At 32.7% G+C, this 72,089-nt stretch overlaps 5 protein-coding genes across 5 annotated transcripts in view; all 5 read right to left on the bottom strand.

The window, feature by feature from the left end:
• Positions 1-4,317: 4,317 nt before the first annotated feature.
• On the bottom strand, positions 4,318-5,501 carry LOC127112289 (bifunctional UDP-glucose 4-epimerase and UDP-xylose 4-epimerase 1-like). Its single transcript, XM_051046295.1, has one exon. The coding sequence runs from the start codon at positions 5,368-5,370 to the stop codon at positions 4,318-4,320; it is 1,053 nt and encodes a 350-aa protein (XP_050902252.1). The 5' UTR covers positions 5,371-5,501.
• Positions 5,502-27,720: 22,219 nt separating this feature from the next.
• LOC127112291 (bifunctional UDP-glucose 4-epimerase and UDP-xylose 4-epimerase 1-like) lies at positions 27,721-28,903 on the bottom strand. Its single transcript, XM_051046297.1, has one exon. It carries the CDS (start codon positions 28,771-28,773, stop codon positions 27,721-27,723), a length of 1,053 nt encoding a protein of 350 aa, XP_050902254.1. The 5' UTR covers positions 28,774-28,903.
• Positions 28,904-35,008: 6,105 nt separating this feature from the next.
• LOC127112284 (secreted RxLR effector protein 161-like) lies at positions 35,009-35,731 on the bottom strand. Its single transcript, XM_051046290.1, has one exon. The coding sequence runs from the start codon at positions 35,729-35,731 to the stop codon at positions 35,009-35,011; it is 723 nt and encodes a 240-aa protein (XP_050902247.1).
• Positions 35,732-46,189: 10,458 nt separating this feature from the next.
• LOC127112288 (bifunctional UDP-glucose 4-epimerase and UDP-xylose 4-epimerase 1-like) lies at positions 46,190-47,506 on the bottom strand. Its single transcript, XM_051046294.1, has one exon. The coding sequence runs from the start codon at positions 47,373-47,375 to the stop codon at positions 46,323-46,325; it is 1,053 nt and encodes a 350-aa protein (XP_050902251.1). The 5' UTR covers positions 47,376-47,506; the 3' UTR covers positions 46,190-46,322.
• Positions 47,507-70,950: 23,444 nt separating this feature from the next.
• LOC127112286 (bifunctional UDP-glucose 4-epimerase and UDP-xylose 4-epimerase 1-like) overlaps positions 70,951-72,089 on the bottom strand; it is a 1,317-nt gene continuing 178 nt past the window's right edge. Inside the window, exon 1 of the mRNA XM_051046292.1 lies at positions 70,951-72,089. This exon is cut by the window's right edge and continues 178 nt beyond it. Coding sequence (XP_050902249.1) covers positions 71,084-72,089 — 1,006 coding nt within the window. The 3' untranslated portion in view covers positions 70,951-71,083.

The raw sequence follows: 72,089 nt of genomic DNA, 5'->3' as shown, positions 1-72,089 counted from the left end.
CTATACTTGTTATGGTTGAGTGCAATTTCTATGGGTGCAGACCTGTTATGGTTCAGGTTTTAGGACCATTACAACCGCCTTCTTAAGTTAACCTTCTTCATGGACAAAACAAGGACATATACTCGAATAATTGGTTACTAACTAATCTTATGTGAGGTCATTTTGGTTTTATGAAATTAAAACAGGATTAAAATAACTGTATATTTTTGGTTGATTAGATATAATAGTGTATAATAATACTATATTCTTCCTAACTTCTTCTATTTTGAAAAGTATGTCCCTCCTTTTATATGATTAATTAAATTTTTTAACTCTGTTAAGTTATTCTTGTACCAAAATGTTACTATAATATGAGTTACTAAAAACCCAAAACTAAACCTTATGTGACTATCAATAATCAAGAACATATACTCGAATAATTGGTTACTAACTAATCTTATGTAAGGTCATTTTGGTTTTATGAAATTAAAACAGGATTAAAATAACTGTACATTTTTGGTTGATTAGATATAATAGTGTATAATAATACTATATTCTTCCTAGCTAGCTTCTTCTATTTTGAAAAGTATGTCCCTCCTTTTATATGATTAATTAAATTTTTTAACTCTGTTAAGTTATTCTTGTACCAAAATGTTACTATAATATGAGTTACTAAAAACCCAAAACTAAACCTTATGTGACTATCAATAATCAAGGACATATACTCAGAATAATTGGTTACTAACTAATCTTATGTGAGGTCATTTCGGTTTTATGAAATTAAAACAGGATTAAAATAACTGTATATTTTGGTTGATTAGATATAATAGTGTATAATAATACTATATTCTTCCTAGCTAGCTTCTTCTATTTTGAAAAGTATGTCCCTCCTTTTATATGATTAATTACATTTTTTAACTCTGTTAAGTTATTCTTGTACCAAAATGTTACTATATTATGAGTTACTAAAAACCCAAAACTAAACCTTATGTGACTATCAATAATCAAGGACATATACTCAGAATAATTGGTTACTAACTAATCTTATGTGAGGTCATTTTGGTTTTATGAAATTAAAACAGGATTAAAATAACTGTATATTTTTGGTTGATTAGATATAATAGTGTATAATAATACTATATTCTTCCTAACTTCTTCTATTTTGAAAAGTATGTCCCTCCTTTTATATGATTAATTAAATTTTTTAACTTTGTTAAGTTATTCTTGTACCAAAATGTTACTATAATATGAGTTACTAAAAACCCAAAACTAAACCTTATGTGACTATCAATAATCAAGGACATATACTCAGAATAATTGGTTACTAACTAATCTTATGTGAGGTCATTTTGGTTTTATGAAATTAAAAAAGGATTAAAATAACTGTACATTTTTGGTTGATTAGATATAATAGTGTATAATAACACTATATTCTTCCCGGTTTCTTCTATTTTGAAAAGTATGTCCCTCCTTTTATATGATTAATTAAATTTTTTAACTCTGTTAAGTTATTATTGTACCAATATGTTAAAACAGGATTAAAATAACTGTATATTTTTGGTTGATTAGATATAATAGTGTATAATAATACTATATTCTTCCTAGCTTCTTCTATTTTGAAAAGTATGTCCCTCCTTTTCTATCATTAATTAAATTTTTTAACTCTGTTAGGTTATTCTTGTACCAAAATGTTACTGTAATATGAGTTACTAAAAACCCAAAACTAAACCTTATGTGACTATCAATAATCAAGGACATATACTCGAATAATTGGTTACTAACTAATCGAATAATTGGTTACTAACTAATCTTATGTGAGGTCATTTTGGTTTTATGAAATTAAAACAGGATTAAAATAACGGTATATTTTTGGTTGATTAGATATAATAGTGTATAATAATACTATATTCTTCCTAGCTTCTTCTATTTTGAAAAGTATGTCCCTCCTTTTATATGATTAATTAAATTTTTTAACTCTGTTAAGTTATTCTTGTACCAAAATGTTACTATAATATGAGTTACTAAAAACCAAAAAGTTAAAGCAATTGATGTTATAATTTGAAACAACTCTCACGCTAAGCCTAGGAAAGAAAATACAATCCCACTAAAATATTATAACGCCCTTATATAATAAACCCTAATAACCATATGACATCCTTACAAAATAATTTTTGTAACAAAAAATATTTAAAGTAATATTTTTCAATTCAGATTTGGAGAAATAGGAAGGTTAGAGTTTTAGCATAATTTAAGTATTTGAGTAATTTTAAGAAGAACGAGACTCACCCTTGGAGACAAATATGGCAGATAATTTGAGGCGGTGGTCCTGCTCGAGCGATTTCTAATTTCACAAACACAAAGGAAAAAACGAAGGTATTCAAAACAGAGAAGTAAATGAAAAAGATGAACAACAAAAGATTTTGGTGGTAAGAGGTATTTATGAGAAATAGAATGAGAATGAGAAACTTACTCTGGAGAGGTGTTTGTAACAAATGATGCAACAATACAGCGAAGGAGAGTTGCAGCAGAAAGCGTGCGGTGGCCGGCGTGAGAGTATGTGAGTGAGTTGCAGCAGAAAGCGTGCGGTGGCTGGCGTGAGAGTATGTGAGTTATACAGAAAATATTTCTTTGAGTAGAGAGAAAGAAGAAAAGACAGAATGTTGTGTAGAGAGAAAGAAGAAACGGTTTTAATTCTCATAGGCTGCTGCAGCAGTTTAGTTCGCTCTCTCTGATACCATATGTTAGGTATGAGAAAAAACCTTGCATATTATTCAATAGATATTAGGTTGTCATATAGTCAATAGTCTTTTACAAAAACAACCAAAGCTAAAAAATAGCCACTACTAACATAAACTAAAAGAGTTATTCAATGAAAACCAACTAACCTATAAAGTAGGACCTTATTCCTACGTAGCATATCTGGCCCTAAATACTAGGAAAAACAACCTAGCTGATCTTTTCAATTATTACTTGCACTGTTGCTTTGTTTTAGCCTTGCCCCATTTCAATTTTATGTTACTATTGTCTTTGTTACATTCGTTTCAACCATCAAAATCATAGCTTTGTAATAGCGAAGAAGAAACAAATGAAATTTTATGATATCTTGTTGACTCATTTGTTTGTAAACCCTGTGAAGTTTCAATATTCATAGTCATTTAAACAGTTTGTGTTTATTAGGCAATTGAATGTTGGTTTTTAAATCGCGGAATTTGATATATCGCTATGAATCACATTCAAAGACTACTGTTAGGGTTTCAATTATGGTTACATTGCAGAGACGTTAGAAACCTTTGATGTCGCGACTTAGATTGTAGTTTAACAACATTTTGTAAAATCCTATTACGTTTCAGAATTTTGAGCCATTTGAGCAATTTAAGCAATTTAGTTTTATTAAGTTATTGAATGTTGGTTTCAATTAGCGGTTAAAAATTAGTGTTTGACATATACATGCTTCAAGTACTCTTTAACAATGGAATGTTGGTTATCCTATGTTCGTTCATAACCACACTTAACTTTCCAATAATATGCACCCAATAAAAAAGATTTAAAGAAAGTTTTAAACATAATTAACTACACTTATTAGTCGGATTTTTTGATTAACGGTCAAACATAAAGATTAATTGAGGAATTCTAAACATAAAGATTTTTTCGATTAACTACTTTAAATCTTTGTTTTCAAGAGGATAATAACTCCTCAAATATTGATTGAAACTTGATTCCCTATGCAATTTAAAAAAGCACAAAAATTGAAATAGATAGTAATTTCTTATCTCGGATCAGAGATGCTAACGGCTCAGAAATTGAAGTGGGGGGACCTATTTAATGTATGTGTCTATCTCTGGTCTAGTATAATATATATATTACATGATTTAAATAATTAAAATAACTATTTATATTGTTTATATGAGCAAATTACTCAATTTATTAAATAATAAAGTACATTTTACTTTTCAAATGTTACTAGAGGCTCTAGGCCATACGACCACTAACATACTTCCGTCTCGTATTTTTATTCTTGTTTATTTTTAAATTATATTAATTTGTTTAGAGATGTGCCGGATGAGAGTATGTTACCATTATATCAAAGAGTTGTTGCGTGTGTGCTCGATTAATTCATGGAATATGACGACTGAACTTTAAAAATTTACTCTTGATTGTATTCTAGCATAAGATATTTGTTAAATTATTGTTATTAAGTTATTGAATATTGGTTTAAAATAGAATCTCATTAGAATTAGTGTTTGACATATACATGCTTCAAGTACTCTTTAACAAACAATGGGATGCCTATTTGTATAGAGAATATCGGTAGATGAGTAGTGTATTTGTTTAGCTGATTCAATGCTTTCCCGAGTAACCCCAGGGGTTGTTCTTTGCCCAATTCCACTGATCCCTGCACATCTCCTCCACACCATATTTGGCCTTCCAACCGAGTTCTCTCTCTGCTTTCTCTGTAGATGCATAAACCTCTATAGCATCTCCTGGCCTTCTCGGACACAATTTCAATGCGATTTTCTTACCAGAAGCTTTATTAAATGCGTCAACCATTTCAAACACAGACGTACCACGACCGGTTCCTAAATTGTAAGACGTACAACCTATGTTTTTTGTTGTAAAAAGCTTTCTCAGAGCAGCAATGTGACCATCTGCTAAGTCCATCACGTGGATATAGTCCCGTACCGCAGAGCCATCCCTTGTAGGATAATCATGACCATATACATTGAGCTCGGGTAATCTTCCAACGGCTACTTGCTGTATATAAGGCATGAGGTTATTTGGGATGCCTCTAGGATCTTCACCCAGTTTACCACTTTCATGTGCCCCAACTGGATTAAAGTATCTCAGTAAAATGATTCTCCATTCCGGCTCAGCTTTTGAAATATCTCGTGCGATTTCTTCAAGAAAAAGCTTCGTCCGTCCATAAGGGTTCGTTGCTTGTAACTCAAAATCCTCCACACATGGCATCTTTTTAGGTTGCCCATAAACAGTTGCAGACGATGAGAAAACCATGTTTTTGCAATTGTGCGTAGCCATTACTTCATAGAGGTTGATGGTGCCAACAAGATTATTATCAAAATAACGACGAGGATTTGAAACACTTTCACCGACTGCTTTTAACCCAGCAAAATGAATGACAGCGTCGAATTTAGATTTTGAGAAAAGTTTCTCCAAATCATCTTTATTCCTGAGATCTCCCAGTGTGAATTCAAGATTCTGTGAAAGGTTTGGACCAACAATTTCACGAACACGGTCCACTGCTTCCATAGCAGAATTATCAAAATTATCAATGATGGAAACATGAAACCCGTCTTTGAGAAGCTGAACAACAGTGTGAGCGCCAATGAAACCGGCCCCGCCGGTTACAAGTATCTTTTGCGATGAAGACGCCATATCTTGGAATAGGTCAGGTAGAGAGAGGACTGAGATTTTGAAGTTTTGAAAAAGTTGATAGATTTAGAATTTGAGTTTTGGATTTTATATAGTAATGAAATATTATCAATTGCTATTTTTGGGTAATGGACAGAAAGTTGCGATCTGGAATGATTTTGTTAGTTTCTAATTTTCTTTCTCTCTGTAATCTGTTTTTGATTTGTTAAATTTGACGTGGAATTAATTTAAGATAGCATTAGTAATTCTGTTTTGTTGGTAGGTTCCATTTTTAGCTTAGATTGGATTGCCAAGTAAGTTTCTTTTCAACCGTGCGTCACCATTAATAGAATATTGTCAAACTCTAATTTTAAGATGGTATGACGAAGACAAACACAAAGAATCATATCGTAAGCTTTCATTATCGTAAATAAATTTTTGATTGTCATTTCAAAATTTAACTCTAATTCAACATGAGTATTTATATTAGTTCAACAACCGTCAAAATTAAAACTAAATCAATTACTTGTGAGTATTACACTCGTTTGATTAAAGTTTTTATTGGAATTATTGCAGCTGAATTGATATCTGACGACGATAGATCGGTAAGTCAACTTTATTGCCCGTCGCATGTAATTTTAATTTGCAGAGTTTAACAAACCTCCAACTCCAAGTACTTAAAATCTTATACAATGCAACTTGTTCTTTTGCGGTTTGCTGGCGAAGATGAAAGCAATGTTGATGAAGGAATGTTATGTAAGTGAATCAGCTGCATCTCTACTTTAGTTACAATGATTCTTTCAATTGCTTACCAAAATGATATTTTGGGTAGTGTGTCGAACATATACTTTATCAGCAAGGCCGTCTTTGGAATCTGAAAACAGTTTTTATCTTGTTTGATTACTTGGCAGTAATTCTAGTAAGGTTTCTTTGATTTGAATGCTGGTCGCATCACAATCTAACCTCTTTTATTGAAAAATATGTTTTCTGAAATTATACAATACAATCTTGACATCCATTATTGTTTATTTATATACTGTACATTCTTAGTTAATCATATTAATTGTTGATCATTCAAGATGTTTGATATTTATCATAATTATCTTAAAAGTTATGTTGATGAATGGTTGTTACCAATTTAACAGTTAAACATCTTTTTGCAATTGAAAATTGTTTCATAATTTGTCATTCAAATAACAAATAATTTGGTCTTGCAGATGAAAATTGAAAATAAAAATCCATCCTCCTTTATGTTTTTCCTAGCTTTCTTGCATTATCACTAAAAATCGGTATGAATAAAAAACGTTTTTTTTTTTTTAATATATATATATATATATATATATATATATATATATATATATATATATATATATATATATATATATATATATATATATATATATATATATATATATATATATATATATATATATATATATGATTGTTTGACATGTTTTTCAAACGAAAAAAATTAAGAAGCTAGAAACACAAATGATGTATATTCTGGTTTGTTTTCTCCATCTGAATGGTATATCTAGTCCTTTTTTAGAGGATTTTTTTTGTTATCTATCAAGATTTTTAATTACAAGCCTCACACCAAGATTATTCACAATGAACACTTAATACTCATACTCTTTACAATGAACACTTAATATTCAAACAAGAAAGTACACCACTTTTTTTATTTTATATCATCTTTCACCAAACACCGGTGAATTAAGAATCACACAAATTCTTAAAACATGAAGAATAATATTTTATAGGCCAAAGAATCCCAAACCTAACATGAAAATATAATCCTTATCAATATTATTTTTAAGAACAATATCACTTTAAAGCTCAGGACTTTCGAGTTTCAGAATGTTTAATAAAATTTTCAATAGTCAAAAATTTGAATAACCACTTATAAATGTGTAAATTTCTTATGTAAAAGTTAAAACTGTTTAGAAATTAAACAAGAATTTATAGACTTTAAGAAGACACCATGAATCATTATTATACTCTGAAGAGGTATCATGAACCACTGCACAACTTGAATAATGCATATAGGTTGTCAGGTTGATGTAATCGATTACATGCTTTTAATGTGAGAAAAAAAATACATATGTGTTTTTGATATTTAAGGTCCTTTCGTTTTTCTTATTTGTTGATATGGTTGTATTTATAAAAATTCAACCAAGATTATAAGAGACACCTTCTTCACAATCTCCATCTTTTTGATGATGAAAAACCATATCGTTTGATAGTTTTTGTTTAGCATTTGATACTGATGACTTCTCGATAAGTGTACCGATGATTTCGCAGTAGTAAAAAGATCGAATCCACAGGGACTACCTTCAAGCAAGACAATATGTGTGTAATATATAGAAAATTAGTAAGAAGGCGTTTTCGAGTTTCAGTGAGAAAAGTAAATAAACGATTAAACAATATCATAAAAGAGGTTAGATTATTTTCTATAATCCCCTATTTCTCTATTGTTGATGTTTGATGCCATGTATGAATGATTTTATCACCATAACACCACAACGAATTAACAAAACCATTATAGTCGACCCCTCACGAAATAACTCACTAACCACTACTCAGAGTTTTCTATCTCTAGTCCACCAGCGTAAGCATGGTTAGACGATGTATAAAGCGTTAATTTCCTATGCCTCTACTCGGGGTCTCCTATTTCTATTCAACCAACATAAGTACAACAATTTCCCTAGGTTTACCACATAGACTAATGGTCATTATTCCCTATATGCCCAAAATCAGATTAAAAGAGTATCTCATATAAAAATCATTATGAACAAGAAGCAATTGAATGACATTATAGATCAAAAGGTTCATACAATGGTTAAATCAACATAGAATCCAACAATATAGAAATATATGTGAGTGCGACTTCTGTTAGATATGTTTTGTATGATGTTAAAATTACGATACTTTAGCATTAATGTATGTTGGACGGTGTCCTCAGATTCTTTATGTGCATCATAGCATTAGGAAGCATATAAGTATTTGGAAACAACTTAGAAAAGGTCTTGCACGTGAAAATTGAAAATAAAAATCCATCCTCCTTTATGTTTTCCCTAGCTTTCTTGCACTATCATTAAAAATAGGCACGAATAAAAAAAGTTTTTTTAATTAATTTGATAACATATATATAATTGTTTGACATGGTTTTTAAACGAAAAAATATAAGAAGCTAGATTTTTTTTTATTTAAGTGCTTATTTATGATAATTTATTTTAGTGGAGGTTGTGAAGTTATAATTAATCCAAAAATAATAATGAGTAAAATGTGGAATATAAAATGTAAGGGAGAAGAGAAACACAAATGATATATATTATGGTTTGCTTTCTTCCACTGAATGGTATATCTAGCTCCTTTTTTTTATTAGAGAAATTTTCACTAAGTATCAAGATTTTTAATTACAAGCCTCATATCAAGACTCTGAACAATGAACACTTAATACCCTGACTCTTCACAATGAAAACTTAATACCCAAGCAAGAAAGCACACCACTTTCTATTTTATATCACCTTTCACCAAACACCGATGAATTAAGAATCACACTAATTCTTAAGAGATGAAGAATAATCTTTTATAGGTTGAAAAATTCCAAACCTAACATGAAAATATAATCCTTAACAATATTACTTTTCAGAATAATATCACTTTAAGACTCAGAACTTTCGGGTTCCAGAGTGTTTGATAAAATTTTCAATACTCGAAAATTTGAATCACCACTTATAAATGTATCAAGATTTTTAATTACAATCTTCACATCAAGACTCTTCACAATAAACACTTAATACTCAAACAAGAACGCACACCACTTTCTATTTTACATCATCTTTCACGACGCACTATGATGAGTTAAGAATCACACTAATTCTTAAGAAATGAAGAATAATCTTTTATAGACCGAAGAATCCAAAATCTAACATTAAAATATAATCCTTATCAATATTACTTTTCAGAACAATATCATTTTAAGGCTCAAAACTTTCAGATTTCAGAATGTTTGATAAAATTTTCAATACTTGAAAATTTGAATAACCACTTATAAATGTGTAAATTTCTTATGTAAATTTTTTTTTTAGAAATTAAACAAGGATTTATAGACTTTAAGAAGGCACCATGAATCATTATAACGCTTTGAAGAGGCATCATAAACCACTACACAACTTGAACAATGCATAAAAAGACACTTGTTCATGAAAAAAATAGGTTGCCAGGTTGATGCAATTGATTACATGCTTTTAATGTGAGAAAAAAAATACATATCCAACATCATGTAATCGATTAAATATATATGGTAATCGATTACCATTGTGTTTTTTTACCGCTTTTATGTTGAAAACAAGTTGCACCAACATGCAATTGATTACATATGTATGGTAATCAATTACCATAATGGTTTTTATCTTCTCTTTTTGTATGTTGGGAACAAGTTGTTTTTTGATTTTGCAAGTTTTTATAAGCTTTGAAGTGATATTTGAACTTAAAAGGTAATCTATCAAATGTAAAGACAAATACTTTAAAGATTTTTGATTTTAACTAATGAGTTGTTCATTTTGTGCTTTGATATTTAAGGTCTTTACCTTTTTCTTCTTTGTTGATATCGTTGTATTTATAAAAATTCAACTAAGGTTATATGAGAGATCTTCTTCACAATCTCCCCCTTTTTTATGATAACAAACTACATCATTTGATAGTTTTTATTTAGCATTTAATACTTCCCCTTATCTTGTTTAGCATTTGATATCTTCCCATTTATTTTTCAATTAAAACTTTAGTGTCCTGAAATAAGATAAACAAAAAAAAACATGCATACCTTTTCTGCCCCTTTTAACATTATAAAGAAAAACAATAATAATTCATGTGGCATCCAACAAACATAGCATAAAGACATAGAGAAAACACATATGATAGTTAATGAAACAATCATAGGACAACCAAAAAATAATTCAGATAGACAATGCAAATAACGACGAAAACCACAAACATAAACAAGTCATAAAGCATGCAGCTAAGACATAAGTGCCAAACGAGCAACTAAAATCATCATCATCCTCCTGAAATACGTCTAGTTCATTTAGCATTTGTGAGATACCATCCATATCCTGACGAAGTCCATCAAATTGTTGAGTTATAAACCTTCAAATGCTAAGTAACTCATCCATAATCATTTAGTTTGTAGGCCCACCTTCAAACGCAAAAGTAGATGCTGAGGAAGAAAATGGAGAAGAATCATATATAGACGAATTTAGTTCACTCTTATGTTTGAGGTAGTAATCAACATGATCCCTTATTATATCCATTTTGTTAATAACATCGACTTCAACTCGATGATCACGAGTGTCCATCTCTGTCTTTAGTCCCCCACTTGTATCGACATGATAGTACTTAAAGAGACGAGTCATAAGATATGCATATGGTAAATCACATTCTCAATCTTTTTGAAGCAGCAAATGCTTGCATGACAAGATAGATAGATTGAAGTTCTAGGTCATTGAATTGAGTATGATTTGAATTCTTTGGAGGAAGGATATATCATAAACTCTAAAAGTGAACACTACCAAAACTATTAGAAAATCCTAATACTCTAAAGCTGAGGAGAAGATAAAACGCTAGCTATAAAAAGTAAAGACTTTTTCATTTCTTTAATACCTTCAAATGTACCAAAGACAATACATATGTAATACTAATAGGGATAAATAAAGTAAAATACTCAAACATCTAAATTAATTGCAACACCATTAACCCATGAAAACAATTTACTACCCATTTCTTTCCGATTACAATATAAAACATGAATCGACTCAGAAGCAAAATCACCAAGTTCTTGAAAAGTTAAAATTATAGAGTCTAAAGTTTTCGCTCAACAAACTTTCGTCTGTTCCGTTGCTGGAAACAGAGATCAGAAGATGACAAATGTTACTGTCTTTTTTCTCTTTCATTTTATTTATTTTTTGGCTGCACTCTCAAACTTTTCTATGAAGAAAAGCTATTATTGTTAGGTATGAGAAAAAACCTTGCATATTATTCAATAGATACTAGGCTGTTATATAGCCAATAGTCTGTTACAGAAACAACCAAAGCTAAAAAATAGCCACTACCGACATAAACTAAAAGAGTTATTCAATGTAAACCAACTAATCTATAAAGTAGGACGTTATTCCTACGTAGCATATATGGCCCTAAATACTAGGAAAAACAACCTAGCTGATCTTTTCATACTCTCCCTTAAGCTAATATTGTGAAATACATTAGCTTACTACTGCAATGTCACACATTCCTAGTGAAGTTCTAAGCTTTTGAAATGCATCTGCTTTCAACGACTTAGTCATGATATCTGCAACTTGATCAACACTTGCACAATGGACTAAAGAGATAACTCCTTCTTCGGACAAGTTTCTTAAGAAGTGAAACCGAACATCAATGTGTTTGCTGCGTCCATGCATAACTGGGTTTTTGGACCGCTTGATGGTGGAACTATTATCACAATTTATGCTTATGCAATCCCTTTCTTCATGACCGAGAACCATAAGTATCCTCTTCATCCAAATAGCTTGACAAGCACAAACAGTTGCTGCTATAAATTCTGCTTCTATAGTAGAAAGTGTGATTATAGGTTGTTTCTTTGAGCTCCACGCAACAGCTCCTAAACTGAGTAGAAAAGTGTACCCACTTGTACTCTTTCTGTCTTCTGCATCACCAGCATAATCACTGTCCTTATAGGCCTTCAGCTCCTTACCTTGACTGCTCTTTTTCTAAAATATTCCCAGATTCATAGTTCCTTTCAAATATCTTAGAACTCTTTTGGCAACTTGTAAATGAAGTTCTGTAGGCTTTGCCATATATCTGCTCAACAAACTAGTTGCATACATCAAACCAGGCCTGGTGGATGTAAGGTACATGAGACTTCCTACAATCTGCTTGTAGTAAGTTTCATCTACTGGGTCACCCTCTGCATCACTATTAATTTGCATGCCTCGTACAGTAGGATTGTTGACAGAATTGCTCTATAGCATCTTCTTAAAACCTCTTCTTCATAACGTCTCTGACATATGAAAATTCCTTCCTTCTTTTGCAAGACTTCAATTCCTAAGAAGTAGCTCATACATCCCAAGTTTGACATATCAAACTCCCTCATCATGGAGGCCTTGAATTCCAACATTAAATTCTCATCATCGCCAATGAATATTAAGTCATCAACATAGACACTGACAATAATGATTTTACCTTCTTTGCTTCTCTTGGTGAAGAGAGTTTGTTCATAGTCACAGCCTTGGAAACCTTCCTTGATAAAATGAGCTTTGATGCGACTAAACCAAGCTCTTGGAGCTTGTTTTAATCCATACAATGCTTTGTGTAGCTGATACACCAAATGCTCATTCCCTTTTTTCTCATAGCCTCTTGGTTGATCAACAAAAACTTGTTCACTCAACTGACCATGTAAGAAAGCAGACTTTACATCTAATTGGAAGATCTTCCATCCTTTCTGAGTTGCTGTAGCTATCACCATTCTCACTGTGTCAAGCCGAGCTACTGGAGCAAACACTTCAGAGTAGTCTATTCCCTGCTTCTGAGGGTATCCTTTCGCCACTAAACGAGCTTTATGCTTTATGATCTTGCCATTTTCATCTCTCATAGTCTTGAAAACCCACTTGACTCCAATCTTCTTGACGCCTTTTGGTAGTTCAGATAGTGTCCATGTGTTGTTCTTCTCAATGGAATTTATTTCATTATCCATGGCTTTCCTCCATTTTTGTTCTTTCACTGCATCTTCAAAATGAATTGGATCTTCGGTTCCCGCGTCTTGGACCATGTTAACTTCATCATCATCAGATAAAGAATCTCCACTTACAAAATCATTCAGATATATAGGAGCTCTTCTTACTCTAGGAGTTCTTCTTTCTCTCCCTTGAACTATATCCCTCTCAATTTGGTCTCCTGAAAACTCTATTTCTTCTCCACTTTTACTTTCTGTGACTACCTCCCCATTGCATGGACTTACTTCTCCGTCTTCCTCATTTCCATCTCTCACTTCTCCACTTCCCTCAGCTTGTGTTTTCTCTCCCCATTCTAAATCTATACCAACTTGTGTTTCATATTTTTTTCCCAAACCCATTTCTCATCTTCTTGAAAGACCACATCTAGACTTATTATAATTTTGTTTGTGATGACATTGAAAAGTCTATATCCCTTAGTATTTTCACTCACCCCTAAGAAAATGCAAACTGAACTTTTGTTGTCTAGTTTACCTCGTTTGGCGTCTGGAATATGAGCATGAGCAAGGCAGCCCCAAACTCTGAAATGATCCATATATGGTTTGATTCCGCTCTATGCTTCTTGAGGCGTTACATCTTTAACTGCCAAGGTGGGGCAGCGATTGAGAACATGGAAAGTCCAATCTACTGCTTCGGGCCAGAATGATTTTGGAATTCCTTTTGCTGATAGTAATGCTCGCACCATATTCATGACTGTCCTGTTTTTTCTCTCTGCAACGCCATTTTGTTGGGGGTGTGTGTTAGTTGTAAATTTACGTGTCGGGTTTTTGTTATCGTATCCACAGGGATTGTAAGATATCAACTCCGTTCGATGGTTGTATTAATTCTAGCTCAAGTAACAATAGGGTTTTGATTGGTTGTCACGTTATTTTGCATAAAAAGGTATTAAATTGCGGTAAAAGTTATGTTTTGAATAAATGAGAAATATTGTCAAAGTTAGGGTTCAATGATTACTTTGCATGTATTTGTTCGGTCAACAATCGTATAAACTCCTTTAGATGATAAATCATTTCACAAAGTCCTCCCAATATGTTTCTCTCGAACACACATTGTGAGTTTTCCCATTTTGATCCATTGTTTCTCTCGAACACAATCTATCAAAATGACAACTTTTTGGTTCAACCTTATGGTGAACAAAATCATTCATTACTATCTCTAGCTAATAAACAAGATTGGATGAAAACCTAGGTCAAGAGTTGGTAAACATCTCTCGATCATAAACCAACACAAAGAGTTTTAAATAGAAACAAAGTTTTCATCATATATTCACCATTAAAGAGTTTACATATGAAGATCCTTACATTTACACGCAAAGCTAGTAATCACCTACATCTAACCTTGGCAAATGGATGACTTAGCTACTCATTTTCATGGTAGCTTGGTCGGCAAGTTTCGGAAGAAGGTTGATCAACATCCAAGTCGGATAATCGAGATTGGATGGGAATCCACCTTCTTTTTGTAGAAGATGGTTACAAGATGAAGAGAAATGAAAACTAGGTCAAAAATATCTCTAGAGCAAAAGCTGGAAAAATAAAGTAAAACTAAGGTATTGAGGTCTGGTGCTCAAAAGTGGCACTTGCTACTTATAGAGTAGTACTGGGCTGTCATGCTCGCTAGGCGAGCAGAAAGGCTCGCCTAGCGAGGGTCTAATTGTGGCACCAAAGGCACCTGCGCCCAGAGAAAACAGGGTCTGTTGAACTGTCATGTTCGCCTAGCGAACAAACCTTCGCCTAGCGAAGGACACACTCCAACCTTCGCCCCAGCGAGGTTGAGAGGTTTTGCTACTGGAATGCTCGCTGGGGACTCGCTAGAGCTTCGCCTAGCGAGTGAGTGCTGGCTGCGCTTTTCACCAAAACAGAACGAACTCGCTACCACCTTCGCTAGGAGCTCGCCTAGCGAATTTATTGACATTTTACTGGAGCTTTTCGCTAGCAGCTCGCCTAGCGAGCAGGTTGATGAATGCTTGTATTCATTGGTTCCTTTGCCAATTTTCTTGTATCTTCATTTTCAATTAGTTCATGCCTTTTTCCTGCACAATAACACACAAATCAAAGGCACCAAGCTTGTTTATCAATGTAATGCATTTCATGTAAAACAATCGTGGTTTTGACAATTTTAGCAAGGAAATAGAGTGAAAGATACCCTTAATTGATGGCTCAAATAAGCACTTTTGGGTATCTAACAACTCTCCCCAACTAGATTCTTGCTTGTCCTCAAGCAAAGTATGCCTCTTGAAGGACAAGAGGATTTGCTTTAAGAAAATGGTTTCTCCGAAGTTGGATAAACGGCTCAAACACAAGCGAAATCAGCATATACAAGTTTCCAACGGTTTGAATAAAATAATACACAAGAACTAAAACTTAAATAGCAATGCAAAATATTTATCTATCTACAACAATACTATTCTGAATGAATCATCCTATCTCTCCTCTTCGAATAAGGAATGAAGATTTTACGCGTTTGCAACCGCGGGAATAATCTCACTCACTAACAAACAATGAAGAAATCAAATAGATTCATACAATGTCTAACAATTATAAATGGTACTGTGGAAGCATAAAGATCACTAAGGGCTTTTCGGTTGAAGCTTGGTTAGGTTAACAAACAAGGGTCATTTCTAAGGCCATTGAAACGAAAGTGCCGATGCAAAAGAGACATTCACAATATTAATCACACATCTCAACTTTGTTTCATTTGTTTCTTATTTGAAACCTTCACAACACATATTCCACAACTCAATTTTTATTTTTCACTATTTTTCTTCCAAGCAAGCATTCATTTTCATTCTTTCTATTTTTGTTCTTTTCTTTCACATCAAATATACATATATTTTTTTATTTTTATGCTTGCTCGGTTTTTCTTTTCTTTTTCAAGAGTTGTGGTACTTACCGATTCTTTTTCGTTCTCCCCAACTTATTTCTTCCTTACCCTAAGTGAATGCTCTTAACTTTTTACGGCAAAAGAACAATAATCAAGATTTTCCGGGTTGTAAAAAAAAGATTTTTGAGATCTCGCTTTATTTCAAGCCGAGATTCAACTGTTTAAGCTCAAAGGGGTTAACAAATACTCTCTCTGCTCACAGGTAAGTTGTTTTTGGATGTAGTTGTGCTCAAAAGAAAACAAGTGCCTTGATCATTTCTAATTGCTTCCACAATTTCACAATAATAAAAGACAAAGCATGAATCACATGAATCAACAAAACTTATTAGAATTCAGCATTTAAGTGTACAATGGAGGTTTCCTCACAATTTGTGGTTTTAAGTTCTAGATGAAACATTCATTCAATTATGTTGCAAAAAGACAATATTCAATTTACCAAAAAGAGTAAAGTTCCTAATGCATTCTAAAATTCTAGCCGGAGGTAACCATGTACCTTAGCTTCATTCACTTGTTTATTCTTATCATTGCCATCCAAGCTCGGATGCACCTTCATTGGGTACTTCTTGAGGAGCAACCAATCTAGAAGGTTTGCCACTTAATCACCCAAAAATTTATTAAACAAACAAAATTAAAAACATAAATAAATAACATTAACTGAAAATATAAATTTGTTCATGGGGGACAAAACACCCCAATAGTACAACACCAAAGTCAAGATACAAAATCCGAAAATACAAATAGAAATAAACATAAAAAAACTGAAAAGTACAAAAACTTAACCCTCTAAGGGCTCAGGACTCCTCCTCGCTACCGGCATCAGAACCGGTAGCCTCATCATCATCATCATCATCATCATCATCGTTATCAGCATCAACGCCCACCCCCTCACTATACACTGGCGTGTCCACAGGCCAGTTGGCGTTAAGCAGAAAGGGCGCCATTTTGTTAGTTGTAAATTTACGTGTCGGGTTTTTGTTATCGTATCCACAGGGATTGTAAGATATCACCGCCGTTCGATGGTTGTATTAATTCTAGCTCAAGTAACAATAGGGTTTTGATTGGTTGTCACGTTATTTTGCATAAAAAGGTATTAAATTGCGGTAAAAGTTATGTTTTGAATAAATGAGAAATATTGTCAAAGTTAGGGTTCAATGATTACTTTGCATGTATTTGTTCGGTCAACAATCGTATAAACTCCTTTAGATGATAAATCATTTCACAAAGTCCTCCCAATATGTTTCTCTCGAACACACATTGTGAGTTTTCCCATTTTGATCCATTGTTTCTCTCGAACACAATCTATCAAAATGACAACTTTTTGGTTCAACCTTATGGTGAACAAAATCATTCATTACTATCTCTAGCTAATAAACAAGATTGGATGAAAACCTAGGTCAAGAGTTGGTAAACATCTCTCGATCATAAACCAACACAAAGAGTTTTAAATAGAAACAAAGTTTTCATCATATATTCACCATTAAAGAGTTTACATATGAAGATCCTTACATTTACACGCAAAGCTAGTAATCACCTACATCTAACCTTGGCAAATGGATGACTTAGCTACTCATTTTCATGGTAGCTTGGTCGGCAAGTTTCGGAAGAAGGTTGATCAACATCCAAGTCGGATAATCGAGATTGGATGGGAATCCACCTTCTTTTTGTAGAAGATGGTTACAAGATGAAGAGAAATGAAAACTAGGTCAAAAATATCTCTAGAGCAAAAGCTGGAAAAATAAAGTAAAACTAAGGTATTGAGGTCTGGTGCTCAAAAGTGGCACTTGCTACTTATAGAGTAGTACTGGGCTGTCATGCTCGCTAGGCGAGCAGAAAGGCTCGCCTAGCGAGGGTCTAATTGTGGCACCAAAGGCACCTGCGCCCAGAGAAAACAGGGTCTGTTGAACTGTCATGTTCGCCTAGCGAACAAACCTTCGCCTAGCGAAGGACACGCTCCAACCTTCGCCCCAGCGAGGTTGAGAGGTTTTGCTACTGGAATGCTCGCTGGGGACTCGCTAGAGCTTCGCCTAGCGAGTGAGTGCTGGCTGCGCTTTTCACCAAAACAGAACGAACTCGCTACCACCTTCGCTAGGAGCTCACCTAGCGAATTTATTGACATTTTACTGGAGCTTTTCGCTAGCAGCTCGCCTAGCGAGCAGGTTGATGAATGCTTGTATTCATTGGTTCCTTTGCCAATTTTCTTGTGTCTTCATTTTCAATTAGTTCATGCCTTTTTCCTGCACAATAACACACAAATCAAAGGCACCAAGCTTGTTTATCAATGTAATGCATTTCATGTAAAACAATTGTGGTTTTGACAATTTTAGCAAGGAAATAGAGTGAAAGATACCCTTAATTGATGACTCAAATAAGCACTTTTGGGTATCTAACAGTGTGTAGGCATTTGTAAGTTGCCTTCGAATTTCGTTCTCTTCGCAGAAGTGGACAAAGTTTGTTGAAGTATATTCACCCCCTCTGTCTGTACGAAGACACTTGAGCATCATACCTGCTTCTTTCTCAACCATACTCTTGAATATTTTGAAACAGTTCAGAGTATCCGATTTTTCGGCTAGCAAATAAGCCCATGCTTTTCGACTATAGTCATCAATGAAACTTAAGAAGTACCTCTTCCCACTGTTGGAGATGGGAGATATGGGACCACAAATGTCGGAATGAACGAGCTCCATGGGCTGAGTTGATCTCCATGAACACTGCTTTGGAATGGAGTTTCTTGTTTGCTTTCCATTCAAGCAATCCACACATGTGACAGTTGAGGCTGTGAACTTTGGAAGACCATGAACCATGTCTTTGTTCTGCAGCGTGTGTAAGCCCTTATAACTGAGATGACCATAGCGTTCATGCCGGAGTTTTGACAGATCAACTCCATTTGTATTGAGACAAGTCACCTCCGTATTCTTTTCTTCTCATGTTCCAAGTGTTTCTGGTGGTTCGGACAGGATAGTGAACATTCTGTTTGCACTCATGATAAATTTCATAATCAATCCTCTTTGAGGATGATATATACTGCATGCTTCTTCTTGAAACAACACTGCCAAACCTTTTTCCTGGAGCTGGCCGACGCTCAACAAGTTGTTCTTAAGTTCAGGTACAAAATAAACATCCCCAACGATGTACAAGATTTCTCCTAGCATTAGTTTGACAACACCTTTTCCAGCTACTTCCATTTTATTATTGTTTCCAAGTTTGACAGAATGAGAGAAAGTCATATCCAAACTTGAAAACATACCTTTGTTATTACACATATGATTTGAGCATCCTGAATCCATAAACCATATATCTTTCCTCTTTGTCTCACCCACATATGCCATGAGCAGGAGATCATCTTCTTCCAGCTCTCCTTTCTTCATTTCGAGGATTTCAAATTCTCTTCGCAAAGCATTTCGCAGAGATTTCTTCACTTTCTCATTTCCTCTGAACTTCTTTTTCAATGATTCCCACACGATTTTGGATGTGCTTCGATCCAAAATCTGCTCAAACACATTTCTGTCTATTGCTTGGTAGAGGTAATGTTTTACCTGGTGATCTTTGATTAACACAGATTCCTCGGTTGGTTTTTCAAAACCAGTTTCCACCAGATTCCAGACACCCTTTGCCCTCAATAGATTTTCCATTAGTTCGCTCCAATGATCATAATGACCATCAAAATGGGGAATTTTGGTAAGTGTTTTATCGTCACTCATTCTCTCGGTTTTAATTCTCATAGGCTACTGCAGCAGTTTAGTTCGCTCTCTCTGATACCATATGTTAGGTATGAGAAAAAACCTTGCATATTATTCAATAGATATTAGGTTGTCATATAGTCAATAGTCTTTTACAGAAACAACCAAAGCTAAAAAATAGCCACTACTAACATAAACTAAAAGAGTTATTCAATGAAAACCAACTAACCTATAAAGTAGGACCTTATTCCTACGTAGCATATCTGCCCTAAATACTAGGAAAAACAACCTAGCTGATCTTTTCAATTATTACTTGCATTGTTGCTTTGTTTTAGCCTTGCCCCATTTCAATTTTATGTTACTATTGTCTTTGCTACATTCGTTTCAACCATCAAAATCATACCTTTGTAATAGCGAAGAAGAAACAAATGAAACTTTATGATATCTTGTTGACTCATTTGTTTGTAAACCCTGTGAAGTTTCAATATTCATAGTCATTTAAACAGTTTGTGTTTATTAGGCAATTGAATGTTGGTTTTTAAATCGCGGAATTTGATATATCGCTATGAATCACATTCAAAGACTACTGTTAGGGTTTCAATTATGGTTACATTGCAGAGACGTTAGAAACCTTTGATGTCGCGGCTTAGATTGTAGTTTAACAACCACTACAACAAAAATGGGTTTAGGCAATAACGAAAAACCTCCCCTTAAAGGTATAAAACCGTTGCTTAATGCTTTAGGGGACGGTTTATCAAGCGTGGAATAAACAGTCGTTGCTTATTCCATTAGAGCGCGGTTTTTTGATTTCTACCTACGGATTCTGAACACCATCGCCTTAAATATCAAAGTCCACGGTTTTAGTTGAATTTTTAAGCTACGGTTTTCAAGTAGCAACATAAAATAACTGTCCCCTAAACGTGTGAAAAGGCAACGGTTATTAATAACCAACAGATGTAAACCGTAGCTTAATCTATAACTTCATTTACACAACACACATAACCGCGCCTAAAACAAAGGAATATACTACGGTTTTTGATAAGCAACGCATAAAAAGCGTTGTCTATAGATTGAAAAACAAATCAAATTTATATATAACGTTAGACTTTGAAAGACATAATTAGTATAAAATTTTCCTGTTGTGCACTTTAGACTTTGAAAGATATAATTAGTATAGAATTTTCCTGTTCATTTATATGGTGATACATTTATGATCATATACCTTCACATTATTCTAATAGATTATTTTTCAATATTATTAGAAGAAACACATTTATAAATTGAAAACATATATAAATATGAAGTATTAATAAGATGAAGTGTAATCAACTCTTTTAAATTCAAAAAAATACAAATATTTTCAAAATAAATCCAAGCAATATAAGTTATAGCTAGTTGGATTATGTAACTCCATAAAACAAAACATAATCGTCAATATTTAAATCAATGGCGGTCTTTATCATATTCATTGTGTTGAGGTCCATGAGAATCATCATCTTGAAAACTATCATATTGAAGATCATTATCATCTTGATCATATTGAAGATCATCATCATCTTGATCATATTGAAGATCATCATCATCTTGATTATATTGAAGATTATCGTCATCTTGAAGATCATCATCTTGTTCATCTTGAGGATCGTCTTTGTTTCTAACCTATAAATATGAAGAATTCCTTTTATATATTATTCAATAACAAAGTTACAATAATCAAAGCGGCATATGCAAGGCTTCAAATGACTCAACATCCATGCAATAATGATTCAATCCAAACAATCGATAGTTATATATTACTCACTAACGAACTTTGCACGCTTAGAATTCAAACTCGAATCTATGAAATTTATACATGAATCTTACCATCTAAACCAATATACAATGTTAATTTTTAAAAAACATAATGAAAATGTGCATGGTAACATATGTTCACAATGTTCAACCTAGCTAGCATGAATTAATATATACTAACTTAATGAGTAACTTATAAAACTAACACCGCATGTTTAAAAAATTAAACAACTATAAAATAACAACTCAACACTTAATAAAATAAATGTTGATTTTTATTAATGTCAATTATAGTACCTTTTGATGAGTAGGAGCATATGTTGATGTCGATGAGCGTGGTGTTGGAATATTATCATTGTGCAAAGCTTCTCTCATCTTATCATCTACTTCCTCTTCACTTAAATATGGATTTTGTTGCATATACATGCTTTTCAAAAGTGCCTCCGTTGCTCCCATCTTTTGCGCCATGTCAGAAATCTTACCATCATATTGCATTTTCATTAAAGAAATTTCTTCATTTTTTTTCAACAATGATGGTGTGACAGTTCTTCCATAACATCTCACTCTACCGGGCTTTTCTTTCCCAAACAATGATTGAAATGTTTGTGTTCCAGCTTCAACTGAGTCTTCAATAGATTCTTGAAGTTTATCCTAATATTTTAAATTATTAGTTTTGAACAAAATTAAAAACCACATGTATTTATAATGAATATTATAATTTAACTTACAATAGCAAATTGGGTTTCCCCATCCACTTGTTTTCCCTTGCGACTTTTTCGAGTTTCAATAAACATTTCAGCTTGAGTGACTTCTTCTCCATCCTTTTTTGCCCGCTACATGATTATTCATATATTAAAAAAAATACTACTTCATAAGATATTGAAAAAACAACTTATTCTATTGATAATCACACACAAATATCATACCAATTTTGCACGAATTCTAGCAAAATTTGTTGGTCCTACACGATGCATAAACTTTTGCTTGCTCCTATTACCTGCATTCTTTTTACTAATATCCAACAATACATAAAATAGTTCACCGAGTAGAATCAATGTTACATGTAAAGAAATTGAATTAGTTCATTGAGTAGTAAGTATTTAATAAAGATAGTATGAAAATATGCACAATAATGTCTAAGCAGAAATTATGCTAATATGGGGCTGCAATTGTGTTTCATTATGTCTATATTGTCTTTACTACTAAACATAATTAGAAATTGTCTAACTAGAAAATATGTTAAATATGCAAAGAAATTTAACTGTGTTTCATACCGTTCGAAACTATGCACATAATTGTTTGAAATAAATCATATAAACGAAAATTGTTTGATATATAAATGCTGATATATAAGGGAACATGAAACTCAATCCAAAATTACTCTAAGATAGAATTAATATAACAATATATTATTTTATAAATTAACACTTAATATAAGTTGTATCAAAATTGTTTGAAATAAATCATATAAACGAAAACTTGTTTAGTGGTTAGAATACTTATAATACCAATTCGTGTAAATTCTTCTAATTGAGTATTTTATTTCTCACTTTCATAATCTTAAATTTTTTTAAATTGTTCATATCTTAACACTATATTTCCTCCTGGACTTTCTCCTCGAATTCCAAATTCCTCTCATATCTTAACACATATTTGACATGAATAAATAATTCTTGTTTATTATTAAAATAATGAAAAAAATTATTACTCTCAAGATTAGTGCAACATGTCTGATCAATAGGAAATCAAATTAAACTATACTTGTTATGGTTCAGTGCAATTTCTATGGGTGCAGACCTGTTATGGTTCAGGTTTTAGGACCATTACAACCGCCTTCTTAAGTTAACCTTCTTCACAAGGACATATACTCGAATAATTGGTTACTAACTAATCTTATGTGAGGTCATTTTGGTTTTATGAAATTAAAACAGGATTAAAATAACTGTATATTTTTGGTTGATTAGATATAATAGTGTATAATAATACTATATTCTTCCTAACTTCTTCTATTTTGAAAAGTATGTCCCTCCTTTTATATGATTAATTAATTTTTTTAACTCTGTTTAGTTATTCTTGTACCAAAATGTTATTATAATATGAGTTACTAAAACCCCAAAACTAAACCTTATGTGACTATCAATAATCAAGGACATATACTCAGAATAATTGGTTACTAACTAATCTTATGTGAGGTCATTTTGGTTTTGTGAAATTAAAACAGGATTAAAATAACTGTATATTTTTGGTTGATTAGATATAGTAGTGTATAATAATACTATATTCTTCCTAGCTAGCTTCTTCTATTTTGAAAAGTATGTCCCTCCTTTTATATGATTAATTAAATTTTTTAACTCTATTAAGTTATTCTTGTAGCAAAATGTTACTATAATATGAGTTACTAAAAACCCAAAACTAAACCTTACGTGACTATCAATAATCAAGGACATATACTCGAATAATTGGTTACTAACTAATCTTATGGGAGGTCATTTTGGTTTTATGAAATTAAAACAGGATTAAAATAACGGTATATTTTTGGTTGATTAGATATAATAGTGTATAATAATACTATATTCTTCCCAGCTTCTTCTATTTTGAAAAGTATGTCCCTCCTTTTATATGATTAATTAAATTTTTTAACTCTGTTAAGTTATTATTGTACCAAAATGTTAAAACAGGATTAAAATAACGGTATATTTTTGGTTGATTAGATATAATAGTGTATAATAATACTATATTCTTCCTAGCTTCTTCTATTTTGAAAAGTATGTCCCTCCTTTTCTATGATTAATTAAATTTTTTAACTCTGTTAGGTTATTCTTGTACCAAAATGTTACTGTATTATGAGTTACTAAAAACCCAAAACTAAACCTTATGTGACTATCAATAATCAAGGACATATACTCAAATAATTGGTTACTAACTAATCGAATAATTGGTTACTAACTAATCGAATAATTGGTTCCTAACTAATCGAATAATTGGTTACTAACTAATCTTATGTGAGGTCATTTTGGTTTTATGAAATTAAAACAGGATTAAAATAACGGTATATTTTTGGTTGATTAGATATAATAGTGTATAATAATACTATATTCTTCCTAGCTTCTTCTATTTTGAAATGTATGTCCCTCCTTTTATATGATTAATTAAATTTTTTAACTCTGTTAAGTTATTCTTGTACCAAAATGTTACTATAATATGAGTTACTAAAAACCAAAAACTTAAAGCAATTGATGTTATAATTTGAAACAACTCTCACGCTAAGCCTAGGAAAGAAAATACAATCCCACTAAAATATTATAACGCCCTTATATAATAAACCCTAATAACCATATGACATCCTTACAAAATAATTTTTGTAACAAAAAATATTTAAAGTAATATTTTTCAATTCAGATTTGGAGAAATAAGAAGGTTAGAGTTTTAGCATAATTTAAGTATTTGAGTAATTTTAAGAAGAACGAGACTCACCCTTGGAGACAAATATGACAGATAATTTGAGGCGGTGGTCCTGCTCGAGCGATTTCTAATTTCACAAACACAAAGGAAAAAACGAAGGTATTCAAAACAGAGAAGTAAATGAAAAAGATGAACAACAAAAGATTTTGGTGGTAAGAGGTATTTATGAGAAATAGAATGAGAATGAGAAACTTACTCTGGAGAGGTGTTTGTAACAAATGATGCAACAATACAGCGAAGGCGAGTTGCAGTAGAAAGCGTGCGGTGGCCGGCGTGAGAGTATGTGAGTGAGTTGCAGCAGAAAGCGCGCGGTGGCCGGCGTGAGAGTATGTGAGTTATACAGAAGATATTTCTTTGAGTAGAGAGAAAGAAGAAAAGACAGAACGTTGTGTAGAGAGAAAGAAGAAACGATTTTAATTCTCATAGGCTGCTGCAGCAGTTTAGTTCGCTCTCTCTGATACCATATGTTAGGTATGAGAAAAAACCTTGCATATTATTCAATAGATATTAGGTTGTCATATAGTCAATAGTCTTTTACAAAAACAACCAAAGCTAAAAAATAGCCACTACTAACATAAACTAAAAGAGTTATTCAATGAAAACCAACTAACCTATAAAGTAGGACCTTATTCCTACGTAGCATATCTGGCCCTAAATACTAGGAAAAACAACCTAGCTGATCTTTTCAATTATTACTTGCACTGTTGCTTTGTTTTAGCCTTGCCCCATTTCAATTTTATGTTACTATTGTCTTTGCTACATTCGTTTCAACCATCAAAATCATAGCTTTGTAATAGCGAAGAAGAAACAAATGAAGTTTTATGATATCTTGTTGACTCATTTGTTTGTAAACCCTGTGAAGTTTCAATATTCATAGTCATTTAAACAGTTTGTGTTTATTAGGCAATTGAATGTTGGTTTTTAAATCGCGGAATTTGATATATCGCTATGAATCACATTCAAAGACTACTGTTAGGGTTTCAATTATGGTTACATTGCAGAGACGTTAGAAACCTTTGATGTCGCGGCTTAGATTGTAGTTTAACAACATTTTGTAAAATCCTATTACGTTTCAGAATTTTGAGCCATTTGAGCAATTTAAGCAATTTAGTTTTATTAAGTTATTGAATGTTGGTTTCAATTAGCGGTTAAAAATTAGTGTTTGACATATACATGCTTCAAGTACTCTTTAACAATGGAATATACAATTTTAAATATAAAAATAAAATTGTGGTCTAAAATTGTCAACAAAAATGTACAATGTAGATTGTAAAATAGATATATAGAAGTTAAGAATTATTTTATCTCACAAGTTAATAGACAACAAATATGCCAACTTTAAAACTCTTATTTCACTTGCAATGACTCTTCTTAATATGAAGGCCAAATATAAAATATGAACAAGAAGCATATTTATTTTTCCTTTATTTTTTATTATTGAAAGAAAAATATATAGCATATTTGATTTTCTTTTATTTTTTATTATTGAAAGGAAAATATAAAATATATATGTCGAAGAAGATTCAAAATTTAATAGAGTGGTAAAAAGATATAAAATATATATGCAGTACAACAAATAGTTGTATGTTGTGTTTGGGAAGACGAGTTGCTTCCGAAAAATAATTTATTAATTCTCTCACTGGGTGGGACTGGTTTCCTTAAGTAAGAAAAAGAATTTATTAGTTCTTTCTCGGGCCGGGACTGGTTTCCTTAAGTCCCCTTAAGTAAGACTTATATTTAAGAACGGTCTATTAGAAGGTTTCAATACAAATCTGTGAGTAGAGTCTAATCGTGCTATTTCAAAAGGATCTTCTAGGTCTTTTCTTCCTATCTGGTTCTTGGTTAAATCCTATGTTCGTTCATAACCACACTTAGCTTTTCAATAATATCCACCTATGGATTTTTTCGATTAAGATTCTAGAAGATATGGACAAACATAAAGGTTAATTGAGGAATTCTAAACTCCACATTGAGTTAGTTGTGAGAATTGCCCATTGGGAGAAAGATAAAGGGACTCAGTAAATTATATACTACTTTAAATATTTGTTTTCAAGAGGAATAATTCCGCAAATATTGATTGAAACATGAATCACTATGCAATTTAAAAAGCATAAAAATTAAAATAGATAATAATCTCTTATCTCGGATCAAAGATGCTAACGGGTCAAAAATTGAAGTGGGGGACCTATCTAATGTATGTGTCTATCTCTGGTCTAGGATAATCCCTAGACATTATATATATATATATATATATATATATATATATATATATATATATATATATATATATATATATATATTACATGATTTAAATAATTAAAATAACTATTTATATTGTTTATATGAGCAAATTACTCAATTTATTAAATAATAAAGTACATTTTACTTTTCAAATGTTACTAGAGGCTCTAGGCCATACGACCACTAACATACTTCCGTCTCGTATTTTTATTCTTGTTTATTTTTAAATTATATTAATTTGTTTAGAGATGTGCCGGATGAGAGTATGTTACCATTATATCAAAGAGTTGTTGCGTGTGTGCTCGATTAATTCATGGAATATGACGACTGAACTTTAAAAATTTACTCTTGATTGTATTCTAGCATAAGATATTTGTTAAATTATTGTTATTAAGTTATTGAATATTGGTTTAAAATAGAATCTCATTAGAATTAGTGTTTGACATATACATGCTTCAAGTACTCTTTAACAAACAATGGGATGCCTATTTGTATAGAGAATATCGGTAGATGAGTAGTGTATTTGTTTAGCTGATTCAATGCTTTCCCGAGTAACCCCAGGGGTTGTTCTTTGCCCAATTCCACTGATCCCTGCACATCTCCTCCACACCATATTTGGCCTTCCAACCGAGTTCTCTCTCTGCTTTCTCTGTAGATGCATAAACCTCTATAGCATCTCCTGGCCTTCTCGGACACAATTTCAATGCGATTTTCTTACCAGAAGCTTTATTAAATGCGTCAACCATTTCAAACACAGACGTACCACGACCGGTTCCTAAATTGTAAGACGTACAACCTATGTTTTTTGTTGTAAAAAGCTTTCTCAGAGCAGCAATGTGACCATCTGCTAAGTCCATCACGTGGATATAGTCCCGTACCGCAGAGCCATCCCTTGTAGGATAATCATGACCATATACATTGAGCTCGGGTAATCTTCCAACGGCTACTTGCTGTATATAAGGCATGAGGTTATTTGGGATGCCTCTAGGATCTTCACCCAGTTTACCACTTTCATGTGCCCCAACTGGATTAAAGTATCTCAGTAAAATGATTCTCCATTCCGGCTCAGCTTTTGAAATATCTCGTGCGATTTCTTCAAGAAAAAGCTTCGTCCGTCCATAAGGGTTCGTTGCTTGTAACTCAAAATCCTCCACACATGGCATCTTTTTAGGTTGCCCATAAACAGTTGCAGACGATGAGAAAACCATGTTTTTGCAATTGTGCGTAGCCATTACTTCATAGAGGTTGATGGTGCCAACAAGATTATTATCAAAATAACGACGAGGATTTGAAACACTTTCACCGACTGCTTTTAACCCAGCAAAATGAATGACAGCGTCGAATTTAGATTTTGAGAAAAGTTTCTCCAAATCATCTTTATTCCTGAGATCTCCCCGTGTGAATTCAAGATTCTGTGAAAGGTTTGGACCAACAATTTCACGAACACGGTCCACTGCTTCCATAGCAGAATTATCAAAATTATCAATGATGGAAACATGAAACCCGTCTTTGAGAAGCTGAACAACAGTGTGAGCGCCAATGAAACCGGCCCCGCCGGTTACAAGTATCTTTTGCGATGAAGACGCCATATCTTGGAATAGGTCAGGTAGAGAGAGGACTGAGATTTTGAAGTTTTGAAAAAGTTGATAGATTTAGAATTTGAGTTTTGGATTTTATATAGTAATGAAATATTATCAATTGCTATTTTTGGGTAATGGACAGAAAGTTGCGATCTGGAATGATTTTGTTAGTTTCTAATTTTCTTTCTCTCTGTAATCTGTTTTTGATTTGTTAAATTTGACGTGGAATTAATTTAAGATAGCATTAGTAATTCTGTTTTGTTGGTAGGTTCCATTTTTAGCTTAGATTGGATTGCCAAGTAAGTTTCTTTTCAACCGTGCGTCACCATTAATAGAATATTGTCAAACTCTAATTTTAAGATGGTATGACGAAGACAAACACAAAGAATCATATCGTAAGCTTTCATTATCGTAAATAAATTTTTGATTGTCATTTCAAAATTTAACTCTAATTCAACATGAGTATTTATATTAGTTCAACAACCGTCAAAATTAAAACTAAATCAATTACTTGTGAGTATTACACTCGTTTGATTAAAGTTTTTATTGGAATTATTGCAGCTGAATTGATATCTGACGACGATAGATCGGTAAGTCAACTTTATTGCCCGTCGCATGTAATTTTAATTTGCAGAGTTTAACAAACCTCCAACTCCAAGTACTTAAAATCTTATACAATGCAACTTGTTCTTTTGCGGTTTGCTGGCGAAGATGAAAGCAATGTTGATGAAGGAATGTTATGTAAGTGAATCAGCTGCATCTCTACTTTAGTTACAATGATTCTTTCAATTGCTTACCAAAATGATATTTTGGGTAGTGTGTCGAACATATACTTTATCAGCAAGGCCGTCTTTGGAATCTGAAAACAGTTTTTATCTTGTTTGATTACTTGGCAGTAATTCTAGTAAGGTTTCTTTGATTTGAATGCTGGTCGCATCACAATCTAACCTCTTTTATTGAAAAATATGTTTTCTGAAATTATACAATACAATCTTGACATCCATTATTGTTTATTTATATACTGTACATTCTTAGTTAATCATATTAATTGTTGATCATTCAAGATGTTTGATATTTATCATAATTATCTTAAAAGTTATGTTGATGAATGGTTGTTACCAATTTAACAGTTAAACATCTTTTTGCAATTGAAAATTGTTTCATAATTTGTCATTCAAATAACAAATAATTTGGTCTTGCAGATGAAAATTGAAAATAAAAATCCATCCTCCTTTATGTTTTTCCTAGCTTTCTTGCATTATCACTAAAAATCGGTATGAATAAAAAACGTTTTTTTTTTAAATTAATTTGATATATATATATATATATATATATATATATATATATATATATATATATATATATATATATATATATATATATATATATATATATATGATTGTTTGACATGTTTTTCAAACGAAAAAAATTAAGAAGCTAGAAACACAAATGATGTATATTCTGGTTTGTTTTCTCCATCTGAATGGTATATCTAGTCCTTTTTTAGAGGATTTTTTTTGTTATCTATCAAGATTTTTAATTACAAGCCTCACACCAAGATTATTCACAATGAACACTTAATACTCATACTCTTTACAATGAACACTTAATATTCAAACAAGAAAGTACACCACTTTTTTATTTTATATCATCTTTCACCAAACACCGGTGAATTAAGAATCACACAAATTCTTAAAACATGAAGAATAATAATTTATAGGCCAAAGAATCCCAAACCTAACATGAAAATATAATCCTTATCAATATTATTTTTAAGAACAATATCACTTTAAAGCTCAGGACTTTCGAGTTTCAGAATGTTTGATAAAATTTTCAATAGTCAAAATTTGAATAACCACTTATAAATGTGTAAATTTCTTATGTAAAAGTTAAAACTGTTTAGAAATTAAACAAGAATTTATAGACTTTAAGAAGACACCATGAATCATTATTATACTCTGAAGAGGTATCATGAACCACTGCACAACTTGAATAATGCATAAAAAGACATTAGTTCGTGAAAAAATAGGTTGTCAGGTTGATGTAATCGATTACATGCTTTTAATGTGAGAAAAAAAATACATATGTGTTTTTGATATTTAAGGTCCTTTCGTTTTTCTTATTTGTTGATATGGTTGTATTTATAAAAATTCAACCAAGATTATAAGAGACACCTTCTTCACAATCTCCATCTTTTTGATGATGAAAAACCATATCGTTTGATAGTTTTTGTTTAGCATTTGATACTGATGACTTCTCGATAAGTGTACCGATGATTTCGCAGTAGTAAAAAGATCGAATCCACAGGGACTACCTTCAAGCAAGACAATATGTGTGTAATATATAGAAAATTAGTAAGAAGGCGTTTTCGAGTTTCAGTGAGAAAAGTAAATAAACGATTAAACAATATCATAAAAGAGGTTAGATTGTTTTCTATAATCCCCTATTTCTCTATTGTTGATGTTTGATGCCATGTATGAATGATTTTATCACCATAACACCACAACGAATTAACAAAACCATTATAGTCGACCCCTCACGAAATAACTCACTAACCACTACTCGGAGTTTTCTATCTCTAGTCCACCAGCGTAAGCATGGTTAGACGATGTATAAAACGTTAATTTCCTATGCCTCTACTCGGGGTCTCCTATTTCTATTCAACCAACATAATTACAACAATTTCCCTAGGTTTACCACATAGACTAATGGTCATTATTCCCTATATGCCCAAAATCAGATTAAAAGAGTATCTCATATAAAAATCATTATGAACAAGAAGCAATTGAATGACATTATAGATCAAAAGGTTCATACAATGGTTAAATCAACATAGAATCCAACAATATAGAAATATATGTGAGTGCGACTTCTGTTAGATATGTTTTGTACGATGTTAAAATTACGATACTTTAGCATTAATGTATGTTGGACGGTGTCCTCAGATTCTTTATGTGCATCATAGCATTAGGAAGCATATAAGTATTTGGAAACAACTTAGAAAAGGTCTTGCACGTGAAAATTGAAAATAAAAATCCATCTTCCTTTATGTTTTCCCTAGCTTTCTTGCACTATCATTAAAAATAGGCACGAATAAAAAAAGTTTTTTTAATTAATTTGATAACATATATATAATTGTTTGACATGGTTTTTAAACGAAAAAATATAAGAAGCTAGATTTTTTTTATTTAAGTGCTTATTTATGATAATTTATTTTAGTGGAGGTTGTGAAGTTATAATTAATCCAAAAATAATAATGAGTAAAATGTGGAATATAAAATGTAAGGGAGAAGAGAAACACAAATGATATATATTATGGTTTGCTTTCTTCCACTGAATGGTATATCTAGCTCCTTTTTTTTATTAGAGAAATTTTCACTAAGTATCAAGATTTTTAATTACAAGCCTCATATCAAGACTCTGAACAATGAACACTTAATACCCTGACTCTTCACAATGAAAACTTAATACCCAAGCAAGAAAGCACACCACTTTCTATTTTATATCACCTTTCACCAAACACCGATGAATTAAGAATCACACTAATTCTTAAGAGATGAAGAATAATCTTTTATAGGTTGAAAAATTCCAAACCTAACATGAAAATATAATCCTTAACAATATTACTTTTCAGAATAATATCACTTTAAGACTCAGAACTTTCGGGTTCCAGAGTGTTTGATAAAATTTTCAATACTCGAAATTTGAATCACCACTTATAAATGTATCAAGATTTTTAATTACAATCTTCACATCAAGACTCTTCACAATAAACACTCAATACTCAAACAAGAACGCACACCACTTTCTATTTTACATCATCTTTCACGACGCACTATGATGAGTTAAGAATCACACTAATTCTTAAGAAATGAAGAATAATCTTTTATAGACCGAAGAATCCAAAATCTAACATTAAAATATAATCCTTATCAATATTACTTTTCAGAACAATATCATTTTAAGGCTCAAAACTTTCAGATTTCAGAATGTTTGATAAAATTTTCAATACTTGAAAATTTGAATAACCAATTATAAATGTGTAAATTTCTTATGTAAAATTTAAATTTTTTTAGAAATTAAACAAGGATTTATAGACTTTAAGAAGGCACCATGAATCATTATAACACTTTGAAGAGGCATCATAAACCACTGCACAACTTGAACAATGCATAAAAAGACACTTGTTCATGAAAAAAATAGGTTGCCAGGTTGATGTAATCGATTACATGCTTTTAATGTGAGAAAAAAAATACATATCCAACATCATGTAATCGATTAAATATATATGGTAATCGATTACCATTGTGTTTTTTTACCGCTTTTATGTTGAAAACAAGTTGCACCAACATGCAATTGATTACATATGTATGGTAATCAATTACCATAATGGTTTTTATCTTCTCTTTTTGTATGTTGGGAACAAGTTGTTTTTTGATTTTGCAAGGTTTTATAAGCTTTGAAGTGATATTTGAACTTAAAAGGTAATCTATCAAATGTAAAGACAAATACTTTAAAGATTTTTGATTTTAACTAATGAGTTTTTCATTTTGTGCTTTGATATTTAAGGTCTTTACCTTTTTCTTCTTTGTTGATATCGTTGTATTTATAAAAATTCAACTAAGGTTATATGAGAGATCTTCTTCACAATCTCCCCCTTTTTTATGATAACAAACTACATCATTTGATAGTTTTTATTTAGCATTTAATACTTCCCCTTATCTTGTTTAGCATTTGATATCTTCCCATTTATTTTTCAATTAAAACTTTAGTGTCCTGAAATAAGATAAACAAAAAAAAACATGCATACCTTTTCTGCCCCTTTTAACATTAAAAAAAAAACAATAATAATTCATGTGTCATCCAACAAACATAGCATAAAGACATAGAGAAAACACATATGATAGTTAATGAAACAATCATAGGACAACCAAAAAATAATTCAGATAGACAATGCAAATAACGACGAAAACCACAAACATAAACAAGTCATAAAGCATGCAGCTAAGACATAAGTGCTAAACGAGCAACTAAAATCATCATCATCCTCCTGAAATACGTCTAGTTCATTTAGCATTTGTGAGATACCATCCATATCCTGACGAAGTCCATCAAATTGTTGAGTTATAAACCTTCAAATGCTAAGTAACTCATCCATAATCATTTAGTTTGTAGGCCCACCTTCAAGCGCAAAAGTAGATGCTGAGGAAGAAAATGGAGAAGAATCATATATAGACGAATTTAGTTCACTCTTATGTTTGAGGTAGTAATCAACATGATCCCTTATTATATCCATTTTGTTAATAACATCGACTTCAACTCGATGATCACGAGTGTCCATCTCTGTCTTTAGTCCCCCACTTGTATCGACATGATAGTACTTAAAGAGACGAGTCATAAGATATGCATATGGTAAATCACATTCTCAATCTTTTTGAAGCAGCAAATGCTTGCATGACAAGATAGATAGATTGAAGTTCTAGGTCATTGAATTGAGTATGATTTGAATTCTTTGGAGGAAGGATATATCATAAACTCTAAAAGTGAACACTATCAAAACTATTAGAAAATCCTAATACTCTAAAGCTGAGGAGAAGATAAAACGCTAGCTATAAAAAGTAAAGACTTTTTCATTTCTTTAATACCTTCAAATGTACCAAAGACAGGACATATGTAATACTAATAGGGATAAATAAAGTAAAATACTCAAACATCTAAATTAATTGCAACACCATTAACCCATGAAAACAATTTACTACCCATTTCTTTCCGATTACAATATAAAACATGAACCGACTCAGAAGCAAAATCACCAAGTTCTTGAAAAGTTAAAATTATAGAGTCTAAAGTTTTCGCTCAACAAACTTTCGTCTGTTCCGTTGCTGGAAACAGAGATGAGAAGATGACAAATGTTACTGTCTTTTTTCTCTTTCATTTTATTTATTTTTTGGCTGCACTCTCAAACTTTTCTATGAAGAAAAGCTATTATTGTTAGGTATGAGAAAAAACCTTGCATATTATTCAATAGATACTATGCTGTTATATAGCCAATAGTCTGTTACAGAAACAACCAAAGCTAAAAAATAGCCACTACTGACATAAACTAAAAGAGTTATTCAATGTAAACCAACTAACCTATAAAGTAGGACGTTATTCCTACGTAGCATATCTGGCCCTAAATACTAGGAAAAACAACCTAGCTGATCTTTTCATACTCCCCCTTAAGCTAATATTGTGAAATACATTAGCTTACTAGTGCAATGTCACACATTCCTAGTGAAGTTCTAAGCTTTTGAAATGCATCTGCTTTCAACGACTTAGTCATGATATCTGCAACTTGATCAACACTTGCACAATGGACTAAAGAGATAACTCCTTCTTCGGACAAGTTTCTTAAGAAGTGAAACCGAACATCAATGTGTTTGCTGCGTCCATGCATAACTGGGTTTTTGGACAGCTTGATGGTGGAACTATTATCACAATTTATGCTTATGCAATCCCTTTCTTCATGACCGAGAACCATAAGTATCCTCTTCATCCAAATAGCTTGACAAGCACAAACAGTTGTTGCTACAAATTCTGCTTCTATAGTAGAAAGTGTGATTATAGGTTGTTTCTTTGAGCTCCACGCAACAGCTCCTAAAGTGAGTAGAAAAGTGTACCCACTTGTACTCTTTCTGTCTTCTGCATCACCAGCATAATCACTGTCCTTATAGGCCTTCAACTCCTTACCTTGACTGCTCATTTTGTAAAATATTCCCAGATTCATAGTTCCTTTCAAATATCTTAGAACTCTTTTGGCAACTTGTAAATGAAGTTCTGTAGGCTTTGCCATATATCTGCTCAACAAACTAGTTGCATACATCAAACCATGCCTGGTGGATGTAAGGTACATGAGACTTCCTACAATCTGCTTGTAGTAAGTTTCATCTACTGGGTCACCCTCTGCATCACTATTAATTTGCATGCCTCATACAGTAGGATTGTTGACAGAATTGCTCTATAGCATTCCAAATCTTCTTAAAACCTCTTCTTCATAACGTCTCTGACATATGAAAATTCCTTCCTTCTTTTGCAAGACTTCAATTCCTAAGAAGTAGCTCATACATCCCAAGTCTGACATATCAAACTCCCTCATCATGGAGGCCTTGAATTCCAACATTAAATTCTCATCATCGCCAATGAATATTAAGTCATCAACATAGACACTGACAATAATGATTTTACCTTCTTTGCTTCTCTTGGTGAAGAGAGTTTGTTCATAGTCACAGCCTTGGAAACCTTCCTTGATAAAATGAGCTTTGATGCGACTAAACCAAGCTCTTGGAGCTTGTTTTAATCCATACAATGCTTTGTGTAGCTGATACACCAAATGCTCATTCCCTTTTTTCTCATAGCCTCTTGGTTGATCAACAAAAACTTGTTCACTCAACTGACCATGTAAGAAAGCAGACTTTACATCTAATTGGAAGATCTTCCATCCTTTCTGAGTTGCTGTAGCTATCACCATTCTCACAGTGTCAAGCCGAGCTTCTGGAGCAAACACTTCAGAGTAGTCTATTCCCTGCTTCTGAGGGTATCCTTTCGCCACTAAACGAGCTTTATGCTTTATGATCTTGCCATTTTCATCTCTCATAGTCTTGAAAACCCACTTGACTCCAATCTTCTTGACGCCTTTTGGTAGTTCAGATAGTGTCCATGTGTTGTTCTTCTCAATGGAATTTATTTCATTATCCATGGCTTTCCTCCATTTTTGTTCTTTCACTGCATCTTCAAAATGAATTGGATCTTCGGTTCCCGCGTCTTGGACCATGTTAACTTCATCATCATCAGATAAAGAATCTCCACTTACAAAATCATTCAAATATATAGGAGCTCTTCTTACTCTAGGAGTTCTTCTTTCTCTCCCTTGAACTATATCCCTCTCAATTTGGTCTCCTGAAAACTCTATTTCTTCTCCACTTTTACTTTCCGTGACTACCTCCCCATTGCCAGGACTTACTTCTCCGTCTTCCTCATTTCCATCTCTCACTTCTCCACTTCCCTCAGCTTGTGTTTTCTCTCCCCATTCTAAATCTATACCAACTTGTGTTTCATATTTTTTTCCCAAACCCATTTCTCATCTTCTTGAAAGACCACATCTAGACTTATTATAATTTTGTTTGTGATGACATTGAAAAGTCTATATCCCTTAGTATTTTCACTCACCCCTAAGAAAATGCAAACTGAACTTTTGTTGTCTAGTTTACCTCGTTTGGCGTCTGGAATATGAGCATGAGCAAGGCAGCCCCAAACTCTGAAATGATCCACATATGGTTTGATTCCGCTCTATGCTTCTTGAGGCGTTACATCTTTAACTGCCAAGGTGGGGCAGCGGTTGAGAACATGGAAAGTCCAATCTACTGCTTCGGGCCAGAATGATTTTGGAATTCCTTTTGCTGATAGTAATGCTCGCACCATATTCATGACTGTCCTGTTTTTTCTCTCCGCAACGCCATTTTGTTGGGGTGTGTAGGCATTTGTAAGTTGCCTTCGAATTTCGTTCTCTTCGCAGAAGTGGACAAAGTTTGTTGAAGTATATTCACCCCCTCTGTCTGTACGAAGACACTTGAGCATCATACCTGCTTCTTTCTCAACCATACTCTTGAATATTTTGAAACAGTTCAGAGTATCCGATTTTTCGGCTAGCAAATAAGCCCATGCTTTTCGACTATAGTCATCAATGAAACTTAAGAAGTACCTCTTCCCACTGTTGGAGATGGGAGATATGGGACCACAAATTTCGGAATGAACGAGCTCCACGGGCTGAGTTGATCTCGATGAACACTGCTTTGGAATGGAGTTTCTTGTTTGCTTTCCATTCAAGCAATCCACACATGTGACAGTTGAGGCTGGGAACCTTGGAAGACCATGAACCATGTCTTTGTTCTGCAGCGTGTGTAAGCCCTTATAACTGAGATGACCATAGCGTTCATGCCGGAGTTTTGACAGATCAGCTCCATTTGTATTGAGACAAGTCACCTCCGTATTCTTTTCTTCTCATGTTCCACGTGTTTCTGGTGGTTCGGACAGGATAGTGAACATTCTGTTTGCACTCATGATAAATTTCACAATCAATCCTCTTTGAGGATGATATATACTGCATGCTTCTTCTTGAAACAACACTGCCAAACCTTTTTCCTGGAGCTGGCCGACGCTCAACAAGTTGTTCTTAAGTTCAGGTACAAAATAAACATCCCCAACGATGTACAAGATTTCTCCTAGCATTAGTTTGACAACACCTTTTCCAGCTACTTCCATTTTATTATTGTTTCCAAGTTTGACAGAATGAGAGAAAGTCATATCCAAACTTGAAAACATACCTTTGTTATTACACATATGATTTGAGCATCCTGAATCCACAAACCATATATCTTTCCTCTTTGTCTCACCCACATATGCCATGAGCAGGAGATCATCTTCTTCCAGCTCTACATAATTTGCTTCTCTGTTCCACATAGGACATTCATATTGGAAATATCCTAATTTATGGCAATTGAAGCATTCGACAGTTGCTTTATTGACGCTGAATCTTCCTCTACCTCGACCACGCCCTCGAGGTGAACCTCTACGTCTGCCTCTCGCAAAAATTGTTCTTCCTTCCACTTTAAGAGCATGGTCTTCATCTTCTCTGTTGACTTTGGGTCGGTTGAACTTTTGTTCATGCATTACTAATGAACTTTGTAGTTCATCAATGTAGATGTCATCTGCTTCCTTTGATTCTTCAATAGACACCACCACATAAGTAAATTGGTCTGTTAGAGTCTGTAAGATCTTCTCCACGACCTTTGAATCCGGCATATCGTCTCCATTGTTGCGTAATTTGTTTGATACCACCATTACTCTTGCAAAGTAGTCAGTGATAGTCTCTCCTTTCTTCATTTCGAGGATTTCAAATTCTCTTCGCAAAGCATTTCGCAGAGATTTCTTCACTTTCTCATTTCCTCTGAACTTCTTTTTCAATGATTCCCACACGATTTTGGATGTGCTTCGATCCAAAATCTGCTTAAACACATTTCTGTCTATTGCTTGGTAGAGGTAATGAGAAAAAACCTTGCATATTATTCAATAGATATTAGGTTGTCATATAGTCAATAGTCTTTTACAGAAACAACCAAAGCTAAAAAATAGCCACTACTAACATAAACTAAAAGAGTTATTCAATGAAAACCAACTAACCTATAAAGTAGGACCTTATTCCTACGTAGCATATCTGGCCCTAAATACTAGGAAAAACAACCTAGCTGATCTTTTCAATTATTACTTGCACTGTTGCTTTGTTTTAGCCTTGCCCCATTTCAATTTTATGTTACTATTGTCTTTGCTACCTTCGTTTCAACCATCAAAATCATAGCTTTGTAATAGCGAAGAAGAAACAAATGAAATTTTATGATATCTTGTTGACTCATTTGTTTGTAAACCCTGTGAAGTTTCAATATTCATAGTCATTTAAACAGTTTGTGTTTATTAGGCAATTGAATGTTGGTTTTTAAATCGCGGAATTTGATATATCTCTATGAATCACATTCAAAGACTACTGTTAGGGTTTCAATTATGGTTACATTGCAGAGACGTTAGAAACCTTTGATGTCGCGGCTTAGATTGTAGTTTAACAACCACTACAACAAAAATGGGTTTAGGCAACAACGAAAAACCGCCCCTTAAAGGTATAAAACCGTTGCTTAATGCTTTAGGGGACGGTTTATCAAGCGTGGAATAAACAGCCGTTGCTTATTCCATTAGAGCGCGGTTTTTTGATTTCTACCTACGGATTCTGAACACCATCGCCTTAAATATCAAAGTCCATGGTTTTAGTTGAACTTTTAAGCTGCGGTTTTCAAGTAACAACATAAAATAACTGTCCCCTAAACGTGTGAAAAGGCAACCGTTATTAATAACCAACAGATGTAAACCGTAGCTTAATCTATAATTTAATTTACACAACACACATAACCGCGCCTAAAATAAAGGAATATACTACGGTTTTTGATAAGCAACGCATAAAAAGCGTTGTCTATAGATTGAAAAACAAATCAAATTTATATATAACGTTAGACTTTGAAAGACATAATTAGTATAACATTTTCCTGTTGTGCACTTTAGACTTTGAAAGATATAATTAGTATAGAATTTTCCTGTTCATTTATATGGTGATACATTTATGATCATATACCTTCACATTATTCTAATAGATTATTTTTCAATATTATTAGAAGAAACACATTTATAAATTGAAAACATATATAAATATGAAGTATTAATAAGATGAAGTGTAATCAACTCTTTGAAATTCAAAAAAATACAAATATTTTCAAAATAAATCCAAGCAATATAAGTTATAGCTAGTTGGCTTATGTAACTCCATAAAACAAAACATAATCGTCAATATTTAAATCAATGGCGGTCTTTATCATATTCATTGTGTTGAGGTCCATGAGAATCATCATCTTGAAAACCATCATATTGAAGATCATTATCATCTTGATCATATTGAAGATCATCATCATCTTGATCATATTGAAGATCATCATCATCTTGATTATATTGAAGATTATCGTCATCTTGAAGATCATCATCTTGTTCATCTTGAGGATCATCTTTGTTTCTAACCTATAAATATGAAGAATTTCTTTTATATATTATTCAATAACAAAGTTACAATAATCAAAGCGGCATATGCAAGGCTTCAAATGACTCAACATCCATGCAATAATGATTCAATCCAAACAATCGATAGTTATATATTACTCACTAACGAACTTTGCACGCTTAGAATTCAAACTCGAATCTTTGAAATTTATACATGAATCTTACCATCTAAACCATTATACAATGTTAATTTTTAAAAAACATAATGAAAATGTGCATGGTAACATATGTTCACAATGTTCAACCTAGCTAGCATGAATATATACTAACTTAATGAGTAACTTATAAAACTAACACCGCATGTTTAAAAAATTAAACAACTATAAAATAACAACTCAACACTTAATAAAATAAATGTTGATTTTTATTAATGTCAATTATAGTACCTTTTGATGAGTAGGAGCATATGTTGATGTCGATGAGCGTGGTGTTGGAATATTATCATTGTGCAAAGCTTCTCTCATCTTATCATCTACTTCCTCTTCACTTAAATGTGGATTTTGTTGCATATACATGCTTTTCAAAAGTGCCTCCATTGCTCCCATCTTTTGCGCCATGTCAGAAATCTTACCATCATATTGCATTTTCATTAAAGAAATTTCTTCATTTTTTTTTCAACAATGATGGTGTGACAGTTCTTCCATAACATCTCACTCTACCGGGCTTTTCTTTCCCAAACAATGATTGAAATGCTTGTGTTCCAGCTTCAACTGAGTCTTCAATAGATTCTTGAAGTTTATCCTAATATTTTAAATTATTAGTTTTGAACAAAATTAAAAACCACATGTATTTATAATGAATATTATAATTTAACTTACAATAGCAAATTGGGTTTCCCCATCCACTTGTTTTCCCTTGCGACTTTTTCGAGTTTCAATAAACATTTCAGCTTGAGTGACTTCTTCTCCATCCTTTTTTGCCCGCTACATGATTATTCATATATTAAAAAAAATACTACTTCATAAGATATTGAAAAAACAACTTATTCTATTGATAATCACACACAAATGTCATACCAATTTTGCACGAATTCTAGCAAAATTTGTTGGTCCTACACGATGCATAAACTTTTGCTTGCTCCTATTACCTGCATTCTTTTTACTAATATCCTACAATACATAAAATAGTTCACCGAGTAGAATCAATGTTACATGTAAAGAAGTTGAATTAGTTCATTGAGTAGTAAGTATTTAATAAAGATAGTATGAAAATATGCACAATAATGTCTAAGCAGAAATTATGCTAATATGGGGCTGCAATTGTGTTTCATTATGTCTATATTGTCTTTACTACTAAACATAATTAGAAATTGTCTAACTAGAAAATATGTTAAATATGCAAAGAAATTTAACTGTGTTTCATACCGTTCGAAACTATGCACATAATTGTTTGAATAAATCATATAAACGAAAATTGTTTGATATATAAATGCTGATATATAAGGGAACATGAAACTCAATCCAAAATTACTCTAAGATAGAATTAATATAACAATATATTATTTTATAAATTAACACTAAATATAAGTTGTATCAAAATTGTTTGAAATAAATCATATAAACGAAAACTTGTTTAGTGGTTAGAATACTTATAATACCAATTCGTGTAAATTCTTCTAATTGAGTATTTTATTTCTCACTTTCATAATCTTGCATTTTTTAAAAATTGTTCATATCTTAACACTATATTTCCTCCTGGACTTTCTCCTCGAATTCCAAATTCCTCACATATCTTAACACATATTTGACATGAATAAATAATTCTTGTTTATTATTAAAATAATGAAAAAAATTATTACTCTCAAGATTAGTGCAACATGTCTGATCAATAGGAAATCAAATTAAACTATACTTGTTATGGTTGAGTGCAATTTCTATGGGTGCAGACCTGTTATGGTTCAGGTTTTAGGACCATTACAACCGCCTTCTTAAGTTAACCTTCTTCATGGACAAAACAAGGACATATACTCGAATAATTGGTTACTAACTAATCTTATGTGAGGTCATTTTGGTTTTATGAAATTAAAACAGGATTAAAATAACTGTATATTTTTGGTTGATTAGATATAATAGTGTATAATAATACTATATTCTTCCTAACTTCTTCTATTTTGAAAAGTATGTCCCTCCTTTTATATGATTAATTAAATTTTTTAACTCTGTTAAGTTATTCTTGTACCAAAATGTTACTATAATATGAGTTACTAAAAACCCAAAACTAAACCTTATGTGACTATCAATAATCAAGAACATATACTCGAATAATTGGTTACTAACTAATCTTATGTAAGGTCATTTTGGTTTTATGAAATTAAAACAGGATTAAAATAACTGTACATTTTTGGTTGATTAGATATAATAGTGTATAATAATACTATATTCTTCCTAGCTAGCTTCTTCTATTTTGAAAATTATGTCCCTCCTTTTATATGATTAATTAAATTTTTTAACTCTGTTAAGTTATTCTTGTACCAAAATGTTACTATATTATGAGTTACTAAAAACCCAAAACTAAACCTTATGTGACTATCAATAATCAAGGACATATACTCAGAATAATTGGTTACTAACTAATCTTATGTGAGGTCATTTTGGTTTTATGAAATTAAAACAGGATTAAAATAACTGTATATTTTTGGTTGATTAGATATAATAGTGTATAATAATACTATATTCTTCCTAACTTCTTCTATTTTGAAAAGTATGTCCCTCCTTTTATATGATTAATTAAATTTTTTAACTTTGTTAAGTTATTCTTGTACCAAAATGTTACTATAATATGAGTTACTAAAAACCCAAAACTAAACCTTATGTGACTATCAATAATCAAGGACATATACTCAGAATAATTGGTTACTAACTAATCTTATGTGAGGTCATTTTGGTTTTATGAAATTAAAAAAGGATTAAAATAACTGTACATTTTTGGTTGATTAGATATAATAGTGTATAATAACACTATATTCTTCCCAGTTTCTTCTATTTTGAAAAGTATGTCCCTCCTTTTATATGATTAATTAAATTTTTTAACTCTGTTAAGTTATTATTGTACCAATATGTTAAAACAGGATTAAAATAACTGTATATTTTTGGTTGATTAGATATAATAGTGTATAATAATACTATATTCTTCCTAGCTTCTTCTATTTTGAAAAGTATGTCCCTCCTTTTCTATCATTAATTAAATTTTTTAACTCTGTTAGGTTATTCTTGTACCAAAATGTTACTGTAATATGAGTTACTAAAAACCCAAAACTAAACCTTATGTGACTATCAATAATCAAGGACATATACTCGAATAATTGGTTACTAACTAATCGAATAATTGGTTACTAACTAATCTTATGTGAGGTCATTTTGGTTTTATGAAATTAAAACAGGATTAAAATAACGGTATATTTTTGGTTGATTAGATATAATAGTGTATAATAATACTATATTCTTCCTAGCTTCTTCTATTTTGAAAAGTATGTCCCTCCTTTTATATGATTAATTAAATTTTTTAACTCTGTTAAGTTATTCTTGTACCAAAATGTTACTATAATATGAGTTACTAAAAACCAAAAAGTTAAAGCAATTGATGTTATAATTTGAAACAACTCTCACGCTAAGCCTAGGAAAGAAAATACAATCCCACTAAAATATTATAACGCCCTTATATAATAAACCCTAATAACCATATGACATCCTTACAAAATAATTTTTGTAACAAAAAATATTTAAAGTAATATTTTTCAATTCAGATTTGGAGAAATAGGAAGGTTAGAGTTTTAGCATAATTTAAGTATTTGAGTAATTTTAAGAAGAACGAGACTCACCCTTGGAGACAAATATGGCAGATAATTTGAGGCGGTGGTCCTGCTCGAGCGATTTCTAATTTCACAAACACAAAGGAAAAAACGAAGGTATTCAAAACAGAGAAGTAAATGAAAAAGATGAACAACAAAAGATTTTGGTGGTAAGAGGTATTTATGAGAAATAGAATGAGAATGAGAAACTTACTCTGGAGAGGTGTTTGTAACAAATGATGCAACAATACAGCGAAGGAGAGTTGCAGCAGAAAGCGTGCGGTGGCCGGCGTGAGAGTATGTGAGTGAGTTGCAGCAGAAAGCGTGCGGTGGCTGGCGTGAGAGTATGTGAGTTATACAGAAAATATTTCTTTGAGTAGAGAGAAAGAAGAAAAGACAGAATGTTGTGTAGAGAGAAAGAAGAAACGGTTTTAATTCTCATAGGCTGCTGCAGCAGTTTAGTTCGCTCTCTCTGATACCATATGTTAGGTATGAGAAAAAACCTTGCATATTATTCAATAGATATTAGGTTGTCATATAGTCAATAGTCTTTTACAAAAACAACCAAAGCTAAAAAATAGCCACTACTAACATAAACTAAAAGAGTTATTCAATGAAAACCAACTAACCTATAAAGTAGGACCTTATTCCTACGTAGCATATCTGGCCCTAAATACTAGGAAAAACAACCTAGCTGATCTTTTCAATTATTACTTGCACTGTTGCTTTGTTTTAGCCTTGCCCCATTTCAATTTTATGTTACTATTGTCTTTGTTACATTCGTTTCAACCATCAAAATCATAGCTTTGTAATAGCGAAGAAGAAACAAATGAAATTTTATGATATCTTGTTGACTCATTTGTTTGTAAACCCTGTGAAGTTTCAATATTCATAGTCATTTAAACAGTTTGTGTTTATTAGGCAATTGAATGTTGGTTTTTAAATCGCGGAATTTGATATATCGCTATGAATCACATTCAAAGACTACTGTTAGGGTTTCAATTATGGTTACATTGCAGAGACGTTAGAAACCTTTGATGTCGCGACTTAGATTGTAGTTTAACAACATTTTGTAAAATCCTATTACGTTTCAGAATTTTGAGCCATTTGAGCAATTTAAGCAATTTAGTTTTATTAAGTTATTGAATGTTGGTTTCAATTAGCGGTTAAAAATTAGTGTTTGACATATACATGCTTCAAGTACTCTTTAACAATGGAATGTTGGTTATCCTATGTTCGTTCATAACCACATTTAACTTTCCAATAATATGCACCCAATAAAAAAGATTTAAAGAAAGTTTTAAACATAATTAACTACACTTATTAGTCGGATTTTTTTGATTAACGGTCAAACATAAAGATTAATTGAGGAATTCTAAACATAAAGATTTTTTCGATTAACTACTTTAAATCTTTGTTTTCAAGAGGATAATAACTCCTCAAATATTGATTGAAACTTGATTCCCTATGCAATTTAAAAAAGCACAAAAATTGAAATAGATAGTAATTTCTTATCTCGGATCAGAGATGCTAACGGCTCAGAAATTGAAGTGGGGGGACCTATTTAATGTATGTGTCTATCTCTGGTCTAGTATAATATATATATTACATGATTTAAATAATTAAAATAACTATTTATATTGTTTATATGAGCAAATTACTCAATTTATTAAATAATAAAGTACATTTTACTTTTCAAATGTTACTAGAGGCTCTAGGCCATACGACCACTAACATACTTCCGTCTCGTATTTTTATTCTTGTTTATTTTTAAATTATATTAATTTGTTTAGAGATGTGCCGGATGAGAGTATGTTACCATTATATCAAAGAGTTGTTGCGTGTGTGCTCGATTAATTCATGGAATATGACGACTGAACTTTAAAAATTTACTCTTGATTGTATTCTAGCATAAGATATTTGTTAAATTATTGTTATTAAGTTATTGAATATTGGTTTAAAATAGAATCTCATTAGAATTAGTGTTTGACATATACATGCTTCAAGTACTCTTTAACAAACAATGGGATGCCTATTTGTATAGAGAATATCGGTAGATGAGTAGTGTATTTGTTTAGCTGATTCAATGCTTTCCCGAGTAACCCCACGGGTTGTTCTTTGCCCAATTCCACTGATCCCTGCACATCTCCTCCACACCATATTTGGCCTTCCAACCGAGTTCTCTCTCTGCTTTCTCTGTAGATGCATAAACCTCTATAGCATCTCCTGGCCTTCTCGGACACAATTTCAATGCGATTTTCTTACCAGAAGCTTTATTAAATGCGTCAACCATTTCAAACACAGACGTACCACGACCGGTTCCTAAATTGTAAGACGTACAACCTATGTTTTTTGTTGTAAAAAGCTTTCTCAGAGCAGCAATGTGACCATCTGCTAAGTCCATCACGTGGATATAGTCCCGTACCGCAGAGCCATCCCTTGTAGGATAATCATGACCATATACATTGAGCTCGGGTAATCTTCCAACGGCTACTTGCTGTATATAAGGCATGAGGTTATTTGGGATGCCTCTAGGATCTTCACCCAGTTTACCACTTTCATGTGCCCCAACTGGATTAAAGTATCTCAGTAAAATGATTCTCCATTCCGGCTCAGCTTTTGAAATATCTCGTGCGATTTCTTCAAGAAAAAGCTTCGTCCGTCCATAAGGGTTCGTTGCTTGTAACTCAAAATCCTCCACACATGGCATCTTTTTAGGTTGCCCATAAACAGTTGCAGACGATGAGAAAACCATGTTTTTGCAATTGTGCGTAGCCATTACTTCATAGAGGTTGATGGTGCCAACAAGATTATTATCAAAATAACGACGAGGATTTGAAACACTTTCACCGACTGCTTTTAACCCAGCAAAATGAATGACAGCGTCGAATTTAGATTTTGAGAAAAGTTTCTCCAAATCATCTTTATTCCTGAGATCTCCCAGTGTGAATTCAAGATTCTGTGAAAGGTTTGGACCAACAATTTCACGAACACGGTCCACTGCTTCCATAGCAGAATTATCAAAATTATCAATGATGGAAACATGAAACCCGTCTTTGAGAAGCTGAACAACAGTGTGAGCGCCAATGAAACCGGCCCCGCCGGTTACAAGTATCTTTTGCGATGAAGACGCCATATCTTGGAATAGGTCAGGTAGAGAGAGGACTGAGATTTTGAAGTTTTGAAAAAGTTGATAGATTTAGAATTTGAGTTTTGGATTTTATATAGTAATGAAATATTATCAATTGCTATTTTTGGGTAATGGACAGAAAGTTGCGATCTGGAATGATTTTGTTAGTTTCTAATTTTCTTTCTCTCTGTAATCTGTTTTTGATTTGTTAAATTTGACGTGGAATTAATTTAAGATAGCATTAGTAATTCTGTTTTGTTGGTAGGTTCCATTTTTAGCTTAGATTGGATTGCCAAGTAAGTTTCTTTTCAACCGTGCGTCACCATTAATAGAATATTGTCAAACTCTAATTTTAAGATGGTATGACAAAGACAAACACAAAGAATCATATCGTAAGCTTTCATTATCGTAAATAAATTTTTGATTGTCATTTCAAAATTTAACTCTAATTCAACATGAGTATTTATATTAGTTCAACAACCGTCAAAATTAAAACTAAATCAATTACTTGTGAGTATTACACTCGTTTGATTAAAGTTTTTATTGGAATTATTGCAGCTGAATTGATATCTGACGACGATAGATCGGTAAGTCAACTTTATTGCCCGTCGCATGTAATTTTAATTTGCAGAGTTTAACAAACCTCCAACTCCAAGTACTTAAAATCTTATACAATGCAACTTGTTCTTTTGCGGTTTGCTGGCGAAGATGAAAGCAATGTTGATGAAGGAATGTTATGTAAGTGAATCAGCTGCATCTCTACTTTAGTTACAATGATTCTTTCAATTGCTTACCAAAATGATATTTTGGGTAGTGTGTCGAACATATACTTTATCAGCAAGGCCGTCTTTGGAATCTGAAAACAGTTTTTATCTTGTTTGATTACTTGGCAGTAATTCTAGTAAGGTTTCTTTGATTTGAATGCTGGTCGCATCACAATCTAACCTCTTTTATTGAAAAATATGTTTTCTGAAATTATACAATACAATCTTGACATCCATTATTGTTTATTTATATACTGTACATTCTTAGTTAATCATATTAATTGTTGATCATTCAAGATGTTTGATATTTATCATAATTATCTTAAAAGTTATGTTGATGAATGGTTGTTACCAATTTAACAGTTAAACATCTTTTTGCAATTGAAAATTGTTTCATAATTTGTCATTCAAATAACAAATAATTTGGTCTTGCAGATGAAAATTGAAAATAAAAATCCATCCTCCTTTATGTTTTTCCTAGCTTTCTTGCATTATCACTAAAAATCGGTATGAATAAAAAACGTTTTTTTTTTAAATTAATTTGATAATATATATATATATATATATATATATATATATATATATATATATATATATATATATATATATATATATATATATATATATATATATATATATATATATATATATATATATATATATATATATATATGATTGTTTGACATGTTTTTCAAACGAAAAAAATTAAGAAGCTAGAAACACAAATGATGTATATTCTGGTTTGTTTTCTCCATCTGAATGGTATATCTAGTCCTTTTTTAGAGGATTTTTTTTGTTATCTATCAAGATTTTTAATTACAAGCCTCACACCAAGATTATTCACAATGAACACTTAATACTCATACTCTTTACAATGAACACTTAATATTCAAACAAGAAAGTACACCACTTTTTTATTTTATATCATCTTTCACCAAACACCGGTGAATTAAGAATCACACAAATTCTTAAAACATGAAGAATAATATTTTATAGGCCAAAGAATCCCAAACCTAACATGAAAATATAATCCTTATCAATATTATTTTTAAGAACAATATCACTTTAAAGCTCAGGACTTTCGAGTTTCAGAATGTTTAATAAAATTTTCAATAGTCAAAAATTTGAATAACCACTTATAAATGTGTAAATTTCTTATGTAAAAGTTAAAACTGTTTAGAAATTAAACAAGAATTTATAGACTTTAAGAAGACACCATGAATCATTATTATACTCTGAAGAGGTATCATGAACCACTGCACAACTTGAATAATGCATATAGGTTGTCAGGTTGATGTAATCGATTACATGCTTTTAATGTGAGAAAAAAAATACATATGTGTTTTTGATATTTAAGGTCCTTTCGTTTTTCTTATTTGTTGATATGGTTGTATTTAAAAAATTCAACCAAGATTATAAGAGACACCTTCTTCACAATCTCCATCTTTTTGATGATGAAAAACCATATCGTTTGATAGTTTTTGTTTAGCATTTGATACTGATGACTTCTCGATAAGTGTACCGATGATTTCGCAGTAGTAAAAAGATCGAATCCACAGGGACTACCTTCAAGCAAGACAATATGTGTGTAATATATAGAAAATTAGTAAGAAGGCGTTTTCGAGTTTCAGTGAGAAAAGTAAATAAACGATTAAACAATATCATAAAAGAGGTTAGATTATTTTCTATAATCCCCTATTTCTCTATTGTTGATGTTTGATGCCATGTATGAATGATTTTATCACCATAACACCACAACGAATTAACAAAACCATTATAGTCGACCCCTCACGAAATAACTCACTAACCACTACTCAGAGTTTTCTATCTCTAGTCCACCAGCGTAAGCATGGTTAGACGATGTATAAAGCGTTAATTTCCTATGCCTCTACTCGGGGTCTCCTATTTCTATTCAACCAACATAAGTACAACAATTTCCCTAGGTTTACCACATAGACTAATGGTCATTATTCCCTATATGCCCAAAATCAGATTAAAAGAGTATCTCATATAAAAATCATTATGAACAAGAAGCAATTGAATGACATTATAGATCAAAAGGTTCATACAATGGTTAAATCAACATAGAATCCAACAATATAGAAATATATGTGAGTGCGACTTCTGTTAGATATGTTTTGTATGATGTTAAAATTACGATACTTTAGCATTAATGTATGTTGGACGGTGTCCTCAGATTCTTTATGTGCATCATAGCATTAGGAAGCATATAAGTATTTGGAAACAACTTAGAAAAGGTCTTGCACGTGAAAATTGAAAATAAAAATCCATCCTCCTTTATGTTTTCCCTAGCTTTCTTGCACTATCATTAAAAATAGGCACGAATAAAAAAAGTTTTTTTAATTAATTTGATAACATATATATAATTGTTTGACATGGTTTTTAAACGAAAAAATATAAGAAGCTAGATTTTTTTTTATTTAAGTGCTTATTTATGATAATTTATTTTAGTGGAGGTTGTGAAGTTATAATTAATCCAAAAATAATAATGAGTAAAATGTGGAATATAAAATGTAAGGGAGAAGAGAAACACAAATGATATATATTATGGTTTGCTTTCTTCCACTGAATGGTATATCTAGCTCCTTTTTTTTATTAGAGAAATTTTCACTAAGTATCAAGATTTTTAATTACAAGCCTCATATCAAGACTCTGAACAATGAACACTTAATACCCTGACTCTTCACAATGAAAACTTAATACCCAAGCAAGAAAGCACACCACTTTCTATTTTATATCACCTTTCACCAAACACCGATGAATTAAGAATCACACTAATTCTTAAGAGATGAAGAATAATCTTTTATAGGTTGAAAAATTCCAAACCTAACATGAAAATATAATCCTTAACAATATTACTTTTCAGAATAATATCACTTTAAGACTCAGAACTTTCGGGTTCCAGAGTGTTTGATAAAATTTTCAATACTCGAAATTTGAATCACCACTTATAAATGTATCAAGATTTTTAATTACAATCTTCACATCAAGACTCTTCACAATAAACACTCAATACTCAAACAAGAACGCACACCACTTTCTATTTTACATCATCTTTCACGACGCACTATGATGAGTTAAGAATCACACTAATTCTTAAGAAATGAAGAATAATCTTTTATAGACCGAAGAATCCAAAATCTAACATTAAAATATAATCCTTATCAATATTACTTTTCAGAACAATATCATTTTAAGGCTCAAAACTTTCAGATTTCAGAATGTTTGATAAAATTTTCAATACTTGAAAATTTGAATAACCAATTATAAATGTGTAAATTTCTTATGTAAAATTTAAATTTTTTTAGAAATTAAACAAGGATTTATAGACTTTAAGAAGGCACCATGAATCATTATAACACTTTGAAGAGGCATCATAAACCACTGCACAACTTGAACAATGCATAAAAAGACACTTGTTCATGAAAAAAATAGGTTGCCAGGTTGATGTAATTGATTACATGCTTTTAATGTGAGAAAAAAAATACATATCCAACATCATGTAATCGATTAAATATATATGGTAATCGATTACCATTGTGTTTTTTTACCGCTTTTATGTTGAAAACAAGTTGCACCAACATGCAATTGATTACATATGTATGGTAATCAATTACCATAATGGTTTTTATCTTCTCTTTTTATAAGCTTTGAAGTGATATTTGAACTTAAAAGGTAATCTATCAAATGTAAAGACAAATACTTTAAAGATTTTTGATTTTAACTAATGAGTTGTTCATTTTGTGCTTTGATATTTAAGGTCTTTACCTTTTTCTTCTTTGTTGATATCGTTGTATTTATAAAAATTCAACTAAGGTTATATGAGAGATCTTCTTCACAATCTCCCCCTTTTTTATGATAACAAACTACATCATTTGATAGTTTTTATTTAGCATTTAATACTTCCCCTTATCTTGTTTAGCATTTGATATCTTCCCATTTATTTTTCAATTAAAACTTTAGTGTCCTGAAATAAGATAAACAAAAAAAAACATGCATACCTTTTCTGCCCCTTTTAACATTATAAAGAAAAACAATAATAATTCATGTGGCATCCAACAAACATAGCATAAAGACATAGAGAAAACACATATGATAGTTAATGAAACAATCATAGGACAACCAAAAAATAATTCAGATAGACAATGCAAATAACGACGAAAACCACAAACATAAACAAGTCATAAAGCATGCAGCTAAGACATAAGTGCCAAACGAGCAACTAAAATCATCATCATCCTCCTGAAATACGTCTAGTTCATTTAGCATTTGTGAGATACCATCCATATCCTGACGAAGTCCATCAAATTGTTGAGTTATAAACCTTCAAATGCTAAGTAACTCATCCATAATCATTTAGTTTGTAGGCCCACCTTCAAACGCAAAAGTAGATGCTGAGGAAGAAAATGGAGAAGAATCATATATAGACGAATTTAGTTCACTCTTATGTTTGAGGTAGTAATCAACATGATCCCTTATTATATCCATTTTGTTAATAACATCGACTTCAACTCGATGATCACGAGTGTCCATCTCTGTCTTTAGTCCCCCACTTGTATCGACATGATAGTACTTAAAGAGACGAGTCATAAGATATGCATATGGTAAATCACATTCTCAATCTTTTTGAAGCAGCAAATGCTTGCATGACAAGATAGATAGATTGAAGTTCTAGGTCATTGAATTGAGTATGATTTGAATTCTTTGGAGGAAGGATATATCATAAACTCTAAAAGTGAACACTACCAAAACTATTAGAAAATCCTAATACTCTAAAGCTGAGGAGAAGATAAAACGCTAGCTATAAAAAGTAAAGACTTTTTCATTTCTTTAATACCTTCAAATGTACCAAAGACAATACATATGTAATACTAATAGGGATAAATAAAGTAAAATACTCAAACATCTAAATTAATTGCAACACCATTAACCCATGAAAACAATTTACTACCCATTTCTTTCCGATTACAATATAAAACATGAATCGACTCAGAAGCAAAATCACCAAGTTCTTGAAAAGTTAAAATTATAGAGTCTAAAGTTTTCGCTCAACAAACTTTCGTCTGTTCCGTTGCTGGAAACAGAGATCAGAAGATGACAAATGTTACTGTCTTTTTTCTCTTTCATTTTATTTATTTTTTGGCTGCACTCTCAAACTTTTCTATGAAGAAAAGCTATTATTGTTAGGTATGAGAAAAAACCTTGCATATTATTCAATAGATACTAGGCTGTTATATAGCTAATAGTCTGTTACAGAAACAACCAAAGCTAAAAAATAGCCACTACCGACATAAACTAAAAGAGTTATTCAATGTAAACCAACTAATCTATAAAGTAGGACGTTATTCCTACGTAGCATATATGGCCCTAAATACTAGGAAAAACAACCTAGCTGATCTTTTCATACTCTCCCTTAAGCTAATATTGTGAAATACATTAGCTTACTACTGCAATGTCACACATTCCTAGTGAAGTTCTAAGCTTTTGAAATGCATCTGCTTTCAACGACTTAGTCATGATATCTGCAACTTGATCAACACTTGCACAATGGACTAAAGAGATAACTCCTTCTTCGGACAAGTTTCTTAAGAAGTGAAACCGAACATCAATGTGTTTGCTGCGTCCATGCATAACTGGGTTTTTGGACCGCTTGATGGTGGAACTATTATCACAATTTATGCTTATGCAATCCCTTTCTTCATGACCGAGAACCATAAGTGAAATTCTAGTTATCAGACTTCGGATGTCACACTGGTTGTTATGACATCCAATTCTGCACAGACAGGGATTATGCAGAACTTAACAGTAAGTGCAGTAAATAACACAAGTAATTGTTCACCCAGTTCAGTCCAACATGACCTACATCTGGGGGCTACCAAGCCAGGGAGGAAATCCACTATTAGTAGTATCAATTCAAAGCTAAACTCACCCGTTTACAACTTATCACTTAATCCCTACCCAATGCAATTTCAATCTTAATCTAAGATCAGAGTTCCTACTCACTCCCCCTCAATCACCTCAGTCATATTAAAAACACTTTGAAGTCACACTTCAAAAACAACTCTTGGTTATGCTTCACAGCTTAAACCAAGATACACAGCACTCACGCTTAAAAGCTTTGAGTGACACAACACTTACAACTCAATGAACACCCTATGCCAAAGCAATCATCTATTTGATAATGACTTGGCTTACAAGATACGTCTAATTCTAGACTCACAAAAATACAGCAGTGAAGTAAGATGGACACACTAAATCTTCACGCCTCAAAATCCCTGAAACTGAATGGAGGAATGCCTTCCTTTTTATATTGCAGCACCTAGGCTTTTGCACCTGTATTTTCCTGAATTTTAGGTCACATACGTTCCCTCAAATTCAATATTTAGGTTGCTAACAAATAGGCTATTTGTTAGGTTCATTGAATGTAGCTTGGTTGTTGATTTCCTGGATTTTCTCTAAGCTGTTGACTTCCTAAAGAATAGCCTGAGAAAGCTGTAACAGAAAACTGAACAACCTACAATTTAGCATATGCTGTCAGGCATGAATGTCACGACATTCAGCTTGACATCAAGGTCCATATGCTGAGTCTGTTTTCCCAGAAGACAGACTGTACAAATCTGCTGACCTGTACATGATCAATATGACCATACTACAGTACCAGCTTACATTAGTAAATGTCAAAGTGTCCAACTTAACATTTACACAATTGGCCTTAAGTTAGTTCTGCTATTCTCTTCAATAACAAACTAAGTAAAGTGCTGAAGTATAGCAGAACACCACTCTGCCCAATCTTCAGTAGCTGCTGTCAATGATGAATGTCACAACATCCAGTTTGACATTCAATCAGTAGGCCTTATGCCAGGTCTGATTCTTCCTTGATAACCAGACTGCAAGTGAATACTAAGTTCTAACAGAGCTTCTGTTCCTTAGTATCTGTTGACAGGTATGAATGTCACAGCATTCAATAATCCTGTGTTAGCTAGTCCTGCAGTAACTACAATGTAGTTACATATACATGTCATGACATCAGTCAAGACATTTGTGTTTTACCATACAATGCAGCCAATTAAACACCTACAATAAGTATCCTCTTCATCCAAATAGCTTGACAAGCACAAAAAATTGCTGCTACAAATTCTGCTTCTATAGTAGAAAGTGTGATTATAGGTTGTTTCTTTGAGCTCCACGCAACAGCTCCTAAACTGAGTAGAAAAGTGTACCCACTTGTACTCTTTCTGTCTTTTGCATCACCAGCATAATCACTGTCCTTATAGGCCTTCAGCTCCTTACCTTGACTGCTCTTTTTCTAAAATATTCCCAGATTCATAGTTCCTTTCAAATATCTTAGAACTCTTTTGGCAACTTGTAAATGAAGTTCTGTAGGCTTTGCCATATATCTGCTCAACAAACTAGTTGCATACATCAAACCAGGCCTGGTGGATGTAAGGTACATGAGACTTCCTACAATCTGCTTGTAGTAAGTTTCATCTATTGGGTCACCCTCTGCATCACTATTAATTTGCATGCCTCGTACAGTAGGATTGTTGACAGAATTGCTCTATAGCATCTTCTTAAAACCTCTTCTTCATAACGTCTCTGACATATGAAAATTCCTTCCTTCTTTTGCAAGACTTCAATTCCTAAGAAGTAGCTCATACATCCCAAGTTTGACATATCAAACTCCCTCATCATGGAGGCCTTGAATTCCAACATTAAATTCTCATCATCGCCAATGAATATTAAGTCATCAACATAGACACTGACAATAATGATTTTACCTTCTTTGCTTCTCTTGGTGAAGAGAGTTTGTTCATAGTCACAGCCTTGGAAACCTTCCTTGATAAAATGAGCTTTGATGCGACTCAACCAAGCTCTTGGAGCTTGTTTTAATCCATACAATGCTTTGTGTAGCTGATACACCAAATGCTCATTCCCTTTTTTCTCATAGCCTCTTGGTTGATCAACAAAAACTTGTTCACTCAACTGACCATGTAAGAAAGCAGACTTTACATCTAATTGGAAGATCTTCCATCCTTTCTGAGTTGCTGTAGCTATCACCATTCTCACTGTGTCAAGCCGAGCTACTGGAGCAAACACTTCAGAGTAGTCTATTCCCTGCTTCTGAGGGTATCCTTTCGCCACTAAACGAGCTTTATGCTTTATGATCTTGCCATTTTCATCTCTCATAGTCTTGAAAACCCACTTGACTCCAATCTTCTTGACGCCTTTTGGTAGTTCAGATAGTGTCCATGTGTTGTTCTTCTCAATGGAATTTATTTCATTATCCATGGCTTTCCTCCATTTTTGTTCTTTCACTGCATCTTCAAAATGAATTGGATCTTCGGTTCCCGCGTCTTGGACCATGTTAACTTCATCATCATCAGATAAAGAATCTCCACTTACAAAATCATTCAGATATATAGGAGCTCTTCTTACTCTAGGAGTTCTTCTTTCTCTCCCTTGAACTATATCCCTCTCAATTTGGTCTCCTGAAAACTCTATTTCTTCTCCACTTTTACTTTCTGTGACTACCTCCCCATTGCATGGACTTACTTCTCCGTCTTCCTCATTTCCATCTCTCACTTCTCCACTTCCCTCAGCTTGTGTTTTCTCTCCCCATTCTAAATCTATACCAACTTGTGTTTCATATTTTTTTCCCAAACCCATTTCTCATCTTCTTGAAAGACCACATCTAGACTTATTATAATTTTGTTTGTGATGACATTGAAAAGTCTATATCCCTTAGTATTTTCACTCACCCCTAAGAAAATGCAAACTGAACTTTTGTTGTCTAGTTTACCTCGTTTGGCGTCTGGAATATGAGCATGAGCAAGGCAGCCCCAAACTCTGAAATGATCCATATATGGTTTGATTCCGCTCTATGCTTCTTGAGGCGTTACATCTTTAACTGCCAAGGTGGGGCAGCGATTGAGAACATGGAAAGTCCAATCTACTGCTTCGGGCCAGAATGATTTTGGAATTCCTTTTGCTGATAGTAATGCTCGCACCATATTCATGACTGTCCTGTTTTTTCTCTCTGCAACGCCATTTTGTTGGGGGTGTGTGTTAGTTGTAAATTTACGTGTCGGGTTTTTGTTATCGTATCCACAGGGATTGTAAGATATCAACTCCGTTCGATGGTTGTATTAATTCTAGCTCAAGTAACAATAGGGTTTTGATTGGTTGTCACGTTATTTTGCATAAAAAGGTATTAAATTGCGGTAAAAGTTATGTTTTGAATAAATGAGAAATATTGTCAAAGTTAGGGTTCAATGATTACTTTGCATGTATTTGTTCGGTCAACAATCGTATAAACTCCTTTAGATGATAAATCATTTCACAAAGTCCTCCCAATATGTTTCTCTCGAACACACATTGTGAGTTTTCCCATTTTGATCCATTGTTTCTCTCGAACACAATCTATCAAAATGACAACTTTTTGGTTCAACCTTATGGTGAACAAAATCATTCATTACTATCTCTAGCTAATAAACAAGATTGGATGAAAACCTAGGTCAAGAGTTGGTAAACATCTCTCGATCATAAACCAACACAAAGAGTTTTAAATAGAAACAAAGTTTTCATCATATATTCACCATTAAAGAGTTTACATATGAAGATCCTTACATTTACACGCAAAGCTAGTAATCACCTACATCTAACCTTGGCAAATGGATGACTTAGCTACTCATTTTCATGGTAGCTTGGTCGGCAAGTTTCGGAAGAAGGTTGATCAACATCCAAGTCGGATAATCGAGATTGGATGGGAATCCACCTTCTTTTTGTAGAAGATGGTTACAAGATGAAGAGAAATGAAAACTAGGTCAAAAATATCTCTAGAGCAAAAGCTGGAAAAATAAAGTAAAACTAAGGTATTGAGGTCTGGTGCTCAAAAGTGGCACTTGCTACTTATAGAGTAGTACTGGGCTGTCATGCTCGCTAGGCGAGCAGAAAGGCTCGCCTAGCGAGGGTCTAATTGTGGCACCAAAGGCACCTGCGCCCAGAGAAAACAGGGTCTGTTGAACTGTCATGTTCGCCTAGCGAACAAACCTTCGCCTAGCGAAGGACACACTCCAACCTTCGCCCCAGCGAGGTTGAGAGGTTTTGCTACTGGAATGCTCGCTGGGGACTCGCTAGAGCTTCGCCTAGCGAGTGAGTGCTGGCTGCGCTTTTCACCAAAACAGAACGAACTCGCTACCACCTTCGCTAGGAGCTCGCCTAGCGAATTTATTGACATTTTACTGGAGCTTTTCGCTAGCAGCTCGCCTAGCGAGCAGGTTGATGAATGCTTGTATTCATTGGTTCCTTTGCCAATTTTCTTGTATCTTCATTTTCAATTAGTTCATGCCTTTTTCCTGCACAATAACACACAAATCAAAGGCACCAAGCTTGTTTATCAATGTAATGCATTTCATGTAAAACAATCGTGGTTTTGACAATTTTAGCAAGGAAATAGAGTGAAAGATACCCTTAATTGATGGCTCAAATAAGCACTTTTGGGTATCTAACAACTCTCCCCAACTAGATTCTTGCTTGTCCTCAAGCAAAGTATGCCTCTTGAAGGACAAGAGGATTTGCTTTAAGAAAATGGTTTCTCCGAAGTTGGATAAACGGCTCAAACACAAGCGAAATCAGCATATACAAGTTTCCAACGGTTTGAATAAAATAATACACAAGAACTAAAACTTAAATAGCAATGCAAAATATTTATCTATCTACAACAATACTATTCTGAATGAATCATCCTATCTCTCCTCTTCGAATAAGGAATGAAGATTTTACGCGTTTGCAACCGCGGGAATAATCTCACTCACTAACAAACAATGAAGAAATCAAATAGATTCATACAATGTCTAACAATTATAAATGGTACTGTGGAAGCATAAAGATCACTAAGGGCTTTTCGGTTGAAGCTTGGTTAGGTTAACAAACAAGGGTCATTTCTAAGGCCATTGAAACGAAAGTGCCGATGCAAAAGAGACATTCACAATATTAATCACACATCTCAACTTTGTTTCATTTGTTTCTTATTTGAAACCTTCACAACACATATTCCACAACTCAATTTTTATTTTTCACTATTTTTCTTCCAAGCAAGCATTCATTTTCATTCTTTCTATTTTTGTTCTTTTCTTTCACATCAAATATACATATATTTTTTTATTTTTATGCTTGCTCGGTTTTTCTTTTCTTTTTCAAGAGTTGTGGTACTTACCGATTCTTTTTCGTTCTCCCCAACTTATTTCTTCCTTACCCTAAGTGAATGCTCTTAACTTTTTACGGCAAAAGAACAATAATCAAGATTTTCCGGGTTGTAAAAAAAGATTTTTGAGATCTCGCTTTATTTCAAGCCGAGATTCAACTGTTTAAGCTCAAAGGGGTTAACAAATACTCTCTCTGCTCACAGGTAAGTTGTTTTTGGATGTAGTTGTGCTCAAAAGAAAACAAGTGCCTTGATCATTTCTAATTGCTTCCACAATTTCACAATAATAAAAGACAAAGCATGAATCACATGAATCAACAAAACTTATTAGAATTCAGCATTTAAGTGTACAATGGAGGTTTCCTCACAATTTGTGGTTTTAAGTTCTAGATGAAACATTCATTCAATTATGTTGCAAAAAGACAATATTCAATTTACCAAAAAGAGTAAAGTTCCTAATGCATTCTAAAATTCTAGCCGGAGGTAACCATGTACCTTAGCTTCATTCACTTGTTTATTCTTATCATTGCCATCCAAGCTCGGATGCACCTTCATTGGGTACTTCTTGAGGAGCAACCAATCTAGAAGGTTTGCCACTTAATCACCCAAAAATTTATTAAACAAACAAAATTAAAAACATAAATAAATAACATTAACTGAAAATATAAATTTGTTCATGGGGGACAAAACACCCCAATAGTACAACACCAAAGTCAAGATACAAAATCCGAAAATACAAATAGAAATAAACATAAAAAAAACTGAAAAGTACAAAAACTTAACCCTCTAAGGGCTCAGGACTCCTCCTCGCTACCGGCATCAAAACCGGTAGCCTCATCATCAACATCATCATCATCATCATCGTTATCAGCATCAGCGCCCACCCCCTCACTATACACTGGCGTGTCCACAGGCCAGTTGGCGTTAAGCAGAAAGGGCGCCATTTTGTTAGTTGTAAATTTACGTGTCGAGTTTTTGTTATCGTACCCACAGGGATTGTAAGATATCAACTCCGTTCGATGGTTGTATTAATTCTAGCTCAAGTAACAATAGGGTTTTGATTGGTTGTCACGTTATTTTGCATAAAAAGGTATTAAATTGCGGTAAAAGTTATGTTTTGAATAAATGAGAAATATTGTCAAAGTTAGGGTTCAATGATTACTTTGCATGTATTTGTTCGGTCAACAATCGTATCAACTCCTTTAGATAATAAATCATTTCACAAAGTCCTCCCAATATGTTTCTCTCGAACACACATTGTGAGTTTTCCCATTTTGATCCATTGTTTCTCTCGAACACAATCTATCAAAATGACAACTTTTTGGTTCAACCTTATGGTGAACAAAATCATTCATTACTATCTCTAGCTAATAAACAAGATTGGATGAAAACCTAGGTCAAGAGTTGGTAAACATCTCTCGATCATAAACCAACACAAAGAGTTTTAAATAGAAACAAAGTTTTCATCATATATTCACCATTAAAGAGTTTACATATGAAGATCCTTACATTTACACGCAAAGCTAGTAATCACCTACATCTAACCTTGGCAAATGGATGACTTAGCTACTCATTTTCATGGTAGCTTGGTCGGCAAGTTTCGGAAGAAGGTTGATCAACATCCAAGTCGGATAATCGAGATTGGATGGGAATCCACCTTCTTTTTGTAGAAGATGGTTACAAGATGAAGAGAAATGAAAACTAGGTCAAAAATATCTCTAGAGCAAAAGCTGGAAAAATAAAGTAAAACTAAGGTATTGAGGTCTGGTGCTCAAAAGTGGCACTTGCTACTTATAGAGTAGTACTGGGCTGTCATGCTCGCTAGGCGAGCAGAAAGGCTCGCCTAGCGAGGGTCTAATTGTGGCACCAAAGGCACCTGCGCCCAGAGAAAACAGGGTCTGTTGAACTGTCATGTTCGCCTAGCGAACAAACCTTCGCCTAGCGAAGGACACGCTCCAACCTTCGCCCCAGCGAGGTTGAGAGGTTTTGCTACTGGAATGCTCGCTGGGGACTCGCTAGAGCTTCGCCTAGCGAGTGAGTGCTGGCTGCGCTTTTCACCAAAACAGAACGAACTCGCTACCACCTTCGCTAGGAGCTCACCTAGCGAATTTATTGACATTTTACTGGAGCTTTTCGCTAGCAGCTCGCCTAGCGAGCAGGTTGATGAATGCTTGTATTCATTGGTTCCTTTGCCAATTTTCTTGTGTCTTCATTTTCAATTAGTTCATGCCTTTTTCCTGCACAATAACACACAAATCAAAGGCACCAAGCTTGTTTATCAATGTAATGCATTTCATGTAAAACAATTGTGGTTTTGACAATTTTAGCAAGGAAATAGAGTGAAAGATACCCTTAATTGATGACTCAAATAAGCACTTTTGGGTATCTAACAGTGTGTAGGCATTTGTAAGTTGCCTTCGAATTTCGTTCTCTTCGCAGAAGTGGACAAAGTTTGTTGAAGTATATTCACCCCCTCTGTCTGTACGAAGACACTTGAGCATCATACCTGCTTCTTTCTCAACCATACTCTTGAATATTTTGAAACAGTTCAGAGTATCCGATTTTTCGGCTAGCAAATAAGCCCATGCTTTTCGACTATAGTCATCAATGAAACTTAAGAAGTACCTCTTCCCACTGTTGGAGATGGGAGATATGGGACCACAAATGTCGGAATGAACGAGCTCCATGGGCTGAGTTGATCTCCATGAACACTGCTTTGGAATGGAGTTTCTTGTTTGCTTTCCATTCAAGCAATCCACACATGTGACAGTTGAGGCTGTGAACTTTGGAAGACCATGAACCATGTCTTTGTTCTGCAGCGTGTGTAAGCCCTTATAACTGAGATGACCATAGCGTTCATGCCGGAGTTTTGACAGATAAACTCCATTTGTATTGAGATAAGTCACCTCCGTATTCTTTTCTTCTCATGTTCCAAGTGTTTCTGGTGGTTCGGACAGGATAGTGAACATTCTGTTTGCACTCATGATAAATTTCATAATCAAACCTCTTTGAGGATGATATATACTGCATGCTTCTTCTTGAAACAACACTGCCAAACCTTTTTCCTGGAGCTGGCCGACGCTCAACAAGTTGTTCTTAAGTTCAGGTACAAAATAAACATCCCCAACGATGTACAAGATTTCTCCTAGCATTAGTTTGACAACACCTTTTCCAGCTACTTCCATTTTATTATTGTTTCCAAGTTTGACAGAATGAGAGAAAGTCATATCCAAACTTGAAAACATACCTTTGTTATTACACATATGATTTGAGCATCCTGAATCCACAAACCATATATCTTTCCTCTTTGTCTCACCCACATATGCCATGAGCAGGAGATCATCTTCTTCCAGCTCTACATAATTTTCTTCTCTGTTCCACATAGGACATTCATATTGGAAATGTCCTAATTTATGACAATTGAAGCATTCGACAGTTGCTTTGTTGACGTTGAATCTTCCTCTACCTCGACCACGCCCTCGAGGTGAACCTCTACGTCTGCCTCTCGCAAAAATTGTTCTTCCTTCCACTTTAAGAGCACGGTCTTCATCTTCTCTGTTGACTTTGGGTCGGTTGAACTTTTGTTCATGCATTACTAATGAACTTTGTAGTTCATCAATGTAGATGTCATCTGTGTCCTTTGATTCTTCAATAGACACCACCACATAAGGAAATTGGTCTGTTAGAGTCCGTAAGATCTTCTCCACGACCTTTGAATCCGATATATCGTCTCCATTGTTACGGAATTTGTTTGATACCACCATTACTCTTGCAAAGTAGTCAGTGATAGTCTCTCCTTTCTTCATTTCGAGGATTTCAAATTCTCTTCGCAAAGCATTTCGCAGAGATTTCTTCACTTTCTCATTTCCTCTGAACTTCTTTTTCAATGATTCCCACACGATTTTGGATGTGCTTCGATCCAAAATCTGCTCAAACACATTTCTGTCTATTGCTTGGTAGAGGTAATGTTTTACCTGGTGATCTTTGATTAACACAGATTCCTCGGTTGGTTTTTCAAAACCAGTTTCCACCAGATTCCAGACACCCTTTGCCCTCAATAGATTTTCCATTAGTTCGCTCCAATGATCATAATGACCATCAAAATGGGGAATTTTGGTAAGTGTTTTATCGTCACTCATTCTCTCGGTTTTAATTCTCATAGGCTACTGCAGCAGTTTAGTTCGCTCTCTCTGATACCATATGTTAGGTATGAGAAAAAACCTTGCATATTATTCAATAGATATTAGGTTGTCATATAGTCAATAGTCTTTTACAGAAACAACCAAAGCTAAAAAATAGCCACTACTAACATAAACTAAAAGAGTTATTCAATGAAAACCAACTAACCTATAAAGTAGGACCTTATTCCTACGTAGCATATCTGCCCTAAATACTAGGAAAAACAACCTAGCTGATCTTTTCAATTATTACTTGCACTGTTGCTTTGTTTTAGCCTTGCCCCATTTCAATTTTATGTTACTATTGTCTTTGCTACATTCGTTTCAACCATCAAAATCATACCTTTGTAATAGCGAAGAAGAAACAAATGAAACTTTATGATATCTTGTTGACTCATTTGTTTGTAAACCCTGTGAAGTTTCAATATTCATAGTCATTTAAACAGTTTGTGTTTATTAGGCAATTGAATGTTGGTTTTTAAATCGCGGAATTTGATATATCGCTATGAATCACATTCAAAGACTACTGTTAGGGTTTCAATTATGGTTACATTGCAGAGACGTTAGAAACCTTTGATGTCGCGGCTTAGATTGTAGTTTAACAACCACTACAACAAAAATGGGTTTAGGCAACAACAAAAAACCTCCCCTTAAAGGGATAAAACCGTTGCTTAATGCTTTAGGGGACGGTTTATCAAGCGTGGAATAAACAGTCGTTGCTTATTCCATTAGAGCGCGGTTTTTTGATTTCTACCTACGGATTCTGAACACCATCGCCTTAAATATCAAAGTCCACGGTTTTAGTTGAATTTTTAAGCTACGGTTTTCAAGTAGCAACATAAAATAACTGTCCCCTAAACGTGTGAAAAGGCAACGGTTATTAATAACCAACAGATGTAAACCGTAGCTTAATCTATAACTTCATTTACACAACACACATAACCGCGCCTAAAACAAAGGAATATACTACGGTTTTTGATAAGCAACGCATAAAAAGCGTTGTCTATAGATTGAAAAACAAACCAAATTTATATATAACGTTAGACTTTGAAAGACATAATTAGTATAAAATTTTCCTGTTGTGCACTTTAGACTTTGAAAGATATAATTAGTATAGAATTTTCCTGTTCATTTATATGGTGATACATTTATGATGATATACCTTCACATTATTCTAATAGATTATTTTTCAATATTATTAGAAGAAACACATTTATAAATTGAAAACATATATAAATATGAAGTATTAATAAGATGAAGTGTAATCAACTCTTTTAAATTCAAAAAAATACAAATATTTTCAAAATAAATCCAAGCAATATAAGTTATAGCTAGTTGGATTATGTAACTCCATAAAACAAAACATAATCGTCAATATTTAAATCAATGGCGGTCTTTATCATATTCATTGTGTTGAGGTCCATGAGAATCATCATCTTGAAAACTATCATATTGAAGATCATTATCATCTTGATCATATTGAAGATCATCATCATCTTGATCATATTGAAGATCATCATCATCTTGATTATATTGAAGATTATCGTCATCTTGAAGATCATCATCTTGTTCATCTTGAGGATCGTCTTTGTTTCTAACCTATAAATATGAAGAATTCCTTTTATATATTATTCAATAACAAAGTTACAATAATCAAAGCGGCATATGCAAGGCTTCAAATGACTCAACATCCATGCAATAATGATTCAATCCAAACAATCGATAGTTATATATTACTCACTAACGAACTTTGCACGCTTAGAATTCAAACTCGAATCTATGAAATTTATACATGAATCTTACCATCTAAACCAATATACAATGTTAATTTTTAAAAAACATAATGAAAATGTGCATGGTAACATATGTTCACAATGTTCAACCTAGCTAGCATGAATTAATATATACTAACTTAATGAGTAACTTATAAAACTAACACCGCATGTTTAAAAAATTAAACAACTATAAAATAACAACTCAACACTTAATAAAATAAATGTTGATTTTTATTAATGTCAATTATAGTACCTTTTGATGAGTAGGAGCATATGTTGATGTCGATGAGCGTGGTGTTGGAATATTATCATTGTGCAAAGCTTCTCTCATCTTATCATCTACTTCCTCTTCACTTAAATGTGGATTTTGTTGCATATACATGCTTTTCAAAAGTGCCTCCATTGCTCCCATCTTTTGCGCCATGTCAGAAATCTTACCATCATATTGCATTTTCATTAAAGAAATTTCTTCATTTTTTTTCAACAATGATGGTGTGACAGTTCTTCCATAACATCTCACTCTACCGGGCTTTTCTTTCCCAAACAATGATTGAAATGTTTGTGTTCCAGCTTCAACTGAGTCTTCAATAGATTCTTGAAGTTTATCCTAATATTTTAAATTATTAGTTTTGAACAAAATTAAAAACCACATGTATTTATAATGAATATTATAATTTAACTTACAATAGCAAATTGGGTTTCCCCATCCACTTGTTTTCCCTTGCGACTTTTTCGAGTTTCAATAAACATTTCAGCTTGAGTGACTTCTTCTCCATCCTTTTTTGCCCGCTACATGATTATTCATATATTAAAAAAATACTACTTCATAAGATATTGAAAAAACAACTTATTCTATTGATAATCACACACAAATATCATACCAATTTTGCACGAATTCTAGCAAAATTTGTTGGTCCTACACGATGCATAAACTTTTGCTTGCTCCTATTACCTGCATTCTTTTTACTAATATCCTACAATACATAAAATAGTTCACCGAGTAGAATCAATGTTACATGTAAAGAAATTGAATTAGTTCATTGAGTAGTAAGTATTTAATAAAGATAGTATGAAAATATGCACAATAATGTTTAAGCAGAAATTATGCTAATATGGGGCTGCAATTGTGTTTAATTATGTCTATATTGTCTTTACTACTAAACATAATTAGAAATTGTCTAACTAGAAAATATGTTAAATATGCAAAGAAATTTAACTGTGTTTCATACCGTTCGAAACTATGCACATAATTGTTTGAAATAAATCATATAAACGAAAATTGTTTGATATATAAATGCTGATATATAAGGGAACATGAAACTCAATCCAAAATTACTCTAAGATAGAATTAATATAACAATATATTATTTTATAAATTAACACTAAATATAAGTTGTATCAAAATTGTTTGAAATAAATCATATAAACGAAAACTTGTTTAGTGGTTAGAATACTTATAATACCAATTCGTGTAAATTCTTCTAATTGAGTATTTTATTTGTCACTTTCATAATCTTGCATTTTTTTAAATTGTTCATATCTTAACACTATATTTCCTCCTGGACTTTCTCCTCGAATTCCAAATTCCTCTCTTATCTTAACACATATTTGACATGAATAAATAATTCTTGTTTATTATTAAAATAATGAAAAAAATTATTACTCTCAAGATTAGTGCAACATGTCTGATCAATAGGAAATCAAATTAAACTATACTTGTTATGGTTCAGTGCAATTTCTATGGGTGCAGACCTGTTATGGTTCAGGTTTTAGGACCATTACAACCGCCTTCTTAAGTTAACCTTCTTCACAAGGACATATACTCGAATAATTGGTTACTAACTAATCTTATGTGAGGTCATTTTGGTTTTATGAAATTAAAACAGGATTAAAATAACTGTATATTTTTGGTTGATTAGATATAATAGTGTATAATAATACTATATTCTTCCTAACTTCTTCTATTTTGAAAAGTATGTCCCTCCTTTTATATGATTAATTAAAATTTTTAACTCTGTTAAGTTATTCTTGTACCAAAATGTTACTATAATATGAGTTACTAAAACCCAAAACTAAACCTTATGTGACTATCAATAATCAAGGACATATACTCGAATAATTGGTTACTAACTAATCTTATGTGAGGTCATTTTGGTTTTATGAAATTAAAACAGGATTAAAATAACTGTACATTTTTGGTTGATTAGATATAATAGTGTATAATAATACTATATTCTTCCTAGCTAACTTCTTCTATTTTGAAAAGTATGTCCCTCCTTTTATATGATTAATTAATTTTTTTAACTCTGTTTAGTTATTCTTGTACCAAAATGTTATTATAATATGAGTTACTAAAACCCCAAAACTAAACCTTATGTGACTATCAATAATCAAGGACATATACTCAGAATAATTGGTTACTAACTAATCTTATGTGAGGTCATTTTGGTTTTATGAAATTAAAACAGGATTAAAATAACTGTATATTTTTGGTTGATTAGATATAGTAGTGTATAATAATACTATATTCTTCCTAGCTAGCTTCTTCTATTTTGAAAAGTATGTCCCTCCTTTTATATGATTAATTAAATTTTTTAACTCTATTAAGTTATTCTTGTAGCAAAATGTTACTATAATATGAGTTACTAAAAACCCAAAACTAAACCTTATGTGACTATCAATAATCAAGGACATATACTCGAATAATTGGTTACTAACTAATCTTATGGGAGGTCATTTTGGTTTTATGAAATTAAAACAGGATTAAAATAACGGTATATTTTTGGTTGATTAGATATAATAGTGTATAATAATACTATATTCTTCCCAGCTTCTTCTATTTTGAAAAGTATGTCCCTCCTTTTATATGATTAATTAAATTTTTTAACTCTGTTAAGTTATTATTGTACCAAAATGTTAAAACAGGATTAAAATAACTGTATATTTTTGGTTGATTAGATATAATAGTGTATAATAATACTATATTCTTCCTAGCTTCTTCTATTTTGAAAAGTGTGTCCCTCCTTTTCTATGATTAATTAAATTTTTTAACTCTGTTAGGTTATTCTTGTACCAAAATGTTACTGTATTATGAGTTACTAAAAACCCAAAACTAAACCTTATGTGACTATCAATAATCAAGGACATATACTCGAATAATTGGTTACTAACTAATCGAATAATTGGTTACTAACTAATCGAATAATTGGTTCCTAACTAATCGAATAATTGGTTACTAACTAATCTTATGTGAGGTCATTTTGGTTTTATGAAATTAAAACAGGATTAAAATAACGGTATATTTTTGGTTGATTAGATATAATAGTGTATAATAATACTATATTCTTCCTAGCTTCTTCTATTTTGAAAAGTATGTCCCTCCTTTTATATGATTAATTAAATTTTTTAACTCTGTTAAGTTATTCTTGTACCAAAATGTTACTATAATATGAGTTACTAAAAACCAAAAAGTTAAAGCAATTGATGTTATAATTTGAAACAACTCTCACGCTAAGCCTAGGAAAGAAAATACAATCCCACTAAAATATTATAACGCCCTTATATAATAAACCCTAATAACCATATGACATCCTTACAAAATAATTTTTGTAACAAAAAATATTTAAAGTAATATTTTTCAATTCAGATTTGGAGAAATAGGAAGGTTAGAGTTTTAGCATAATTTAAGTATTTGAGTAATTTTAAGAAGAACGAGACTCACCCTTGGAGACAAATATGACAGATAATTTGAGGCGGTGGTCCTGCTCGAGCGATTTCTAATTTCACAAACACAAAGGAAAAAACGAAGGTATTCAAAACAGAGAAGTAAATGAAAAAGATGAACAACAAAAGATTTTGGTGGTAAGAGGTATTTATGAGAAATAGAATGAGAATGAGAAACTTACTCTGGAGAGGTGTTTGTAACAAATGATGCAACAATACAGCGAAGGCGAGTTGCAGTAGAAAGCGTGCGGTGGCCGGCGTGAGAGTATGTGAGTGAGTTGCAGCAGAAAGCGCGCGGTGGCCGGCGTGAGAGTATGTGAGTTATACAGAAAATATTTCTTTGAGTAGAGAGAAAGAAGAAAAGACAGAACGTTGTGTAGAGAGAAAGAAGAAACGATTTTAATTCTCATAGGCTGCTGCAGCAGTTTAGTTCGCTCTCTCTGATACCATATGTTAGGTATGAGAAAAAACCTTGCATATTATTCAATAGATATTAGGTTGTCATATAGTCAATAGTCTTTTACAAAAACAACCAAAGCTAAAAAATAGCCACTACTAACATAAACTAAAAGAGTTATTCAATGAAAACCAACTAACCTATAAAGTAGGACCTTATTCCTACGTAGCATATCTGGCCCTAAATACTAGGAAAAACAACCTAGCTGATCTTTTCAATTATTACTTGCACTGTTGCTTTGTTTTAGCCTTGCCCCATTTCAATTTTATGTTACTATTGTCTTTGCTACATTCGTTTCAACCATCAAAATCATAGCTTTGTAATAGCGAAGAAGAAACAAATGAAATTTTATGATATCTTGTTGACTCATTTGTTTGTAAACCCTGTGAAGTTTCAATATTCATAGTCATTTAAACAGTTTGTGTTTATTAGGCAATTGAATGTTGGTTTTTAAATCGCGGAATTTGATATATCGCTATGAATCACATTCAAAGACTACTGTTAGGGTTTCAATTATGGTTACATTGCAGAGACGTTAGAAACCTTTGATGTCGCGGCTTAGATTGTAGTTTAACAACATTTTGTAAAATCCTATTACGTTTCAGAATTTTGAGCCATTTGAGCAATTTAAGCAATTTAGTTTTATTAAGTTATTGAATGTTGGTTTCAATTAGCGGTTAAAAATTAGTGTTTGACATATACATGCTTCAAGTACTCTTTAACAATGGAATGTTGGTTATCCTATGTTCGTTCATAACCACACTTAACTTTCCAATAATATGCACCCAATAAAAAAGATTTAAAGAAAATTTTAAACATAATTAACTACACTTATTAGTCGGATTTTTTGATTAACGGTCAAACATAAAGATTAATTGAGGAATTCTAAACATAAAGATTTTTTCGATTAACTACTTTAAATCTTTGTTTTCAAGAGGATAATAACTCCTCAAATATTGATTGAAATTTGATTCCCTATGCAATTTAAAAAAGCACAAAAATTAAAATAGATAGTAATTTTTTATCTCGGATCAGAGATGCTAACGGCTCAGAAATTGAAGTGGGGGGACCTATTTAATGTATGTGTCTATCTGGTCTAGTATAATATATATATATTACATGATTTAAATAATTAAAATAACTATTTATTTTGTTTATATGAGCAAATTACTCAATTTATTAAATAATAAAGTACATTTTACTTTTCAAATGTTACTAGAGGCTCTAGGCCATACGACCACTAACATACTTCCGTCTCGTATTTTTATTCTTGTTTATTTTTAAATTATATTAATTTGTTTAGAGATGTGCCGGATGAGAGTATGTTACCATTATATCAAAGAGTTGTTGCGTGTGTGCTCGATTAATTCATGGAATATGACGACTGAACTTTAAAAATTTACTCTTGATTGTATTCTAGCATAAGATATTTGTTAAATTATTGTTATTAAGTTATTGAATATTGGTTTAAAATAGAATCTCATTAGAATTAGTGTTTGACATATACATGCTTCAAGTACTCTTTAACAAACAATGGGATGCCTATTTGTATAGAGAATATCGGTAGATGAGTAGTGTATTTGTTTAGCTGATTCAATGCTTTCCCGAGTAACCCCACGGGTTGTTCTTTGCCCAATTCCACTGATCCCTGCACATCTCCTCCACACCATATTTGGCCTTCCAACCGAGTTCTCTCTCTGCTTTCTCTGTAGATGCATAAACCTCTATAGCATCTCCTGGCCTTCTCGGACACAATTTCAATGCGATTTTCTTACCAGAAGCTTTATTAAATGCGTCAACCATTTCAAACACAGACGTACCACGACCGGTTCCTAAATTGTAAGACGTACAACCTATGTTTTTTGTTGTAAAAAGCTTTCTCAGAGCAGCAATGTGACCATCTGCTAAGTCCATCACGTGGATATAGTCCCGTACCGCAGAGCCATCCCTTGTAGGATAATCATGACCATATACATTGAGCTCGGGTAATCTTCCAACGGCTACTTGCTGTATATAAGGCATGAGGTTATTTGGGATGCCTCTAGGATCTTCACCCAGTTTACCACTTTCATGTGCCCCAACTGGATTAAAGTATCTCAGTAAAATGATTCTCCATTCCGGCTCAGCTTTTGAAATATCTCGTGCGATTTCTTCAAGAAAAAGCTTCGTCCGTCCATAAGGGTTCGTTGCTTGTAACTCAAAATCCTCCACACATGGCATCTTTTTAGGTTGCCCATAAACAGTTGCAGACGATGAGAAAACCATGTTTTTGCAATTGTGCGTAGCCATTACTTCATAGAGGTTGATGGTGCCAACAAGATTATTATCAAAATAACGACGAGGATTTGAAACACTTTCACCGACTGCTTTTAACCCAGCAAAATGAATGACAGCGTCGAATTTAGATTTTGAGAAAAGTTTCTCCAAATCATCTTTATTCCTGAGATCTCCCAGTGTGAATTCAAGATTCTGTGAAAGGTTTGGACCAACAATTTCACGAACACGGTCCACTGCTTCCATAGCAGAATTATCAAAATTATCAATGATGGAAACATGAAACCCGTCTTTGAGAAGCTGAACAACAGTGTGAGCGCCAATG

This window comes from Lathyrus oleraceus, unplaced genomic scaffold (genome assembly GCF_024323335.1).
Source record: "Lathyrus oleraceus cultivar Zhongwan6 unplaced genomic scaffold, CAAS_Psat_ZW6_1.0 chrUn0071, whole genome shotgun sequence".
NCBI lineage: Eukaryota > Viridiplantae > Streptophyta > Magnoliopsida > Fabales > Fabaceae > Lathyrus > Lathyrus oleraceus.
Note: the sequence above shows the minus strand (reverse complement) of the source record. Positions and strands in the feature narration are given on the sequence as shown.

Excerpts from the sequence above, each read along its gene's own strand:
- LOC127112284 (XM_051046290.1), bottom strand. The coding sequence starts at position 35,731 with ATGCAAATTAATAGTGATGCAGAGGGTGACCCAGTAGATGAAACTTAC.
- LOC127112288 (XM_051046294.1), bottom strand. The coding sequence starts at position 47,375 with ATGGCGTCTTCATCGCAAAAGATACTTGTAACCGGCGGGGCCGGTTTC.
- LOC127112289 (XM_051046295.1), bottom strand. The coding sequence starts at position 5,370 with ATGGCGTCTTCATCGCAAAAGATACTTGTAACCGGCGGGGCCGGTTTC.
- LOC127112291 (XM_051046297.1), bottom strand. The coding sequence starts at position 28,773 with ATGGCGTCTTCATCGCAAAAGATACTTGTAACCGGCGGGGCCGGTTTC.